The sequence below is a fragment of the Lolium rigidum genome, chromosome 3 (genome assembly GCF_022539505.1).
Source record: "Lolium rigidum isolate FL_2022 chromosome 3, APGP_CSIRO_Lrig_0.1, whole genome shotgun sequence".
In the NCBI taxonomy this organism is placed as follows: domain Eukaryota; kingdom Viridiplantae; phylum Streptophyta; class Magnoliopsida; order Poales; family Poaceae; genus Lolium; species Lolium rigidum.
Genome location: NC_061510.1, coordinates 300,329,536 through 300,401,624, shown reverse-complemented (window position 1 = coordinate 300,401,624; position 72,089 = coordinate 300,329,536). Strand labels below are relative to the sequence as shown.

Below are 72,089 nucleotides of genomic sequence, written 5' to 3'. Positions count from 1 at the left end.
GTAATTATCTGCGACGAAATTGGTTTGGGGTTTAATCCCAGGGAACCTTCGATTGGACTGTACTTGATCTACTTGTCATTGCCTCTCGCCTGATTTTTGTTTGGCAGATTGAAGACTTGGATAAAAGGTAAACAGAGAATATCATTCACATTAATTTGCATCAAGCAATTTTGCATCTTGATCGAAACTGCCCTAGAGCCTCGTTGGATTCAAACGATAGGTACGTTACATATTGTGCGCGGGCCGCTTTACATCTAACTTTTTTTAAGAAGTTTCCGGCATGCAGCTTCATGCCATGAGTAGTGCACATGCACGTAAAAGTGTGAGCTCAAACAAAACAAAAAGGAATCTTTGGGGAGCGTAAATTTGTTTGTCAAATCTAGCGCCATGTCAAGACAAGTATGTACACCAGATACTGATCGAGGGAAACAACAAAGTTTCATTCGACATAATGTCAATCAAAACGCTATATATGAACATTGTGTGATACATAGGTCTGTAATCATTATTGTCAAAACCTCCACTCTAATTCTCTAACTAGTGATACGATATATATATATGACGAGTCGACGCCTCGTGTTGTTGCTCGGCATCCTCTACACCTAGCTAAACTACAAAGTAACCATGCGCTCTACCTAGTTAACCCAAAGTGAGGATGCTAAAGCAGCAGGGGTAAAGATCTTGGTTAATTTACAATACAGCCTATACAGGTTCGGATCGATCCCACTTGATCGAAAGGAAAGCGTAAATCTGTAAAGAGACATGTTCTTGTACGTACTGGGACCGGTTAATTTGCAGAGCCCCCACACAGACACAGCTAGCACATGCATGGGAAAGCGTGCATTTGGTATCATATGGGCTCCTCCTGATCTCTCGTATCCGCCCCTACGGCCTCTCTCTCTTCCTCTTTAGTTTTTGATGTTTTTCTGCTTTTGCAAAGCTCTCTCTTCCCCTCTCCCTCCCTCTCTCGTATGTATGCACACTTTTTCCTAGGTCATGTCTCCACCCTGAGCTATAGCAAGCTAGCTAGTCCAAGGGGGCGATCGGAGACGAAGGCGCCGCTTTGCAGAAGCTCGATCGTTTTCGACTCAGCCGAAGGTCCCTTCCTTCAAGAGTTGTTAACCTTTTTGTGTTTTACTGTGAATGGCTCAGAGATCACATGCGGTTTTAGTGTTTTAGATAAGGTCGATCAAGCTCAAAACATCTCAACTTGACCCAGGGTTCAAAGTTTTGAGGAAATTTCCAAAAAAAATCGGTAATTTGGAGCGGGCAGGGTAATATATTTTAACTCATGCATTTTAAATAGATTCAAACCAAATCACATGTTCTCGAAATAATGCAAAATAGTTCCGAAGTAATTTCCAAACCCTTGGATGCTCTGTCGGATCCAAAATAGCTCTTCGTATCGAATTTTTTCACCCTCGAATGTTCATTCGTGGAAAACTCGTGCGTCGTCATATCCATAATTTTTCCGAAATTCATCAATTTTGGTTGTTTCAACCAACAAATTATGTTTTCAGTTAATTTGGTCGACAATTGAAGCTATAAAAAAAATCCAATTTGGGTTGGAAGATAGTGATTTCTTTTATAGTGCTAGAGATGAACCATTAGATCTGCTTATTTTAGTGAATTCTCAAATAAAAAAGAATAATAAAATACTTGGGCCAGAGAACAACAGAATCATCTACCTACATTTGGTGTAAATACCCTAAAACCATTTTTTATTACTTTGGTAGAATAAACATAAATTGTAGTACAATGGTAAAGGCAAACACGCGAGACATTTCGGGTCATTTCCAATATTCAGAAGTTACAACAATCCAATTTTGGTCGAAAGAGAGAATGTATATTATGCTACATTAGGATCCACGCATCCTCCCTAGCTGCTCGTTTTGTTCATCTCCCATAGCAGAAATGTGAGCTCACTCCCCTCGCTTCTTCCCACTCCTTGCTCTGCATGGTACTCGTCTTCCCCTTTTCACACCCCCTCTACTGCTCGCCTTCCATGTTCTTAGTTTTTATCGTTGTAACCCTAGTTGCCGCTATCCATTAGCAAGACGATCAGTTGTACGTGTCTCTAAACCCTCTAGTGTACCCATTGAGGGCTCCTTCGATTGGTATGATAGAAAAAGTATAGAAATAGAAAAAAACATAGGATTATGATGTCATGTCTAGTTGAATCCATTGTGGCAAAATAAAAAAATTAAAAAGAGCACAATACAAGAAAAATAGAAATTGTATAGACGCCTATGGTGATGGGGGACCATTTCTTAGATTACGCTTCCATCAATGTTGGAATAAAAATCTCTCGCCCACTACAACAGAACCGCACATATGGCTACGTATATGCTCCAACGGATTAGCTATGCGCTGCTAGGCCTAGGGAACAACCCCCACTTTCCCGAGCGAGCGAATAGGTCTGTGATTTATAACTGCCCTTAATCCCGATCCTCGCCTCCAACTAGTAATACGCATCGGCCGCTGCGGGCACCCACTTCGCAATCTCATCCGAGCATCCTCATCTCGGCATCATTTGTTGATCGCTAGGTATGGCTGTCCCCGTCCCTGGTTTCTGCCCATCGTGCTTCGTCCTCGTATTGAGATGCAGGGGATTAGGATATAATTTGCAGCAGCGAGAGGAACATCACTGCATCACCAACCATGAAGAGCACGGCTAGGTGCAGCGGCACCTCTGGAAATCCGGTAATCCTATTCAATTTATTTCTCACCCCATTCAATTTTTGCGGTCATTGATTGGCTTGATTTTTCCCTAATTATTCTAGATTTCTAGGTCATGTGCTTAGTGGATCTGCGGTGCTCCGCCTGCCGTTCCTTCCCTTGATTCATGGAAGTTCTCCCGCAGGGTCCCTTACCACGTGTGTCAACTGCCCTGCCCTCACCCAGATTCGCCTCCCTTCATCAGGTGACTAGGTCCTACAGGTCATCACCCCCTTTTACAAATTTCAGTACATGATTTGTTGCCCTAAAATTTTATATCATGGTAGGTTCTGTGTTCCTGACGACGTTACTCCGATATGCAAGTTGTGCTGTGTCTAAACATCACCTTGTGTTTATGGTTTGATTAATTTGAGAGTGGCATGGTTGATTACTAAGTCATACCGGATCCTGTAAATTTGCTGGTCCATAAATATTTGCCACACGATGCCCCGTGCTGTGATTTTCTATGTACAGAACACATATCCGCTCTTTCCTATATATACACTTGAAAAATTATCTTACGGACCAGTTTCAGTCTGTTGGATATACATGTGGAGACAAAGTAATTTATTAGCTCAAATTCTTCTTGCATTAATAGTATACAATTTTCAGGGTTGTTCTTCTTCAAATCATATATTTAAATAAACCTTACTAGTACTCAAGGAGGGAGACGACTGAGATCTAGCATTCTTTGACTGCCTAGACACTATGTCTTATGTTGTTTTCTTTGTCAGGTAATCATTAGATAGAGATACACAGTAGTGTTCAAATTTAAGTTGGTTTCTTACGACAGCGTGCTTTGTGCTTTTGCAGTTTCAGATCAGAGTCATATCTTCAGTACTTGTGCACTGCAAATATGAGAAACAAAAAGCCAATTGTACCGAAGAAAGGTTCGTAAAGTAATCAGAGTATGTTACATCCTGGTGCCGTCTTTGGTCTTGAGGTAGATATATCTAGGCATCTCAAATACTAGCATCATACTTAAGTATGAAGACATGTCCGAATTTAGCTACTTCTGAATAATGATATATTCTCGAGATTTACTATCAGGTTTACTTCCAGAAATATGCACTTTGAGTCAGCAAAGCACATAAATGCTTAGCGAATTAGGATGCTACATCTTTTATTATGTCTACTATATTTTTTAAAATCTTTTACTCTGTGAACTATTCTTACATAATAGGTTTAGTCAAAAGAAAATTCTTACCCAATTAGAATGCTGCATCTTTAATTCTGTCTGCTATATTCATTTAATCTTTTACTCTATGAACTATAAAAGGATTTGCAGAAAGATTGAAGGTTTTAAGCTACTTCCTGTAAATCAGATTGCACTCCCGAGTAAAGCTCTCCTCGACGACTGTGGTAGCCTACGAAGATTGATAGGACCTGGAAAGAAGAGGACATGCAAGAATCTGGTACAACCAGTGGATAATAATGTGCGTAGGACTGGCATTTGTCCTTTGTATTTGCAGCTATTACAAACTACTCCCTCCGTTCTTTTTTAATTGACCCAGATTTAGTATAAAGTTGTACTAAATTTGAGTCAATTAAAAGAGAACGGAGGGAGTATTTTCTTAACTTATGGATTGTCTTGCTAATGGTGTGTTACTTATCTCAGTTTGTTCTGTTGTTGTAGATTCCCAATATAAATGGATGGTGATCGTTGAGGCAAGTTCCAGAATAGTGCTGTTGCCAGATAGTTAGAAATTATTGTTTAGCATTATATTTTCACATGTACACATGTTGTATTTATTGGATCGTGTTCTTTGTAAAGCTACAAAGTAAATTTAATATATGAGGCCTTTGTGCTTACAATATTACGGTTCTTATGCACTCCCGACGTTGAGCAAATAATTATCATTGGCAATTTATAATTTATGATTAATTATTCGAGCTATCTAGTAACTCATATGAGATTTTGCAATGATTTGTTCGGTCATTTCAAAATCCTTTCATGCAGGGTAGCCACCAACGCATATGAAGTGTTGTTCGGCTCTATTTATATACGTTGCTATCTTACAACGGTTCTTCATGTTGGTTACCAACGCATGTGTATGTGTTGTTGTAGACCCTTGCAACGCCACCAACGGCAACGCATAGTAAATTCGTTGGTGTAGGCGCTACCAACGCTTATATGGACATGAGGCAACGCATCTGTGCGTTGCTGAAGGGGGGTTCATGTTGTAGTGGCCGTGTCCTCGAACCAAGTAGATATCTCCATAAACAGATCGCGGTTCTTCACATGTTGTAGAGATGCCTATGAACGAAGCAAAACTTACCTGCATTACAGAAGGATTTCTCTTGCTTCTGGTTTCTTCTCCTTTCTCCTCCCGTCGTTCTTGTTCCCACCAACGATGATCAACATTGCACTTATTTAATTTCTCAACCGCTCATTCCCCTCCTTGCTCATTCCCTTTCTACCTTCTTATTGCGAGCCTTGTGCTTTAAGCCCAACTAGTTGGATTTTTCAAAATAAATAGTTTAAATTTAAATAAATTTTTGGAAAATGATGCTTTGTATCAGGGTTTGTAGGTATTTGGTCAATCTTTTAGGCTATATTTAGCCGACTTGAGTTCAAATATAGTCTCCGATTAGTTGAAACAACGTAGGTGTGGCGTGCAATGATGCGCACTGTTCCATGCGTAGACATGCATGAAACGCTCAACCCTCCCAACCCTCCCGCACCCCCAACCCTCCCAACCCTAGCCGCCTCCCGCCACCGCCGCCGGCAGCGCCGTCGGGGAAAAGACCTCGGGGCGTGGCGGCGGTGGGGGCCTTCCCTCGTGACGCGGCGGGGACGGCGGCCAGGGAGTTTCTCACACGCGGCGGCAGTCTAACGAGGATGGAGGGGCGACGGCGGCCCTCCCGCCTCCCGCATGGATGGACGGGGACGGTGGCCAGAGCCTATGCTGCGGCCTCCCCGCCTCCCATCGGCGGCACGCCGGTGTTGGCTGGTGGTGGCGGACATCGCCATTCCCTCCGCCTCTCGCCGGTGAGGGGCGATGATCTTGGGCTTCTCACGCGGTACGAGGTCGCCCGGGGCAGCAGCCTTGGGTTCGATGGTGGAGGCGGCCTTCTTCTTCGCCGGAGGAGGTCGGTTGGTTGCTAGGGTGACGGATCACGAGATCCCTCTACCCCGGCGATGATGATCTAGTCGACGACGAGCTAGTGGCGAAGGGGCCACCGGTGAACACCGAGCCTTGACTTCGTTCTTGGCAGATGATGGCGGCGGCTATTGGCGCCATTTCCCTGCGAAGGCATCATCTTTGTTGGCCTCTCGTTTGCTGAAGCCGAGTTGGGGACTCGCGGCTGTCGGTGAAAACCGTGTCAAGATTGGCGGGCGATGGCGGCGTTAAGCGTCGCTTCCTTTTTGAAGGCATCGTCATCGCAGTCCGCGGGAACTCACTCGTGTTGTTCCGGGGGAAGCCCTAGATCTAGCCAGGATCGGACGATGACGACGCTTCCTGCGTCGTGCTACCTCTTGGGGCATCGTTTTTGGAGCAGCGGCTGGATGGAGGTGGTTTTTGGTGGAGTGGTGTTCATGTACCACGTTGTCATCGATGATTCTCAGCGGCGTGGAGCTCGAAGACAGGTGAGGATTACTGGACGTGGGCAGGATGGTGGAGCTGTTTGGTGTTATGGTGACATCGACGGCAGGTCTGGCACGGTCAATACGTTGATCTCGCTTGAAGATGGGTTCGAGATAGATGGCGGTTGCGAACTCTGCGACGTGTGCAATGGTACACCCTCAGGGTTTTGCTTTTTGGATGATGTGTGCTGGTGTACCGTCAGGGAGTATGGCCTTGTTCATGGCCCCCCTTCATCGTAGGTATAGCGAGTTGTCGCTAGAAAGGAGGCTTCGAGATTGATCTTTGTATTTTCCTTGTAAAACATCGAATAATTTAATAAAGAAGAAAGCTATATGCATTCTTTAGATGCAGAGGCTGAGGCTATGCTCCTTGATCGAAAAAATGAGTTCTTGTATATATATTTGGTGCTACTAGTTCAAGGTACAGTATGTGTTTAATTAACTAGCTAATTAATGTCAGGCTGGCATGCACGTAGCAGGTCGATCACCCATCGATGGCATGCACTGTTTATCGATGTTAATATCAGTATATTATTACAGTACATGTATTTTATTCTGCTAAAGGCATGCATGTTCGTAGCCTAGGATCGATCAGGATCTCAGTAAATATATTTCCATGCGATGCATATATATTCACGTACGGTCCCTACCATCTTTTAACTGCTTCTGCTGTGGGTCAAGTGGCATGTGATGCCAACTCTCAAAGATACCTAGGTTATGCCGAGTTTTACATGCCAGTCATGATCACACAGCTAGCTCGTGTGCATGTTGTCAATCGGCATGTGTCGCCATGAGAATGAAACATCCATTTGCTGCCCTGGTTACCAATGACAACGTTTGGCTATGGCCAACCCTCTGCTGTTGAAGACTTGAAGTGTTGATTGGACTGGATGGCGGCCAATTCATGAGCATGCCATCTCTAGCTGCCTGCACCTCAATTAATTGTGTTGTCCTACCACCTACGTATCGGGTGGCGGAAAACCAACCGTGGCTCCGCAAAATATGGAGCATGTTTGGTTCTTAGCTGCAATTTGCCATGATAAAATTTAGCAGTTATAGTTTATTTGGCATGTGTTTGATTTTTGTCACACTTTAGTTAGCCACACTTTATTACATGTATGATTCACTTGTCATAGATTTAACTTTTTTGCCAACTTTTGTCAAAGTTTGGCTTCGCTATTTTAAGCCACACTTTTGTGGCTAACCACACTTTGGCTTGCCAAATTGTGGCTAGAAACCAAACAAGCCCATAGCCTGAATGATTGACCAACTTCCTAGAAAAAGCAACACCAGCAAAGAGGATGACTCGTAGTCCGCCCGTAATCAAGTAAGTGTATGTTTGAACTTGTCTTATGTCAAAGTTTATTAGTGGTTAACATTTGGTCCAAACAATTAGATTGGTTTCTACTTGCGTTTAGTTCAGGCTGCGAAAGATGAGGTTCTCGTGCCATCCTCGCGCAGCCGCTAGGATCCTCACTATCGTCGGTCGTCACCAACTGATCCAGCCCTCCCTCGCCTCGGCACCTGCCCCTAACCAGCAGTCCCAGTAGGTCACGGTGGCGGCGGGCCCCATCCCTCAATGGTGGGCGGGGTTCCTCTACCGTGCGATGCAGTGGAGACCGTATGCCGGGGTAGCAACCCCGGGCGCGTAGATGGCGGCGCAGCACGCTCTGCTGGCTGCGGTGGCGCGAGGTGGAGTGGCGGTTGGGTTGCTTGCGGAGGAGAAGGCGGGGTGGGGCGGCGTTGGTGCTCGGCGATGTCATCTCTGAAGCACGGCTGCAATGGCGTGATGACGTTGTAAGCCCGTCCTCGGTGAAATCTCGGCCGGTGGGTTGCAGCGGCCACTGCCTGCATCGGGTAGATGGTTTGTTGTCCCTGGATAGCGGCCACACAAGCCTTATTGGGTCCAATCTATGTCGGTTGCAGCGGGGTTGGTGAAGACCTTATCTTTATCCAGTGAGGCTTCATGAGAGCGTAGCGTGAAGCTTCACATTTTGGTTGGTGCCATGGGAAATTCCTAAATACAGGTTTCCATGGTATTGACAGTGGTGAAGAAAGTCATGGTCGATGCGATCTGAGGCTTGTAATTATGGAGAGGAGTTTTGGTTGCGATGAAGACTTGCGACACATGTTTTTCTATATGTCTGGTGTTGAGGACTTGCAGCAGCGGCCTTGGCAGGCTGGGACATCAGCAAGAGTGTACATCATTTATTGTGGTGCTTCTCGAGTACTAATTCGTGATATCTAGGATGAAAACCCAAGGTCTATCCTTCACGGGTTGTATCTGGCAATGGCTTTTCCGAAGACATTATTTTGGGAACTCGGTCTTGTTCCAGAGCTTTGAATTTTTTTTTTTGACTGGACGACGACAATGCTTGTGCATTGTTTCCTTCTTAGATGCGTCGCTTTAGAGAACCTCTTTTGCAGTCCGAGTGTTGTCTTTGGTGGTGTTCACAGAGTTGTTATTGCAAGTATTTCATCACTGCGACAGAGTCTTTGTTATTCCTCTCCTTTTTATTTTGTTCTTGGCTATGTGCATTCTTGATGTCTTCAATGTCTTTTCGGCGTAGATGCCAGATGTTATTAGTATCTTCATGATATTACTATATTCCTTTTATCAAGAAATTAAAAGTTTATTAACTTTAACCAACTTCTAGAAAAAAGTAGCAACATTTATGACACTAAATTAATATTGCTAGATTCATCTTGACATGTAGTTCAATAATATAGTAATTTATTGTTACATATATTGCTATTTTGTGTAAAAAAGTCAACTTTGAAAATATTTAAATTCTATAAAAATAAAAATGTACGCTTATTGATTGACGGAGGTAGTAGTCCACAATAGTTGTTCCATGGTACAAAACACTTGGCTTGAGGCCACGTTTTACCACAACTTGCTTAAGAATGTCCTTTTTTTTTTGCTTTATTGTAACAAATGTGCTTTGCTAGATGTTTTGAGCTTCATGTTTCATGCATTGTCACATATAGTTCTTTACTATACATTTCACACTTTTGAGTGACTAATTTTTTCCTTCACACAAATCAGGCAAGATAGTTCAGAAGTTTGGTATGCTTAGACACAAGGCTTCAATCAAACGTGCCTTGTTTTCCTGTAATTCATCTCTAGCGGTGTAGCTTCTTGCAAGATAGTAAGATACTAGTTCAGGAATCAGTGTGAACTGTGAAGTAACATAAAAAAAAAAGGAAATCCGTGTGAAGACCCTTTACTAGGAAAGGAAGATGCCGAACAGCAAAAGGTGGAGATTGACAGTGTTCAGCCTGACATGCTATGCATCTTTTCCTCTTGCGAGCTCCAGACCACTTTCACATGAATTACTTTCAAGACAAGTATGGAACTGCATAGGCACGAAACCGAATCATATTATTTACGGATCAGAAATGATTGATGAGTAAGTACTTGCTTTATTTCCACTTTTTAGGGTTCACAGATATATATAGATGATCTTCGCTCAGTGTCCTTGCTCGTCAGCTCAATACTCCGAAATTATTGTGCAATCAGCGGGGAAGATTGGAGCATTTTTGACGCGAAATAGGAGGAGCTCTCCTTTCGCATTTATATAAGGGGGGAAACTGTACGAAGAGATTGGAGCATTTGAAGTGAGATTTTCCTTTAAGCAAGGTGCTGAAGTGAGTGACCGATGGAAAGGAAAAGAAAAAAAGGGGCTAGGTGATATAAAGAGCACCAAGCCATGCTAAAGCAAAACATGGGCATATATATGTTTGCCTTTGGCCTCTCTTTAGACCAAGTAAGAACCATTCACTTTGTAACAGAAATTTTCAGCAGGAGGCTTCTAGTAAGGACAAGCATCTTTGGTTGGAAGCTGCATGCCATTGCCACCGCTGTCTCTCACTAGACGGGTCGATAAAACAACTTTGTAGATGCGAGGTAACTGCATGTTGTCAGTGGAACACGTACGGTTCCATGGACGTCTCTTTTCTTTTGTTTGCGGGTATGGAGGTATATGCTTGAGGAACACTCGGGTCGCTCTAGGGGCGGCTTGGACGGAACCCTAGCTGCTACTGCCTCCCACCCCCCGTCCTCCACATCTCCCTACCGCTACCTGAGGTCAGTGGCGGACGCACAAAAAATCTGTAGGGTGGGCACACCCCCTAATTTTTTATTTTTCCTGCCCATGTGTGATTAAAATTTACCCAAATGACTAAATATTAATGGTTTTCTAAAAAATAAGGGTGCGCCATGGTCCACCCATCCACCCAGCTGCGTACGCCACTGCCTGAGGTAGCCTGCGGGTAAAGCCCCTCCCGTTGGACGGTGGTGGTGGCGCTCATCTCCGAGCGCGTATGGCGGTGCCGGGGGCCTCCTCCTCCTCCTCCTCCTCCTCCTCCTCCTCCTCCTCGTGTGGTGGGATCTCCGGCTAGAGCTTCACGGTGGCCCCCACTCGATCCCCACTCACACGACTCACACAACCTGGATTCTTTTCTATTTCATAGGAAATCTACTCGATCTACGCGTTCATTTTTTATACATTTTTTTGTGTCAACATTTACATATTGCTTGTAGTCGAGTTAAAGAATATTTCTGTTGTAGATATAGACTACTCATCCTGAAGTTTGAGATTAAAGTTAGGATCAATGACATGATTAGAAGGTGAGATATGGTAACAAATAATCATCAAACTTTCAACAAATCATCAACACATGTCCAAAATTTCCAAAGTGTACGCCCCATCTTTAGGTAAGAAAACATGTGATTTACACATGGACACCATGTATATTTTCTTTTGGATACACGCCTATTGACTATTCATTGGGATACAACATCCGCATAACATATACAAAGTTTCCTAATCCTTTTTTTTGAAAAAAAAGATTCCTAATCCTACTCCCTCCTTTTCCTAGTACGCCACACATTAGGTTTGGTTAAAGTCCAATTTGAATTGTTTGGCTAAATATATAACCTAAAATATAACATCGACCATATGAAATGCACATAATATAAAAATATACTCCCTCCGATCCATATTAATTGACTTCAATATGGACGTATCTAGAACTAAAATGTGTCTATATACATCCATATTAGAGTCAATTAATATGAACCGGAAGGAGTATTAAATTATGATTGCTATAAAAATATTTGAATATTTTAGGGATAAATATTATTTTCTATATAATTAGCTAAACTAAATATATAGACTAATATGAAACAGATGGAGAACATATATTTGAATTAGTGTAAAAATGAGTTTAGCATGAATTTTAAAATCTCACGGGAAACACTTGAGAAACTAATGGCATGTCAGAAACACGATATTTTTGATCTAGCATGTTTCCATGAATGAACGAAAGAACTGCAAAACCTTTAAAAGGGATTTTGTGGAAAAAAAAAGTATTATGCAGACACTAATAAAACCTAAAAGGCCTGGAAACTAAGTTTGTTGTCGAAGAGTTCTCTCTTTGTGATGCTGCCCGAACAGCCCACTAAACTAATAAACTTTCGGATCGGTTTGCCCAAGTGGAAATATTTCTTGCAGGCCCGTCAGCCGTTGGGCACTATTGGCCCAATCTCCTGGAGTGTAGCCCAAATTTAGAGTCGATACATTTCTCTAGCAGTCATGTTTGGTTTGAATATAGTAGTGGATACCAATTCATTTTTAAAACGCTATCAATATGTACATCTACTCGTTGATTTGATTTGCTACTGGTTTACATAGTCATAGAAAAAATGTCGAAGATCTTGCTCCCACATAAATTGATCTAGTTCTCACATGATTAAACTTTTGAGTTGTCACCCGTCACACCTTGTCATCGAGCACCATCTCTTCTGATTAGGCATAAACAAATTCACTCTCTGATAAGCATGTAAGAACTTTTCCATTCATTAATTAAGTGCAGGACATGAGCTAGCTAGCGAACAAGCCTGACAACACTGGAATATGTATCTGGATCACAATGAGCATATTATGTCATGCAATGATTGTGATTAGCTTGTTCCTTTGGACACAAAACACATGCAAATAAGCATGATATCGTAATCATTTTATTTCTTAAGCATACATGTTGTTATCCATCTTTGTGTCTTCCTCACGGAGCTTTTGATGGACACAAAGTTTCCATTGTGAAATTAAGTGATCTAATGGATGCATAGGGTCCCATTTGGATTCCAGTGTCTTTCAGTTATCTGTCCCTAAATATTTTTCTTACCTTCTCAACAAACATAATGCTCTTACCTTTTTACTCGTTGATGCTTTTGATTTACAGGTCATGGGTCCATTTTGCAATGGGAGCCTTGATTGGGCTAATTGCCAGAAATGCAACTGAACGTGACCCATGAGAGCAACCCCACCTCCTTAATGCGGCAAAGTTAATATGCACCCATGGGTCCTTAAAAAGGTTTGTACACCTGTGTGGTGGTGCTTTGAGCAACTATGGCTGAAACATGCAGGCCACTATCCCCGGCTGATCATGCACAGCCGGCCAGATGGCAGCAAGTGCAATCACATCTATGCAAGTCCTTATCCGGCGCATGGCTGATTACAGTCAAGAATATGCACCTAGCTGCATGATGAATTGTGGCCATACGTAGCATTTTACTCTAAAGTTTGGCGCTAAGTTTGTTTCTGAAAATTGTATCAAATATTCAAGCGCGTTCGAGTTTCTTGCAAAAATGGCGAGCTCTTTTCAGGTAACAACGACAGTGTTTAGTTAATAATAAAAAAGTTTCTACAATTTGATTCGTCACAGGTTTAATTCTGAAAAAAATAATTTTCTGACAAGACAATACTCAAAACAATGAAAGCTCAGACTCATTTGTCATGTCCAATTATCAGAGAAGGAGGTGCACTCTATTATGGCACTTGTCAGTCTCTTGATGATCATAGTAGCGACTCACGAATGTTTTACCCATCTTAGCAACTTACAAGTCATCAGTAACAACTAACAAGAGTTCAACCATGCATGTTGGTAAACAACTAGTTTGTAAACCTATTTAAACACTAAGAAAGCTCTATTCTGATAACAAACTTTTCGATTTTGAAGTGAATTGAAATATTTTATTTCTCTTCTGCATTATATATGCAATTAATACCTAAATATTTCAACGAATGATTCAACACTTTGACTTATGGCGAATCAGGCAGTTCCAACATGTCATAAGTATTTACTTTTTCATAAATCACTACTGCAAAAAAGGATGGATGTGATTATAACACCGATGTCTAATGGATATCCACTTCACTCTCCAAAATTGAGTGCTACTACAGGTTGTTTGACAACATCAACAAACATATTTTTAATTAACCATTCATCTTAATAATGGCGCACTATATCTGTTGAGCCGCATTTTGTTGACGAGATGGAAATATAGTGACATATGAATACACCAAGAAATATCAAGCAAAGTTTTTGCTGTAGACAATGTAACTTCAGCTAAGACCTTTTTAATATTGTTACTTTTTTTTTCTATATATCGATACTAAAGCGACATAGATAAGATGGATATTAAATGGTAATCAAATAATATACAAGGAGCATCGGTGAAACTGAAAATGCATAGATGCCGCATAGGGGAGAAGGCGTGAAATGAGTTTAAAATAATTCCTGATTTGGCTTAATTGTAGCGAAGAATATTTAAATTACTTTGTTTTTTCAAGCATAAATATGCTAGGCTCACCAAGTGCACCAACAGCCTATGCCTACAAGATAGAAATGTTATACACAAAGCTACGACCGTATCTGTATATGGTCCTATTTTCACCGTGTTGAGGCTGTTGGGAGTTGATAGACTTCATGTACAATCACTTGGAGATGGTACCACGGGATATGTTCAGCCAATTCATGGGTCTTTCAATACGGTACGTTTGTGCTGAATAAGTGCATCATGTGATACCTCTATTGTTTTGACGTAGTTTTGTATACGTTTATTTTGTAATTTTTGCAAGACAATCAAATTAAAACTTTCCAATAACAATAGCTGCGCAGATCAACCTATGCAGATCCCAGGGTTTTCCCCTTTTGAAAAATTATATAATTATATGCTCCTCTCTAGAATCATGCAGCTGTCATGCGGTTCCAAACGGGTCTATTTCTTCAGCAACCCTCCGAAAACACTCATCATTTGAATAATACCAAACAAATGGCAGCTAGCAAGCTAGGTAACGATTTCGTATCTGTCATGTTGATCCATCAACATTGCATTATGATTCCTCCTAATCATGCATATCACAACTCTACTATTCAGACTGCCCACTTGAATGATCACAATATCCTATGTATTCACTTGTACATATATACCCATGGCTGCCCACGGATCAGATGATGCTGTGAGGCCTATCATTTTCGACTTCGTTCCCTAGCTACTTTGCTTGCCGACCAGGCACAACAAGTCACCATCTCCTCTAGTCTTAAATAGGGAAGAGAACGTTTGCATGCACCTGCAATTTGTACACAGGCATATGCATGCTTCCAATTAATTATGCAAATGTTAATGTGCATTGACATGTTGGGGCAGGAGGATCATTGCAACCCACTTGTGCTTTTGAATTGTCACGGGTGGACTGTGTCGTGTTTTAATGGGGAAGACCTGGTTCACTTGACCACTAGGTGTCACAGCTTAACGCTTAACTGGCGATGCCTTCTATGCACTATGTTTATATTTGAAGGGCTATTTAATTTAAAGGATTTTTATATGAACTTAAGATGATCGGAATTCTTAGAATCTTTTTTATAAGAACTGTTAGATTCGTAGGATTTCATCCTACATTTATATTTTCCTAATGATTCTTGTCACTTGTTTGAAAGAAATTATTGCGTCTACTCTCAGACCTCTTGGGAATACATTTCGTTTTTCCTATGATGCAGCCAGACAAAATAAAACTAGTAAGCCTTATATCCTTGTGAAATCTAGTGAGCCTTGAATTAGCATGACATTGCAATGTTGCGTTTTTTTTGTGTGTGTTTCTGCATTTTGCGAATCAAAGAAGACCCAACGTCGAATTAGTGAAATCTACGATTGCAAGCTGCTTCATTTCTTTTTTGGGATATAAATCAGGTGTAGTTGCCTTGGTGCCATTGGCAAAATTTGTGCGGGGACGATGTTTAGCCGACTGATGTGCCACGGTCAGCTGCATCATCAGCGAAAGAAGTCGTTATATCGAATTTCATGGGGACCTATTTCCTCCTCTCGCCCCCGCGTGGCGAAGGGGACAAACATTAGATAGCCGCCGCCACCCCCACCCTCCTTCCTCCTCCCGCTGCCGCCATGGGGTGCGTCCGGGCTCTGCCTGGTCGTTGCCGGCGACAGCGGGGCCTGCTCGTCCCCTGGCGTGGTGGATCGGCGCAACAAGGATCCTCCCCGGTTGGGTGTGGTGCACTCGCCTGGCACCACGGCGTGATGGCTGCTCGATGCGCGGCAGCGTGAGCGGCGGCGCGACTAGGTCATCAGTGGCGCGGTGGACAACGACCTGGGCGTCGGTCTGGGCGGCGTTCTGGTGATGGTGGTGGTGGCCGCTGGCGGCGGGCCATGCCGGCTGTGGAGATGCGAGGTGGGACGGACTAGATGGGTGTAAGCCCTAGGTCGGTCTTCTCCTTTCCCTCTCCGTGATCTTGGTTGTCGCTCGTGGAGAGTCGGCCGGTTGCAAGGCATCTCGCCGCGTTGCCTCGATTGGCCTAGGATGGTCGGCGGCACTGGGCCCTGTAATATCCCAGGATTGGGGGTTACAAAAAGAGAGGAAACAGATGTGTGCATTGCATTCATGCATATAAAATCCGGGGAATTTTCGCGCTTTTATTTAAAACCTTCAAAGTGATCGAGGTTTCTCTTACGTCGGTGGAATTGAATCAGGTCATCGACATGGGTGCGATAAACTTCGGCATGACCCTCGATGATTTCTTTTGTTTTGGGACGAAACAATTCAAATGTGAACTTTTGAAATTCAACTTTGATTTGAAATCATACAAGTAATTCATGATTATTGAATTATTAAGCATAAATGGAAATTGAATTATAAATATTAAGGAAATAGAGTTGCAAATAAAGAATGAAATTCTTTATTATCTATATGATATAAATATTCACAAGTCTTCTTATAAAGAGTAACATGGAAGTTTAAAGTAAACAAAACGAATACTTAGTTATAAAGAGGATACAAGCATAAGGAGGAAATTAAGTTTATTACATAACCGCAAGTACAAAGTCTTTACATGATTCAGGAATCAAAAAGAATATTACAGAAGAATAGAAAATAAAAACACTAAAGTAATCCCTAACTATTTCTTCATCTTCTATCTTCTTCTTCTTCTGTTCTTAACTTGTATTCCTGCAAAAATAAAATAACTAAAAAAAAGATTTTGGTTAGTGATTACTCTCAGGTTTTGGCATAGTGTTGCTATGCTGAACTCATCATTGAGTAGATAATTTAGAGGCCAAATTTGTAGTATTTGTTCTTATCAGCAAATCTTGGCCTCAGGCTCATGCATCATGGGCAGGGTCAAGTTAACACTTGGCATCGTCAAAAATAAAGTACATCTAAGGATAATATCAAGCCAACGGAGCTGATCCACAACTAGAAATATCTTCACAGGGAAACTTGAACCAGGGAGGGTCCCACATGTAAGCAGCTGCAAGCAGCTCACACACACATGCAATCTGGTGTGTTGTCAACACAGCAACAACAGCAAAAAGGTAGATAAAATAAGCCAACCAGCCGCAGCTGAGCTGCTAGCCAACTCTTCACATAGTTCTCCACAACAAACCACACCGTATCCACCCAAGAACACAATCAGTTCATCCACGGTTCCTCACCAAAAATATTACAGCCATGATGGTTACATAGATACAACCACTGGTCAAGACAACGATAAGGAAGAGGAGTAGTTCCGGAAGGGGGCAAGATCAACTTGATTAGATCAAGAAATGAGAAGAGGAACATGCCAACAACCACCGATAACGACTGATCAAGATTCACCATCGAACAACTTCACCACAAGTTAGTCCACTCTGCTACTGACAGAGTTAATCTTCTCGAGTTTAGTTCAAATAATTTTGGTGGGGAACACTCTCGGATTTGCATACAAATGGTATGCTAATCTCATCACGAGAAGAAGAAAAGCCAACAAATCCAAATACCCTTCCACTAGATCTTGACTAGGAGGATAGAAGGATTATTTTCTCTTAGTCTTGAATAGAAGTGCTATTCAAATTCATCACGAGAGAACTTAAGGCACATGAGTATCTGTTCTTATTATCCAACAATGCCTCAGCCTTTGCATCATCGGCTAAAACAAGCACCGATCTGTCCATTCAAATTAACTCAAGCATCATTAAGAGCTTGGGATGGACATTTAGCATCATTTAATCATACAGCTACGATCCATGTCTATTTCCTATTTTACACAAGCACAACAGCACCAGGTCTCACTCTAACAGATTCCTACCTTGTGCACACTCATCGAGGCACCACAGGGTAGATATGTTGGTAAGAAGCACATGGGCACTTATGCAAAAGAAGAAAAGACAGTAAATCAAAGCTACCAAATTATCAGCATAAATATAAGCCAGCCATCAAGTCATGCCATGAACTGGAAACAACTTATTCCTGTTAAGCACATAATAAATATCAGATGCTTAATGGATCATCTTGATTCTGCAGCTAGGCTACACTAATATGCACACAAGCTCATAGCAAGTCATCAATTAACTGAATGTAAGCATTCGGTTTAGGCAAAATTAAGGTACCACTTGGATTTCATGTGTTGGGGATGATTAATCATCCAAATGGAGGCAACATATGAAGCGAGTGCACATATTAGTAATTAAGAATGGAAGTAACTCAAGCCATGCACCACAGAGCAAATAATAATCACACTAGTTACCGGGACATGATTAACTAGACAAAAATGTAGTTTCAATTCAATACCGAGCACCGAGAATACCAAGCGGTAATTGTGCAGCACCTCACGAGGCCCATACTATGACCATTAACGAGAGAAGGGTGGAGTTTAGCTCACGGTATTGTAGAGGAGGAAGACAAAGTAGTCGACGCGCCGGGGTTGCATCAGCGATACCGTCCAACCGGCGTCGAGGATGAAGTAGTCGTAACAGCAGCAACATATCACCAGTACATCAACAACACCTCACCGCAGCTCCACCACCACTATCGCCGCATCACTTGCAGCGGAGGTAATACAACCTCAACCATCGGGAGCAGGCCGTAGCGAGCCCTACTGCTACCGTCCTGCTAGCGCCAAGTAGAAATCTTGGAGGATGACGAGGAAGCCGTGCTCGTCGTCGAGAAGCAGCCGGGGACAGCAACTGGAGCCATCAGCGACCTAGCCACAGCTAGGGTTGCCGTGGGATGCGCGTGCGGGGGCAGGGACGAAGTTGTGGGCCGAGGGGGCCAATGAAGAAGTCCGTGGCGGCGCCAGCCGCCAGGACGGCAGGCGATGGTGCCTGCCGAAGCCAGCGACGACCAGACTCGTCGGCAACAGTTAGGGTTCCGAGGTTGGGCGCGCGCGCAAGAGGCGACCATACTCAAATCGGGATGGGGAAGAGGTAGAGTAAGTCGAGGCGGAGCAAAGCCCCATCTCTCCGACGCCGGGAGGTGCCGGTGATGGCCGGGGAAAATCAGTGAGGCGGCAGGCGGGCCATGGGAGCGTTCGAGTGCGTGAAAGATGTGAGGAGGAGAGGACGACGAGAGAGAGAGGGGTGGGTCGTTCGGGACTAATCGACCCAGGCAGTTTGACTCGGTCGGTTGATCCATTTGGATCCGTTGGGCTCAGCCCAACTAGTTTATTTTTTTTCTTTCTTTGGCTTATTTTCTTTTAAGAGATATATTTAATCAAAGAAAGATATAATCAAAATCCAATTAGAAATATTCTTGACAAAAGAAAATTCTTAAACAGAATAAATAACAACAAACCATTTAAAGTCTAAAAGAAAATAATACGAAATTTTATCTTAAACTATTAAAACCTATACACTAACCATGTAATCCTCTTGTTTCTATTCTTCACATAAATAAATGTTAAATATTACTTTGCATTAAAAGGCCATATGAAACAAAAATTATTTCTTGATAATTATGTTTAATCATATGAAAACCCTAATTGATCCTTACTTCAACTATTAATTATATTAAAGAAAAACACTAAACCCTAATTCCATTATACATAAAATAGTAGTTCATAATTTCATGTGAAACCTAAAACCCTAATTCCATTTAGGAACCCTAGCTCCACTACTTCATGTGAACCCTAAATTACATCCAACCTAAAACCTAGGTTAGAAAAACATGTGATCACATTACTTTCTTTGGACTTATAAAATCACAATTAACAATTGAGTATCCAATCTAGTTCACATACAATGTAGAAGCCCTATCACTGATAATTTAGTATTCCATGTATGCCTACCATCAGACCTAGATGATCAAGTAGGGTCAATCAAGTTTAAACCCTAGTTCCCATCCTTAGAGATATCAACCTTAATTAACCTTGGTTAGCATCACACCATCGTGATGAACTTCAATAGCAACCATACAAAAATTGTGCATCCTATTCCATACACACTAAACCTATCCGTGTGAAATAATTATTAATCATCCTATTTAGGAGCCAATCATTCCTTACTTAATAGAACCAACAGTAAGACCTAGATGAAAGAACATTTCATGATCTCTGAATTTTGTGTGTTTGTTAACAACACCGGTGACAATTTAACCGTGTGCTAAGTGGTTTACAGTTAGGGAAAAGATACCACGGAAAATCTCGACCCACTCAAAAAGGAAGAAAAGAAAAGAAGGAAGAAGCTGTCTCCTGGCCGTGGCCGGCACTGCCGGCAACTCCGGGCCGGCATCGCCGGTGTGCACACCCGGCACTGCCGGGCATCTTTGGCCCGGCGACCGCCGGCCTATCTGTCGGTCTGCTGTATCAGAAAAGTGGCCGGCACTGCCGGCGTCTCAAGGCCGGCACTGCCGGCGTTTCTCCTCCAACGGGCAGAAAAGTAGGTGGGGTATATATACCCCCCTTCACTTACCTTGGAAGGTTGCTCAAACCCTAAGAACTTCACCCTCCATTGCTTGAGCCACCAAGAACACCAAAATCGCCGGATCTCCTCCCTCAACCAACCAAATCACTTGTGCTTTGGAGAATCGAAGGAGAAGACCCCGATCTACATCCTCACCGAAGCGTTCTTCATTTCCCCTCTTATGCTTGAGGGCCCCCTTGCTAGTGTTCCTCTTTGGATCCCTAGTTGTTGTTGTTGATGTATGCTTGTTGATTTGTTGTGTTGTTACAGATTTGGGAGCCTCCAATTTGGTTGTGGATGTGTGCCCCAAGAACTTTGTAAAGGCCCGGTTTCCGCCTCGAGGAAATCCCTTAGTGGAAGTGGGCTAGGCCTTCGTGGCGTTGCTCACGGGAGATCCGAGTGAAGCACTGCGTGGCTGTTGGTTTGGCTTGCGTAGCAACCACACTCCTCCAAACGTAGACGTACCTTCTTGCAAAGGAAGGGAACTACGGGAATCATCTCCGTGTCATCGCGTGCTCCACTCTCGGTTACCTCTATCCCACTCTATCTACTATTGCGTTGCTATACCTTGCTTAGTTGATATCCTTGTCATATAGGTAAATTCACTTAGTTGCATATCTAGAGAATTTACCTTTCGAGTCAAGCCTAAATTGAAAAAGAACTAAAAATTGGTTAGCACCTATTCACCCCCCCCCCCTCTAGGTGCGGCATACGATCCTTTCAATTGGTATCGAGCCTCGGCTCTTATTTCGGAGCTTAACCGCCTAAGAGTATGCTCGGACGAGGAGCCCTCGGTAGGGGCCGCCAAGTCGGTCTCCGTGGAAGACTTCAATTTATTGAAGTCCTCCATGGAAGCCCAAATGGAAAGCATGAAAAAGATGATTGCCGAGCTTTTGGCTCCGGCCCTTCCCAAGGCTCCTAGTGTAGAGGTAAAAGACACGGGTGTGTTAGATGATGGAGAGGCTTCGGACTTACCCTCATCTACCAAACCCGTGGATGGTGATAACTTAAACACTATCAAATCTACAAGTGCATCTCCTAGGGGAACTAGTGGAGGTGAAAGCTACAATCGAGTAGCTCCACCTTTCCTATCTCCCGATATACCGGTTCCCCTTCCACATTTAAACATTCGGGGTGACCCACCTAAGTTTTCCGTTTATAATTTCGATACTTGGCAATTTGAGTTTCGCTCTCATGTTTGTAGTGCCTCCAATGAACTATGGAGAATCATCTTGGAGGGCTTCAAGCCATACAACCCCGACAAGTTGACTAGAAGAGAAGCCGTTGATAGTCAACTCAACAACACCGCCCTTCACATGATTCAAACTAGTGTGGGGACTCCGGAATTGCATCGTGTCCGGAACTACACCACCGCCAAGGAAGCTTGGGACGGCTTGGCCGCTAGTTGCATTGGAAGTGAGAGCACAAGGAGGAACAAGTATAATGCTCTTAAGAATAAAGCCGAAGGATTCTTGAGGCTACCGGATGAAGATCATGAACTCATGTATGGAAGACTTGTCACGGTTGCCGATGCCTTCTGGCTTATTGATGCCACCCACATCAATGACTCTTGGATCAAGGAGAAGTACATTGAATGCATGATGCCATTTGCTCCCATTGATGTCAAGACTCTTGTGGGAAGGGAATGCTATTCCTCTCTCACCTCTCAACAAGTCGTGCACGAGATGCAAGCTCTCAAGGTGCTTGAAGAAACCTCTCATGATTCTCGCAATCGTGCTCTTGGAATGGCAAAAGGTTCCAATCTTGCCTTGATGGTCAACTCCGGTGAAGAAGTGATTCCTCAAGAATCTTATAGGGCATCTTGGAGTATGTCCTATCCGGAAGATTTGCAATGCCACTACCATGATCACATGGCCTTCCATGCAAAATCCTTTTGGGTTGATCCCTCCAAGGCCAAGGAAGACAACATCAAGAGGAACAACAAAAGTGGTTTCACTAGCTTTGGTCCAAAGACAAGATCTTGCTACAATTGTGATGACAAGCGCCACTTCATTGCCGAATGCCCCTATGAAAATAGAGAGCTTCATAATGGAAGGCTCATTCCCAAGGACAAGAGCAAGGACACCAAGGGCAAGTATTCAAAAGCCCCCAACAAGAAGTTCTACAACAACAAGACCAAGAAGGGCAAGAGGCCCTCAAGAGTTGTGCTAGTTACAAGGGAAGAATATTCATCCGATGAAGTTGAAAGTTCTAGTGGTGATGAAGATGAAGAAAGCTCAAAGGAATTGGCCGCCATCGTCACCACCAACATACCCTCTTCATCTCTCTTTGAATCTCCCAATGAGAACCCTCCTATCAAGAATGCACATTGCTTCATGGCAAGGTCCTCCTTGGACACATCTATCGTGCTATTAACTCAAGAAGAGTATACCTCCGGTGATGATGATGTTGATGATGAAGAAGATGCATCCTCCAATGGATTGGTCGCTCTTGCCTCCCTCTCCACTAATTCTTCATCACCAAGTGAATCCCCCAATGAGGTCATCCTTGTGGAGGAAGAAAGTTGCCTCATGGCTAAATCCTCCGAGGTATCATCTCCTAACCCCTCTATGCCTAACATATCTAGTGAACTAGGGGTTGATGATGCTAGTCTAAAAGTGAAACAAGAAATGCTTGATTTTGATGATTTCATTCTCAACCTACAAGGTAACACTAAAAAGCATGTTTCAAACCTCATGATTCGTTTAGCTCAACAAAGTGCTATGCTTGAGAAAAAGGGTCAAATAGAGAGAGAAGACTCTCTCGAAATCCATGCTCTCAAAAATGCTCTTGGGGAATGTCAAGAAACCATAGCTTCTCTTGAAGAGAGGTTAGAAAATATTGAAGAGCCTCAAGATAAAATTAACAAGCTCACTAAAGCTAGAGATCTTGCTAGGGCTAAGAATAAAGTGTTTACAAATGAAAAGGCCCAATTTGGGGTTGATCATGAGAAACTAGTGAAGGATCTAGATGAACTAGACAAAGCTCACAAAGCTTTGAAGAGTGAATACACTCTCCTATCCAAGTCGTTTGAGCAACTTAAAATTAGGCTTGCTACATATGATGTGCCTAGTTCCTCTACTCCTCTATGTGATCATGCAAACATTGTTGAGGAAAATGCTAGGTTGAAGGATGAACTTGCTAAGGCCTCCTCTCCCCAAAGTAAACTTTCTTTGGATGATCTTTTGAGTAAGCAAAGATCAAACAATGGGAAGGAGGGCCTTGGTTTTAATGCCAAGGCAAAGAAGGCAAACAAGCAAAAGGCCAAGCCCGCACAAGAAAAGAAGAAAGTCGTCACTAATGGTGAAGCCTCCAAGGGCAAAACCATGAATGATGATGATGCGGGAATTGCTAACCCTCACTATGTTTTATTTAAAGATTATTATGGTGATGTTTATGCTAAATATGTTGGCCCATATGATGGTTATGTTGCTTGGTCTATTTGGGTCCCAAAGACCCTTGTTGCTAACAAAAGAGGACCCATTGCAAAATGGGTACCTAAATCCAAGAATTGATCTCATGTAGGACTATGCCACCGGAGGTTCAAAATGGGTACTTGATAGTGGATGTACAAGTCATATGACCGGCGGCAAGAACCTCGTCAAGGAGTTGAGGCCTAACATTAATGATATCACCGTCTCCTTTGGCGATAATTCTACATCCGAGGTATTGGGTTTTGGCAAGGTTGTGGTTGCACACAACATTACTCTTGTGGATGTCATGCTTGTCAAAACCCTTGGTTACAATTTGCTTTCCGTTTCCGCCCTTGGCAAGATGGGTTTCGCCGTCTTTATTGATAATGATATTGTGGTCCTCTTGTGGAGCAAGACTCTAAAAGTCGCATTCGTTGGGTATCGCGAACACAACTTGTATGTGGTGGACTTTTCGGGGACCACCACGTCAAGTGCGATGTGCCTATTCGGAAAGGCGGACGTGGGTTGGTTGTGGCATCGCCGCCTAGCCCATGTCAACATGAGAACTTTGCAAAGTCTTCACAAGGGGAACCATATTGTGGGACTAATGGAAAATGTGTCTTTTGCCAAAGATCGTGTTTGTAGGGCTTGTGTTGAAGGCAAAATGCATGACTCTCCGCATCCAAGCAAGACCATTATCTCTTCCAAGAGGATCTTGGAGCTCCTTCATGTGGATCTCTTTGGTCCCGTTACTCATGCAAGTCTTGGTGCGAAGAAACATTGCTTGGTGATTGTCGATGACTACTTAAGATACACTTGGGTCTACTTTCTCAAGACGAAAGATGAGACTCAACAAATTTTCATTGACTTTGCTACCGAGGTGCAACGCCAACACAACCTCCTCATTATGGCAATAAGAAGTGACAACGGCTCCGAGTTCAAGAACTACACACTCAATGATTTTCTTAGTGATGAGGGGATTCGTCATCAATATTCCGCTGCTTACACCCCTCAACAAAATGGTGTTGCGGAGAGGAAGAACCGGACTCTTATGGATATGGCAAGGTCTATGATGGCGGAGTATAAATCCCGCTATAACTTTTGGGCCGAAGCCATCTCCACCGCCTGTCACTCCTCCAACCGGCTCTATCTCCGCAAGGGCTTGAACAAGACTCCATATGAAATACTCACCGGGAACAAGCCTAATATCTCATACTTCAAGGTGTTCGGGTGTAAGTGTTTCTACAAAATCAAAGGAGTTCGTTTATCTAAATTCGCTCCTAAAGCTTTGGAGGGTATATTTGTTGGTTACGGTGCCGAATCTCACACTTATAGAATCTTTGATGTATCCTCCGGGATTATCATTGAATCTTGTAGTGTGAAGTTCGAAGAAAATGATGGCTCCCAAGTGGGGCAAGTTGATGTTTGTGCAGGTGATGAAATACCTCAAGATGCCATAGTAAGAATGGGTGTGGGATTTTTCCGCCCCATTGAGGGACACGGTGTGGCGTCTCGGGAAGAACTATGCTCTACCACGGTGGAGCCCTCATCTTCTCAACATCAACAAACCTTACCTAGTGAAGCAAATGATGCACCAACCCAAGAACAAGAACAAGACTCTCCCTCTTATGTGCAAGATCAAGGACAAGATCAAGGTCAAGATCAACCTATCACTCACAATGCCTCCAATGAGGAACCAATCAACTCTTGCCCTTCTCCGAACATTGTTCAAGATCAAGCACATGAGATTGAGCAACCCCAAGCAATTGAGGAAGCTCAAGTTCAAGGTCAAGACGGGGACCCAAATGATCAAGTTGATCAAGTGACACCTCCAAGGCCTAGAAAGACCAAGGAGGAGATCGAGGCCCGTCGTCTAGCAAGAAGAGATAGGAACCTCGAGCTACGTGGACACACTCATGACAAGGTTCTTGGTGATGTTAGGGCAAAGGTTTCCACAAGAAGGCAATTGGCGAACTTTAGCCATCATCATGCTTATATCTCCTTAGTGGAACCCAAGAAAGTATTTGAAGCCCTTGAAGATTCGGATTGGTTGGAAGCTATGCATGAAGAACTCAACAACTTCAAGCGCAACAAAGTGTGGACTCTAGTAAAGAAGCCTAAGGAGTGCCGCAATGTTATAGGCACTAAATGGATTTTCAAGAACAAGCAAGATGAGTTTGGAAATGTTGTGAGGAACAAGGCAAGATTGGTGGCTCAAGGGTTCTCTCAAGTTGAGGGTATTGACTTTGGAGAAACCTATGCTCCCGTGGCTCGCCTTGAGTCCATCTGTATCCTTCTTGCTTATGCTTCGCATCATAACTTTAAGTTACAACAAATGGATGTGAAAAGTGCTTTTCTTAATGGTCCTTTGCATGAAGAGGTTTATGTTAAGCAACCCCGGGGTTCGAGGATCTCAACTTTCCTAACCATGTCTACAAGCTTGATAAAGCACTTTATGGTCTCAAACAAGCTCCTAGAGCTTGGTACGAGCACCTTAAGGAATTGTTGGTAGACCGTGGGTTCGATGTTGGGCTAATCGACCCCACTCTTTTTACTAAGAGGGTCAATGGGGAGCTTTTCGTTTGCCAATTATATGTTGATGATATTATATTTGGATCTACTAACAAAGCTTTCAATGATGAATTTTCAAAGCTTATGACCGATAGGTTTGAGATGTCTATGATGGGAGAGATGAAGTTCTTCCTTGGTTTTGAGATCAAGCAATTGAGGGAAGGAACCTTCATCAACCAAGCAAAATATCTCCAAGACATGCTCAAGAGGTTCAAGATGACCGAGATGAAGGGTGTGGCCACTCCTATGGTTACCAAATGTCATCTTGCACTTGATCCCAATGGTAAAGAGGTGGATCAAAAGGTATATCGCTCCATGATTGGATCCTTGCTTTACCTTTGTGCATCTAGACCGGACATAGTGTTGAGTGTTGGTGTGTGTGCAAGGTATCAAGCTTCTCCTAAAGAGAGCCACATGATGGCTCTCAAAAGAATCTTTCGATATTTGGTTGATACCCCAAGATATGGTATTTGGTACCCCAAAGGCTCAAGTTTTATTCTCAATGGTTATACCGATGCGGATTGGGCGGGTGATAAGGATGATAGGAAATCAACTTCCGGGGCTTGCCAATTCCTTGGTAGGTCCTTGGTGTGTTGGTCTTCTAAGAAGCAAAATTGTATATCTCTCTCCACCGCCGAAGCCGAATATGTTGCCGCCGCAAGTGGATGCACTCAATTGTTATGGATGAGGCAAACTTTAAAGGAATACGGTGTCATTTGTGACAAAGTGCCTCTATTATGTGACAATGAAAGTGCCATCAAGATTGCCTATAATCCGGTGCAACATTCAAGAACGAAGCATATTGAGATCCGGAATCATTTCATTAGGGATCATGTTGCCCGGGGTGATATTGTGCTTATCTATGTTCCTACCAAAGATCAGCTTGCCGATATATTCACGAAGCCTCTTGATGAAGCAAGGTTCTCTTATTTGAGGAATGAGCTAAATATCATTGATTCAAGGAGTATAGCTTGACCATCTTGCAAACACACTTACGTCTCAAAACTTTATTTGGTTTAGATGTGGGCATGGAAATAGGGGGAGTGCGGTTTAAATTATTGAGCTATCCCTCCCCCCATAATGCCAACATTAATGATTTCATTCTCGTTATATCATATGTTGATATGTGAGCTTAAATGATGAGTATTGGTTTGGACCCTAGATATATCTTCGCGGTGCCATACCATAACACTCATATATGGTGGCCTAGGCCACCACACTCTTCTTCGTGAAGAGTTGGAGTTGTTTGGATTTTCATTGGATCTTTTTGACATCTCCTTGTTTATGGGAAATCACTCATTTTTGGCCTTCATTTGATTTATTTGCAAAAATGAGTGATCATGTACCATCTCACAGTTTGGCGTATCTATCCTAAGCCTCACCTTTCCTAAATAAACCATATCTATCTCCATACTCTAAAACTCCGCAATCTTTTTGAGGGTTTTTGGGCTGTGGGCAGGGTTGGCGGCACTGCCGGCGCTTTCCCACCGGGCACTGCCGGCCGCGCCGGCACCGCCGGCCTCGGCTCGGCGGCACCGCCGCTGCGGGCGTGGGTTAAGTTGAGGGCCCGCGGGGGAGTTAGGGCAACTGCTCCTCTCTTCCCCGGCCGCGAGTCCTCTCCTCCCACTCGACCCCGGCCGCCGCCGCCGTCGCCCTCGCTCCTCCGGCCCGCCGTCCCGGGCTCTCCTTCCTCCTCTGGTCGGTTGATCCGGGCAGGGCCCTCCTCCCCTCCATGGCTTCCTCCTCCGGTTAGTCTCCCTCCTCTCTCTCCCTCTCTAGATTGGGTTGACCTCTCTAGAAGAAAGATGGGTGGACGATTCTTGCCGTAAGTTTTGCCATAGAGGTGGATAACCTTGTGCATGGTTGTGTGAAAGTTTGAGGAACAATGTTTGAGTCTAGAGCAGATCTGGCGTTTTTCCCTGTCGACCGGCACTGCCGCCCCCTCACCACCGGCACTGCCGGTTGGGCCGGCACTGCCGCCCTTGTCTCACCGGCACTGCCGGTCGGGCCGGCACTGCCGCCCGTACCTCCCCGGCACTGCCGGCGAAGCTGTGCCCGCGATCCTCTTTAGCCTTTTTCTTGTTGTATCTTAAACATATCATTCATCATGCCTTGTTTATCAAGATTGCCTTGTTTTAGTGTACCTTATCATATGCTATTCCTATCCTTTGCTCTCACAGGTGCAGGTGGTTCTCATCGCTCTAGCTCGGGCAAACGGGCGATACCTAGTGACTTTGACGCCGAAATTCCATCTCTGAAGAAGTCATCTCATCGGGAGAGGAACTCCGCTCCGGCTGAACCTCGTGCTAACCTTCTCCGGAGGTTGAGAGGCATGCCCATTGGGAAGTGGCCAGATAATGAGTATGCTCGGTTGCGTCAGTCCAACGCTTACACCTCTCCCAAGGGCACCAATTGCTCGCTCTGTTCCGGACTAAGTATCAAGAGAAGACCTTTGATGATCTCTATGCAAATGCCACTTATAAAGTTGCTCCTATGCATCACATCAACTTTGCTCACATGGATAAACACGCCAACTACTTTGTCGAAGCTCGAGATATTTGTGAGCAGTTTGGTCTTGTTCCTCCGATGAAGTTTCAAGCATCCTTACCGTGTGGAGGTGATTGGGCAATTCTTTGCCACGGTTTATGTTGACAATGATGATGCCAAGACTATGACTTGGATGACAGAAGGTCGCATGTTGCATGGCACTTGGGACCAATTTGCGGCTTGTCTTGGTTATCCGGTGCTCACTGGCAATGAAGATGGATACTTTAGAGCCCACAACACTCCCAAGCCCGTTGAGAAGGCTCTCCTTGCTGATCTTTATCTTGAAGGAGAAGTGGTATATGGTTCTCAGAAATTCCTCCGCCCGGTGTATGACATTCTTCTCCGCATTTACCGAGAGGTCCTTAATCCCAAGGTTGGCTGCGTTGATCAGATCTATGGATACCTTGGGAACTTGTTGCTCCTTTCTCACCAACACCGTGACACCGGTATGCAGCTTGATGTGATGGATTTTCTGTGGAATGAGTTTTGGGCTTGCATAATGGCTCGCAAGGCCCCTGTGTTTGCTCCCTACTTCATGTTCTTCATATGCTCTCGTTGGGACAATGCTGGATATGGCAGGCTCACTCGATGAGGTTAACCTTCTACCTCACAAGGCTAAGGATCTCAAGGTCAAGACTCACGACAATCCTCCTCGTCTTCCCAATGATGAGGATTCTGCCGAAGAAGAAGACTCGATTTTGAGTTGGCACCTCCTGCCGACAATGGCTGGTTTGCTCGCATAGAGGCCAAGTTGGCCAAGATGTTCCGCCTCAAGTCCGACATCAACGAGCGTCGCATGTCGGGCTCATAGGGAGCGGAAAATGGACGAGGAGGAACACAAAGCTCATCATGCGCAAGTTGGATATTCCCGTTGAAAGTGGATCCGAGGAGGTCATCACTCCTGAAGAAGAATGGCTCTCCAAGCATGGCAATGTGACTGAGTTTGAACAGCTTGGTCTTCCCGGTCCCTCTCGCCGTCGGCACCCTCCTAGTGATGATGTTGAGCCCGCCGAGTCTGAAGAAGAAGAAGAGACGGAGGACGATGAAGAGACGGAGAGTGAGTGAGCTCTCATGGGACGTTGTAGCATCGCTTCTTTTCTCCTTTTTGGTGTCTTGATGCCAAAGGGGGAGAAGAAGGTCTAGTAGGACTTGCACGGGATTTGCTAGGGAGGTTTGAGGGCACAAGCATTTGCTTTTTATCATTCCGTTAAAGCTTGTGTCCTCCTTTTATCTTCTATATTATGTTGAACCTTATCTTGTGTTTTATGTGTCCTATGTGTGGTGAACTATCGCTATGTTTTTCGGTATTCTATATGGTTGAGAGTATTGTCATGGATTGGTATGATCATCTTATATCTCATATTGTCTATGGATCTATCTCAAATTGATACTTGATGTGATTATGGGATTCTTGTTCATGATATTGAGGCTATTGTCTTGAAATGTTAAGGATGTCAATATGAAAAGGTATGATCTTAACTTGTCATCTTTTATCTTTTCCCATACATTTTATGCTTTATGTCTTATGAGCATTGTGCTTTCTATCTTGGTAGTTGAAGTTGCTCTATACCTAATGTGTGCATATATATATTCTTGCACTAAATTTCTCGCATGCACACATCTAGGGGGAGTTTCTCTATGCTGCCAAACATATAGATATTCTTGCTCTATTCTTTGCAAAATCCCGGTATTGTCATCAAACACCAAAAAGGGGGAGATTGAAAGAACATTTCATGATCTCTGAGTTTTGTGTGTTTGTTAACAACACCGGTGACAATTTAACCGTGTGCTAAGTGGTTTACAGTTAGGGAAAAGATACCACGGAAAATCTCGACCCACTCAAAAAGGAAGAAAAGAAAAGAAGGAAGAAGGCTGTCTCCCGGCCGTGGCCGGCACCGCCGGCAACTCCGGGCCGGCACTGCCGGTGTGCACACCCCGGCACTGCCGGCATCTTTGGCCCGGCACTGCCGGCCTATCTGTCGGTCTGCTGTATCAGAAAAGTGGCCGGCACTACCGGCGTCTCAAGGCCGGCACTGCCGGCGTGGCCGGCACTGCCGGCGTCTCAAGGCCGGCACTGCCGGCGTTTCTCCTCCAACGGGCAGAAAAGTAGGTGGGGTATATATACCCCCCTTCACTTACCTTGGAAGGTTGCTCAAACCCTAAGAACTTCATCCTCCATTGCTGAGCCACCAAGAACACCAAAATCGCCAGATCTCCTCCCTCAACCAACCAAATCACTTGTGCTTTGGAGAATCGAAGGAGAAGACCCCGATCTACATCCTCACCGAAGCGTTCTTCATTTCCCCCTCTTATGCTTGAGGGCCCCCTTGCTAGTGTTCCTCTTTGGATCCCTAGTTGTTGTTGTTGATGTATGCTTGTTGATTTGTTGTGTTGTTACAGATTTGGGAGCCTCCAATTTGGTTGTGGATGTGTGCCCCAAGAACTTTGTAAAGGCCCGGTTTCCGCCTCGAGGAAATCCCTTAGTGGAAGTGGGCTAGGCCTTCGTGGCGTTGCTCACGGGAGATCCGAGTGAAGCCTTCGTGGCTGTTGGTTTGGCTTGCGTAGCAACCACACTCCTCCAAACGTAGACGTACCTTCTTGCAAAGGAAGGGAACTACGGGAATCATCTCCGTGTCATCGCGTGCTCCACTCTCGGTTACCTCTATCCCACTCTATCTACTATTGCGTTGCTATACCTTGCTTAGTTGATATCCTTGTCATATAGGTAAATTCACTTAGTTGCATATCTAGAGAATTTACCTTTCGAGTCAAGCCTAAATTGAAAAAGAACTAAAAATTGGTTAGCACCTATTCACCCCCCCCCCCTCTAGGTGCGGCATACGATCCTTTCACTAGACCACCTCAACCCTAATTGCTATACTTCTTACTATTTAAGAAGTATGTTCTTCAAAAGTTATTCCTTTGAAGTAATCATCAACCATGTCATGTAGAACTTAAAACTGACAACTAATATTTACATGTTATGTAACTACTATCCTTTGGTGTGTTGATTGTTATTATACATTCTACTACTTATTTATAATACCAAGTAATCAAACATAAATAAGAACCTTGTTTGTGAACCATCTAAAAGTGCAACACACCCTAAACCAAGCATTACAACTCACTAATCCTAAATCATCGGGGTTAGGTCACGTTTAGAGCGATTGCATCTCATACTTATGCATTATTGCATCCTTGCCAATCTTTTAAACATCGTCCTTACCGGACGATGATGCTATTTCAGAATTTGGAGTTATTGCGTATCGAAGACCTTGTCCGCATAATCTTGCAGCCAAGAAAGGCAAGTTCATCACTTGCTCATGTCATTTGAGTATTTCTATCAAATTACTTGCAAAGTATTATGGTTATCACTATTGCATAAAAATCAAAACCACTACTTTCATAACTATGAATATGACTATGTGGTGGGCAATGGAACCATGGATTGTGTTGATATGGTGGAGGTTCCATTGCATGGGTTTATATCCATCTAGGATTAAACAACAAATGTCGCCAGTGATTCTTGTGCCGTAATACCCGTGTTAACCATAAGATCCGGAGTGGGACGGAGTAGTCAAAAGTGTTTCCACCTCTCGTTCATCAACGGATGCGCTTTACCGTAGACACTTGTATCCGTCGGGGCAAGCGGTTGGCTGGGGAAGCCTTAAGTCCCCACGGCATAGTCCGTAGACACTTGTCGCTCGAAGTGCAAGCGGTTGGCTGGGGAAGCCTTAAGTCCCCACGGTATTGCGGTCTATGATGGGTTGCAGCTACCGGCGAAGGAGTTTGGTTCGATCCCAAACTGTCGTCGTGGTCGGGGTCCACCCGTGAGTGGGAATAATGGGACCGGCGAGGACCCAGGGTCGGGGCATGCAACAAAGGGTGGGTGTTCGATGTAGCGGAGGAATATGATTGGCTATGACCTTATACCGGGCCTCACACCAAAGGAAGTGTGGACGAGAACTATAGACTCGGTTGGCATCAAGGTTAAGATCTCTTATGGGTAAAGCAACACACCTCTCGCAGAGTGTAAAGAACCGTGACCTGTCACTCCCTCGTTCCGGGATATGGAATCTGCGAACGCGGCCGGAAAGGAGCTCCATGAAGTTCTAGTAAACCGGTGAAGGCTGACGGACATAGTTCTTCTGAATAAAAGCAACCTTTTGAAGAAATGGTTATGAAAACCTGCATTGGTATTAGATTCTCTGGTCTAATGCTGTAGCTAGTGCATTAAACACCTCTTTCCTATAATGAACTTGTTGAGTACGCTCGTACTCATACCACTCTTAAATCCCCTGCTTAGATATGGAGTCATCGAAGGAGGATCTACCGTGCAACTCGAAGACCGAAGAGTCTACAAATACTTCAAGGGGACAGGAACCTGCCGGAAGAGTCAAACACCACAACTACCATGGAGAAAACCTAGATTAAGTAGTAGAAGGGAACTAGCTTCCTAAACCTAGCTCCTATTTAGGTAGAATCTTGTCATAGCCTCTCTAGCTAGTCAAATACTCTATAAATAGAGTCCGTGATAAGATTAGATCACGAGTCGTTCTTCTGGAGTTATTTGCGGCTTTACCTCATTGTAAAGTAGGAGGTCTGTGATGATCTTATGTAACAGAGTCGGTGTTGTAATTCTATAGACATGCCTTGGACCCGCATATGTTTCTGTTGTACCACTCTGAGCGATATAATACTCGTGGAACGGTGTTTCATTGGTGTTATATCAGACTTGCATACTACACCATGCAGTGGTATGCCGGGTCACCACAGTTGGTATCAGAGCAAATGCTTTGACCCTAGGATTAAAACCCTTTAAAGGAGACCTAGAGGATTGGTAGTGTCTATAGGAAGTTGTCCTAGGTAAACCAAATACTTCTTATGACTGGAAATGGATATTCACTTGAGAATAATCCTGACACACTTGAGTCAACATTTCTTACCTCTCTTTCCTAAGTGAAGTTAGTTAGCTAATCCCAAGTATGTAGCACATCATTAAGTCCTTAAAACTATAGATGAGTAGATCACAGTTGGTATACAGACATGGTAGTCCAAAGAGAGGATACAACCATAAGGAAGCTATCCTATTGGAAGATGTGTACCAACATATGTTATGATTAAGTAAGAGTTATCCAGACTGGTAATAGGAGTTATATCAATTGATGAAGATAATTAAGATACCCTAATAGAAGATGTAGACCAAGATAAGTAATGAGTAAGTAAAATTATCTAGACATGTGAAACAATTGATAGTAAGTGATGACTATGAGTAATATGAAGTAGTATAGACCATGATGAGTCAATCATGGGAGATAAGGAAGAGAGATATGAATAAAATATGATTACTTACATGGTAGAGTTGTTAATCATATATGATTCACCTGAGAATCGTTATGTGATGGACTAAAACATCATAAATACTTAGGAGGAGTACAATAATAAGTCAGGTCTTCAACAACAGAGCAAGATTTGTGTTCCAAAACCATGGGAACTGTGTCAAGTACATCAGAACCCTAGTTACATGGTAAGAACACATGGAAGTATAAGAGTTATATTTCCATAGTTATGTGTTTAGAGTGACGATGTTGGAACCTAAAGATATCATGTGAGGTATTCCTCAACAAAAAGGGAAGCTAAATTAATACTTCCAAAGAAAATTAGGTTAACCTTAACTATCCTAGACCATTTTGTTTCAAGTTTATCTCATTGCAAATGTGCAATTAAGGTAAAGGGTGAGACAAATAGTAGAATCCCATATATTCATGCTAAGTATCACGATTTAAACCTATCTTATGTGGTGTTATATACTACACATCAGAGCCTGATGTTTAGAGATGTCTTACTCAACTATTTTATTCAGGCCTATGATGATGTGTATTATAAGCACAAAGCTGAATCTTCTTGGATTTTATTGGATTTTCATTGATTGACTAGATCTGTGCATGAAGTTTGACCTTGGTGTGCAAATGCATGTTGCATCATTGAGTTCTTTCTTGATGTTACAGGTCTAGAGGGTAAATGGGATCGCGTGAGGGAGAGACGAGTTACCAACCAACTGAGGAAATAGTAACGCCTCATGAAGAGAGGGAGGCAAAAGAAGGTCAGGAAAGAGAAGCTAAGCGGATGGAAGAGGCATTATCCGCCACTAGATCGTCAACATCAACCCCTGTCCTTCTTGGGCAAGAATTCTTTGAGCACATGGAAAGGATGGCTGAGGATAGAGCAGCAAACTTAGCACAACAAAATGAGTTTTTCAGTCGTTTGATACGTGAGAATAATGGAGGTATCGAAATGGAGGGCCAAAAGGAGTGAGTCTTACGGAATTCCTACAAACCAATCCACTCGACTTTTGCTACCGCACCAGAACCTATGGATGCGGATGATTGGTTGAGGGACACTGAGCGGAAATTAAAGACAGTTCGGTGTAATGATGAAGAGAAGGTTAGATATGCCACCTATCTACTATCAGGACTAGCAGCGTCATGGTGGGATAACGTGATTCTAATTCAACCTTCGGAACATGTTTTCACGTGGGACGAGTTTAAGAAGAAGTTCCGAGAAGCCCGGGTTCCCGAAAGTATCATGGAACTAAAGAGAAGAGAGTTCGAGACCTTGAAGCAGAATGACTTGTCGGTATGGAAATATCTAGTAGAGTTTGATCGTTTATCACGTTATGCAGCAGAGGATGTGAACACAGAGGAGAAAAGGATAAAAATGTTCTTAAAAGGGATGAATCCATTCCTGAAAATGCAGTTGAATCTAACCGAATGCACAAGGTTCCACGAGCTAGTGGATACTGCAATTACTTTGGAGAATGATTATGAAGAAGTGAAGAATGAAAGAAAACGGAAGGCCAGGTTGGAACCACAACCAATTCAGTATACAACAAACTCGATCGGAGATGAATTTCCAAACTAGAGATGAGACAATCACACCGTTTTATAGTCAAGTTCGATGCCATAACTGTGCAAGAAAAGGTCACTATGCCAAGGATTGCACTCAACAGGATATTACCTGTTTTGGATGTGGACAACTAGGTCATATGAAATCAGAATGCCCGGATCCATATCTGGTACGAAGATCAAATGAAGCAATGAACCAATTTTCAAACCACCGGGGGAGCTCATCATCTAAGAAGTTCGAACAAGGAAGTGGATGGAGCACAAGGACGGATGCATAGGACTTTGACCATACTTGTTCTGAACCAATCAGTATGTGGAACACAACTTCTTCATGTAGCACAATATTAGTTGCAGAATAATATCTTTAAATTGCTCAAGCTTTCATGGGCAACACACTTGTCCTGTGTAAAGTTGGTATAACCATAGTTGCATAACCAACTAACATATCGTACTGGAATTCACAGCCATGTGGGTACACCACCAACCCAAATAGGATACCCTAGAAAAGTATAATAGAAAGCCAAGGAAAAGACATATAGCCTAACCAAGGAGCTAGTTGGTTGGGGAAGATGAGCTTAGCAACCATTAGGACATCCCCAAGGGGGAGAGCGAGGGATCAGCTTGGATCCAATATGAATCAATACTTTGAGCAAGATAGTTGATGAAGGTCCGAATCGAGAGAAAGTTCGATCTTATTTTCATAAGATTATCGAACACTACTTTCAGAAGGATGTCAGACCAGAAGCCGAGGTTTATACCTCGAGGAAGTAAGAAGTGGACTATAACTTGAGAAAGTGAGTAATATTTACTCAGAAGTATGAAAGCTCAAGTAAGTCAAAATTAATGAAGTTGGACGAAAGAAATACCGGAGACCAAATATAGCTCAAGAAGGTCAAAGACCGAAGGAGTTCAATTATACTAAAACCAAAGACTAATTGAAAGCTTCCTTTCATGGAACCTAAAGAGTCCAAAATAGTTAGGAGTATCAACTATAAACCATGATTGGATGGACTAAATAAGTCTAATCCATTCTCAGGGAAATAAATCTCAAGACCATTTCCATGGTAAGTACCTTACCAAGTATTATTATTGCACTTTTGGTAGTAAGGGAAAACAAAGACCTATTTACCAATTAGGAGTATGTTATCAAATTAGTCTTCAGCTAAGACTAGCAGCAGAACAAGTCCAAATCATTGAATCTTCAATGGGAAAGGAATCAAGATTATGATATTGAAAGAAATCATAGAATTGAAGTAAGGAGCCATGGTTCAGAGACAAAACCTAATGGATTCCAGGAAGAATCTGGACAAGGGATATATTCAATTATATCTAGTGAGATCACCACGGAGTTCGAGAGAAGTTGTAGTCTGCATAAGTCGGACCCACACTCCGGAAACGTGAGAGAGTTCAAACTTCGAGGACGAAGTTTAGTTTAAGGGGGAGAGACTGTAATATCCCAGGATTGGGGGTTACAAAAAGAGAGGAAACAGATGTGTGCATTGCATTCATGCATATAAAATCCGGGGAATTTTCGCGCTTTTATTTAAAACCTTCAAAGTGATCGAGGTTTCTCTTACGTCGGTGGAATTGAATCAGGTCATCGACGTGGGTGCGATAAACTTCGGCATGACCCTCGATGATTTCTTTTGTTTTGGGACGAAACAATTCAAATGTGAACTTTTGAAATTCAACTTTGATTTGAAATCATACAAGTAATTCATGATTATTGAATTATTAAGCATAAATGGAAATTGAATTATAAATATTAAGGAAATAGAGTTGCAAATAAAGAATGAAATTCTTTATTATCTATATGATATAAATATTCACAAGTCTTCTTATAAAGAGTAACATGGAAGTTTAAAGTAAACAAAACGAATACTTAGTTATAAAGAGGATACAAGCATAAGGAGGAAATTAAGTTTATTACATAACCGCAAGTACAAAGTCTTTACATGATTCAGGAATCAAAAAGAATATTACAGAAGAATAGAAAATAAAAACACTAAAGTAATCCCTAACTATTTCTTCATCTTATATCTTCTTCTTCTTATGTTCTTAACTTGTATTCCTGCAAAAATAAAATAACTAAAAAAAAGATTTTGGTTAGTGATTACTCTCAGGTTTTGGCATAGTGTTGCTATGATGAACTCATCATTGAGTAGATAATTTAGAGGCCAAATTTGTAGTATTTGTTCTTATCAGCAAATCTTGGCCTCAGGCTCATGCATCATGGGCAGGGTCAAGTTAACACTTGGCATCGTCAAAAATAAAGTACATCTAAGGATAATATCAAGCCAACGGAGCTGATCCACAACTAGAAATATCTTCACAGGGAAACTTGAACCAGGAGGGTCCCACATGTAAGCAGCACGCAAGCAGCTCACACACACATGCAATCCGGTGTGTTGTCAACACAGCAACAACAGCAAAAAGGTAGATAAAATAAGCCAACCAGCCGCAGCTGAGCTGCTAGCCAACTCTTCACATAGTTCTCCACAACAAACCACACCGTATCCACCCAAGAACACAATCAGTTCATCCACAGTTCCTCACCAAAAATATTACAGCCATGATGGTTACATAGATACAACCACTGGTCAAGACAACAGTAAGGAAGAGGAGTAGTTCCAGAAGGGGGGCAAGATCAACTTGATTAGATCAAGAAATGAGAAGAGGAACATGCCAACAACCACCGAGAATGACTCGATCAAGATTCACCATCAGAACAACTTCACCACAAGTTAGTCCACTCTGCTACAGCAGCTTAATCTTCTCAGTTTAGTTCAAATAATTTTGGTGGGGAACACTCTCAGATTTGCATACAAATGGTATGCTAATCTCATCACAGAGAAGAAAAGCCAACAAATCCAAATACCCTTCCACTAGATCTTGACTAGGAGGATAGAAGGATTATTTTCTCTTAGTCTTGAATAGAAGTGCTATTCAAATTCATCACAGAGAACTTAAGGCACATGAGTATCTGTTCTTATTATCCAACAATGCCTCAGCCTTTGCATCATCGGCTAAAACAAGCACCGATCTGTCCATTCAAATTAACTCAAGCATCATTAAGAGCTTGGGATGGACATTTAGCATCATTTAATCATACAGCCTACGATCCATGTCTATTTCCTATTTTACACAAGCACAACAGACACCAGGTCTCACTCTAACAGATTCCTACCTTGTGCACACTCATCGAGGCACCACAGGGTAGATATGTTGGTAAGAAGCACATGGGCACTTATGCAAAAGAAGAAAAGACAAGAAATCAAAGCTACCAAATTATCAGCATAAACATAAGCCAGCCATCAAGTCATGCCATGAACTGGAAACAACTTATTCCTGTTAAGCACATAATAAATATCAGATGCTTAATGGATCATCTTGATTCTGCAGCTAGGCTACACTAATATGCACACAAGCTCATAGCAAGTCATCAATTAACTGAATGTAAGCATTCAGTTTAGGCAAAATTAAGGTACCACTGGATTTCATGTGTTGGGGATGATTAATCATCCAAATGGAGGCAACATATGAAGCAGAGTGCACATATTAGTAATTAAGAATGGAAGTAACTCAAGCCATGCACCACAGAGCAAATAATAATCACACTAGTTACCAGGACATGATTAACAAGAAAAAAATGTAGTTTCAATTCAATACCAGAGCACCAGAATACCAAGCAGTAATTGTGCAGCACCTCACAGGCCCATACTATGACCATTAACAGAGAAGGGTGGAGTTTAGCTCACAGTATTGTAGAGGAGGAAGACAAAGTAGTCGACGCGCCGGGGTTGCATCAGCGATACCGTCCAACCGGCGTCGAGGATGAAGTAGTCGTAACAGCAGCAACATATCACCAGTACATCAACAACACCTCACCGCAGCTCCACCACCACTATCGCCGCATCACTTGCAGCGGAGGTAATACAACCTCAACCATCGGGAGCAGGCCGTAGCGAGCCAGGTGGGGCGCTAGGGTTGCAGCTACTGCTACCGTCCTGCCAGCGCCAAGTAGAAATCTTGGAGGATGACGAGGAAGCCGTGCTCGTCGTCGAGAAGCAGCCGGGGACAGCAACTGGAGCCATCAGCGACCTAGCCACGGCTAGGGTTGCCGCGGGATGCGCGTGCGGGGGCAGGACGAAGTTGTGGCTGAGGGGGCCAATGAAGAAGTCCGTGGCAGCGCCAGCCGCCAGGACGGCAGGCGATGGTGCCTCGCCGAAGCCGCCGACGACCGGACTCGTCGGCAGCAGCTAGGGTTCCGAGGTTGGGCGCGCGCGCAAGAGGCGACCATACTCAAATCGGGATGGGGAAGAGGTAGAGTAAGTCGAGGCGGAGCAAAGCCCCATCTCTCCGACGCCGGGAGGTGCCGGTGATGGCCGGGGAAAATCAGTGAGGCGGCAGGGGGGCCATGGGAGCGTTCGAGTGCGTGAAAGATGTGAGGAGGAGAGGACGACGAGAGAGAGAGGGGTGGGTCGGTTCGGGACTAATCGACCCAGGCAATTTCACTCGGTCGGTTGATCCATTTGGATCCGTTGGGCTCAGCCCAACTAGTTTATTTTTTTCTTTCTTTGGCTTATTTTCTTTTAAGAGATATATTTAATCAAAGAAAGATATAATCAAAATCCAATTAGAAATATTCTTGACAAAAGAAAATTCTTAAACAGAATAAATAACAACAAACCATTTAAAGTCTAAAAGAAAATAATACAGAATTTTATCTTAAACTATTAAAACCTATACACTAACCATGTAATCCTCTTGTTTCTATTCTTCACATAAATAAATGTTAAATATTACTTTGCATTAAAAGGCCATATGAAACAAAAATTATTTCTTGATAATTATGTTTAATCATATGAAAACCCTAATTGATCCTTACTTCGACTATTAATTATATTAAAGAAAAACACTAAACCCTAATTCCATTATACATAAAATAGTAGTTCATAATTTCATGTGAAACCTAAAACCCTAATTCCATTTAGGAACCCTAGCTCCACTACTTCATGTGAACCCTAAATTACATCCAACCTAAAACCTAGGTTAGAAAAACATGTGATCACGTTACTTTCTTTGGACTTATAAAATCACAATTAACAATTGAGTATCCAATCTAGTTCACATACAATGTAGAAGCCCTATCACTGATAATTTAGTATTCCATGTATGCCTACCATCAGACCTAGATGATCAAGTAGGGTCAATCAAGTTTAAACCCTAGTTCCCATCCTTAGAGATATCAACCTTAATTAACCTTGGTTAGCATCACACCATCGTGATGAACTTCAATAGCAACCATACAAAAATTGGCATCCTATTCCATACACACTAAACCTATCAGTGTGAAATAATTATTAATCATCCTATTTAGGAGCCAATCATTCCTTACTTAATAGAACCAACAGTAAGACCTAGACCACCTCAACCCTAATTGCTATACTTCTTACTATTTAAGAAGTATGTTCTTCAAAAGTTATTCCTTTGAAGTAATCATCAACCATGTCATGTAGAACTTAAAACTCGACAACTAATATTTACATGTTATGTAACTACTATCCTTTGGTGTGTTGATTGTTATTATACATTCTACTACTTATTTATAATACCAAGTAATCAAACCTAAATAAGAACCTTGTTTGTGAACCATCTAAAAGTGCATCACACCCTAAACCAAGCATTACAACTCACTAATCCTAAATCATCGGGGTTAGGTCACGTTTAGAGCGATTGCATCTCATACTTATGCATTATTGCATCCTTGCCAATCTTTTAAACATCGTCCTTACCGGACGATGATGCTATTTCAGAATTTGGAGTTATTGCGTATCGAAGACCTTGTCTGCATAATCTTGCAGCCAAGAAAGGCAAGTTCATCACTTGCTCATGTCATTTGAGTATTTCTATCAAATTACTTGCAAAGTATTATGGTTATCACTATTGCATAAAAATCAAAACCACTACTTTCATAACTATGAATATGACTATGTGGTGGGCAATGGAACCATGGATTGTGTTGATATGGTGGAGGTTCCATTGCATGGGTTTATATCCATCTAGGATTAAACAACAAATGTCGCCAGATGATTCTTGTGCCGTAATACCCGTGTTAACCATAAGATCCGGAGTGGGACGGAGTAGTCAAAAGTGTTTCCGCCTCTCGTTCATCAACGGATGCGCTTTACCGTAGACACTTGTATCCGTCGGAGGCAAGCGGTTGGCTGGGAAGCCTTAAGTCCCCACGGCATAGTCCGTAGACACTTTTCGCTCGAAGTGCAAGCGGTTGGTCGGGAAGCCTTAAGTCCCCACGGTATTGCGGTCTATGATGGGTTGCAGCTACCGGCGAAGGAGTTTGGTTCGATCCCAAACTGTCGTCGTGGTCGGGGTCCACCCGTGAGTGGGAATAATGGGACCGGCGAGGACCCAGGGTCGGGGCATGCAACAAAGGGTGGGTGTTCGAGGTAGCGGAGGAATATGATTGGGTATGACCTTATACCGGGCCTCACACCAAAGGAAGTGCGGACGAGAACTATAGACTCGGTTGGCATCAAGGTTAAGATCTCTTATGGGTAAAGCAACACACCTCTGCAGTGTAAAGAACCGTGACCTGTCACTCCCCGTTCCGGGATATGGAATCGCGAACGCGGCCGGAAAGGAGCTCCATGAAGTTCTAGTAAACCGGTGAAGGCCGACGGACATAGTTCTTCCGAATAAAAGCAACCTTTTGAAGAAATGGTTATGAAAACCTCGCATTGGTATTAGATTCTCTGGTCTAATGTTGTAGCTAGTGCATTAAACACCTCTTTCCTATAATGAACTTGTTGAGTACGCTCGTACTCATACCACTCTTAAATCCCCTGCTTAGATATGGAGTCATCGAAGGAGGATCTACCGCGCACCTCGAAGACCGAGGAGTCTACAAATACTTCAAGGGGACAGGAACCTGCCGGAAGAGTCAAACACCACAACTACCATGGAGAAAACCTAGATTAAGTAGTAGAAGGGAACTAGCTTCCTAAACCTAGCTCCTATTTAGGTAGAATCTTGTCATAGCCTCTCTAGCTAGTCAAATACTCTATAAATAGAGTCCGTGATAAGATTAGATCACGAGTCGTTCTTCTGGAGTTATTTGCAGTTTTACCTCATTGTAAAGTAGGAGGCTGTGATGATCTTATGTAACAGAGTCAGTGTTGTAATTCTATAGACATGCCTTGGACCCGCATACGTTTCTGTTGTACCACTCTGTGCGATATAATACTCGTGGAACGGTGTTTCATTGGTGTTCTATCAGACTTGCATACTACACCATGCAGTGGTATGCCGGGTCACCACAGGCCCGACCTAAATAATGGTGGCGGTCTTCGGGTCTCTCTTATGCGAAGTTGATGACCTACCTCAGGCCTGTCCGTCTTGATCTGGCTGGAGTGATGAGTTCCGAAAATCTCCGCCAGCGAATGGAACAGTGCATCTTTTGCCTGGAGTTTACTGGATCGGGTGGTATTCGGTCGTGCGCTCCGATGCTTTTATTTCGACCGTTTGGTTCTGGAGGGAGCGACGCGGAGCTCTATTCGGTGTTGCCATCAGATGGCATTCTGGTACATGGTGAAATCAGAGGCGGGAAATATCATGAATGCCGGATTGGAGGACTAGCAACGGAGGTTCGAGTCTCTGTATTTTTGAGGGGCTTGCTTGTTAATCTGAGTTTCGCAGCAGCAATATGCAAGTGGGGGCGGCGGCACAGGTGAAATTCATAGTCTTACCTTTCAGGGTGAAAATCCAATGTCTCGCAATGACCTTGTTGAATGCATTGTTTTGAGAGTGGCGACTATTTTCAGGGTGAAAACCTAAGATCTTTTGATCGGGCGACGATGATGCGTGTGCACTATTTCTTTCTTGGAGGTGTCGCTTTTTGGAGAGTCTGGAGTTTAGGTGTTGTCACGGTGGATGTATTGTTGCTTAGCGGGTCTTTTTTTTCTTAGTTTTATTTTTTATTTTATGGCTGGGTGCATCCGTACTACCATTAGGATATTACGTAGTTACAGAGGCTGGATGTAATTGCTATATTCTTGATATTAATATATTTTCTTTATCGAAAAAATCGAATTTCATTCTACACAATCTAAACATCCAAAGAACAAAATATGAATTCTTGTTGTTATTCACGGTGGAGTTTGACTTTTTCAGATGCCGTGCTTCCCTGCATCCTGAAGTTGCATGACACCGTGGCAGAGATTTTATCATGCGGCAGCGGTAGCCAATGGGGGAGAACCCCAAGCCTGCGGGCAGGCTAGAGGTCCACTAGTAATACGTGGCGGTTACCCATACGAGCATCGCCACCCTTGTTGCACCTAAATCAGTTCCAGCCATAAAAAAATCCGAGGTTTTTTTTTAGGGGGAAACAAAGAACAGAGAACACTATTCCTGAATTGAGATTAACATCAATACATGTCCACAACTCCAAACTTGCTGTGTTGCGTGTTGATGAAGTGCTTTTCTCCTAAGTACTTAGCAGTCATCACGAGTGCTGTTTAACCCTGTACTCAGATGATGTTGATGCCGTTATGGACGAATGATAGTTTCTTGCTGCATCATGCCTTGCAATGATGCCCTTTTTAGGAGCATTGATTATGCAATATGATGAAATGTGTAGCAATTATTCTAAAATGGCACTTTACATCATACTAGAGAAATTGGTCTAGTATTCCATCTGTTTTAAATTAGTTGATGTAGCTTTGGTTAGATATTACGCATCTCGTATCAGTGAGTAAGTTTGCTCACTAAGAATCCCGCGTGAATTAATTTAGAACGCAGAGAGTATTGCCTTCGTTTTGATGAATAAGACGCACACTTATCTAAATAAATTTTAACTGAAAAAATTAAGAAACAAAATTTTAATTATATTGTACGCAATTGGTATTATTGGATTAATGATGTTACTCCCTCCATCCATGAATACAAAACCACATTGCTTTTCATGCCGAATTTTTACTAATGGATTACAACTCTTGCACAAAACCGCATGCATGTCCACGGTGAAAAGCCAGGAGCTCAACCCGGGGTCTGCAAAATCAAAGTGAAGATGGAAGTTTGACAACAAAATTGTAAGAGCATGTCTAACAGGCCCCGTATAACCCGCCCACCCCGTAAAATTCCGGCGACATACGGGGCAGGCGCGGTTTGGGCCGTCTAGCAGGCTCCGTATTCGGGCCGCCCCGTTTCGGCGGAATACGGGGCCCAGGAAATCGGCCCCGTCGCCCCGTACATATAGTGGGCGCAGGTGCGAGTGAGGGGTTAACCCTCACTCGCAACCCTAGCTCCGCCGTGCGCCGCCGCCTCCTCCTCCTCGCTCCGGCGAGCAATTAGCCGCTCCTCCGCGCCGCATTCCACCCCCAAGCCAGGATGGACTCCCGCCGCCGCAGTAGCGCCTCGCCGGCGAGCGGATCGAAGCGATCCCGCTCGCCGGACACCGCAGAGGATGCGTGGCGGCTCAAGTGCAAGCTGTCCGCCGCCGGGAGCCGTCGCGCGGCCTGCAAGTACGCCGGTGCGCTGTACGTGCCGGAGCCGCTCCGGGAGTACGCCGCGGGTGGGCGGTGGTACAAGCGAGACCCGCCGCTCAAGCCGATGAGCGGCGAAGCGTTCGAGAAATGGCGCGCGGTGGCGGCCGCGACCGCGCGGCGTTGGCGGCATGGAGGGCCACCATCGGCAGCACCAGCGGCGGAGGAAGCGGAGGCGGCGAGGAGGAAGACGCGGCGGCGGAAGAGGAGGCGGCCTACCGCCGTGCGGTGGCCGAATCCGAGGCGGAGGCCGCCGAGAAAGCTCGGGCGGAGGCAGACGAGCAGGCGGCGGCCATCGCCGCCGTCCAGGAGTTCGAGGCGCGGCAGGCGCAGGAGGAGGCGGCGAGGATCGCCTTCATCCCCTACGTCATCCTTGACGACTAGACGTAGGTTGATGCTTAGTTAGATGTAGTATGATCCGTAGTATGATCAATATGTATGTATGATCCCTAGTATGATCAATGAAGATGAACTTCCCGGGATTTTTATTTTTGAAAATACGGGGCGAAATACGGGGTCTGCTAGACGGAATGGCTCGAAATGAAGCAGTTTTTCGATGCGGGGCGAAATAAGAAACTTATACGGGGCAGCGAAATACGGGGCCTGTTAGACATGCTCTAACAACACGACCTTGTACTGACCATGCCATACAGTGTCACGTGAGTCCTGTAGCTTTGGGATTTGCATTGCTCATTGCTGACCTCATTACCGGGCCCCTTTTCGCCCAATCGACAACGACCTGCGAGAAACTAGTGTTGCCTGCTGCCGAGGGTAGCTCCCACGTTGCTGGAAGGATGGAAAGGAACCAAAATGATACTTGAAAAAGGGCTTGTCAATGTTTTGAGACTTTATGGTATATAATAATAGCAACTGTGGAAGGTGGGATATCGATGTAATTGTGAAAACTAGTTGTTTCTAAAAAAAATTAGTATGCAATTTTTATTTTTTAACAGTTGAAGCCCTAGCCTTTGCATCAATTACACCGTCTTTTATTAAATTTTATTCAAAGTCTTAGAAAGTAGCAAGAAACATCAATTATTGCGTATCATGGGTCAGATAAAGTCACAACATGGATCAGCCATCTAAAGAGAAGAAGCAACCCACCGCGTCTTGGTATCAACAAGTCAATCTTCGATCAAGCCGCCAACCGAATTAGCTGTACATATCTCGTGCAACCATTGCTAAATGGATGCACCCAAATTTTATGTGTTAGCGCTCCTACTGCTGTTGGAGATAAGATCGCATATAGATCTAGTGGATAGAAAAAGGTATTTTTATTATCTTTAAGGTGCTTTGTACAGTTGTACTTCTTAACTTATACGGTAAAACTAAGTCCTTTGTGCAGTAAAATATATCTCTAGATATATAAAATAAGAGAGCCGTTACAGAAAAGTGCAAGTTTTTATTATGCACTCTATGGAGGGAGAAATGGGTGGTAACTTATCTAGTGACGCAGACTGATCACAATCTCGGATCATGCTCTTATGCGATTGATGGCTGCACTTTCATGTGCGGGGTGGTGCTAAAGGTAGATCGTTCGCATTCAGTTGCGTTACACGTGTACACAACATTAAAATGGGACATGTGCAAAGAGTCCCCTCTCTGTCTAATTCTCGTCCGCATGTCTGGTGACCACAAGTCCATAGCCGTCCATGGCACCGTCTACAGACTACAGAACAAGTCATCCGGCCAAAACTCTGGCCTGATTAATTATATGTCACACTTGTAGTTCTAGAACATCCCGCGAGCAAAATACTCCCTCCATCCCACCAAATTTATCTTAATTTTAGCAAAACTAGTTGAATGCCCGTGCGTTTGCTACGGCTTTTATGCTTATTTTAGCGCAATATAATGCATGTGAAAATTCACATGAATGAAAACGTATCCACATAATATTCAATTTTTTTTAAGATTTTACTTTTTGAAGTGTATAACTCTATAAATGCCAATTTTTGATAAAGTTGAGATAATTTTGGTGAGATGGATTGAGTATATACCATGAAGTCTACAGAATGGGAATGGTTCGCGCACGCTCCCGGCCGAGGCCCAACGTCTCTTCCCCTCCGTAGGCGGCGGCCACTCCGGCCTTGCCTCATCAGCTAAGGCCTCGCACCGCTTAATACAATGATCCAACACACTATACATGTTATAGTATGCAAGTCGTTGGAACAACACTGACAAAATACCGTTGCACGGATATTACATTCAAACAGAAACATCACGTGTCTACAGTTCTCATGTACACATAGTGTCCAACTAGAAGAGTACACAAAATTCGATATCCTACTTGATCCAACTAGGATTCGCGCCAAAGTAAAAAAAATCCAAATCTACTATCATAAAACAAAATAGCACAACTAAGCCTGACGCCATTTGAGCTCAATAACTTATTTAGTGTCTGTTGCAGTCAAATCATAATTCTAATGTCATTTAAGATATAAAAATTTCATTATCATTATAATTAGGCTCCCATGCAACTCAAAATAGAAGATTTGTAGCATAATACAAAATTTTCCACTTATTCTAGGATAAATGGAGGAACATAACTAATCCTATTCTTGAGCCTCTCTCTCTCTATTATGCCATGGCTATGTTGTGTATGCCGCGACATGGATGCCATGTTCCGCACTAAGTGTTCCTTATATTATATATGAAATAGGGGTAGGAAGTGTGGATTAGGGTTGGTTTATGGGCTCCAAAACTAGTGTGGCAACTATTTGGGATGTGATTACACAAAGGGCACATATAAAGACAATGCACGGCTTGACAGAACTGGGACGCACTTGCCAACGAGACGTTGTTGACAAGTCAGCCGGACGTGCTTGACCATTCTCCAATTTTGGACCAACTTTTAGTGTCGCTTAAAATGGATGGCACAATGCTAAATGCCTTCCTTAATGTAGCGCGGCATTACCGGGTGTCGGTCTTTCCTCACACCTTCCATGACGTATTTTTCCGCTCGTACGTGTTCTACCACTATAGTGTTATGTGCGTCGCCCATGCTTTCCACCAGGAATGCACATCCACCAGCCAATTTTTTTTTTGGTATTTCTATTTTCGTGTCCCTCCTTCGTTAGCTATATTTAGCTTTCTTCGGCCACTAAACTTCTCCTCACGTTTGCCCAATCTCTTGTCTCAAACTCACACAAACGCTCGGGCAGAGGGTTGCCATCGATTCAAATGCCTTGACCGTCACCATGACCATTACGTGCTGGCGAGTGGGGACGCATTGGAATGGGTCCCGTGGTGACACCTATGACCCACAATCTCTCTCACCCGAAACATTTGACCATTACCCGTTGACTAGTAGGCCGCTTTATAAAGGGAAGGTTACGCCGCTGCAGCCAATGACAGGTGGGCACGGTTCATGGGTAGGAGGGGATCTTGAGAAAGAGCTCCAGACCGATTGCATGTACGATTGGACGGTGATATTTTTTCTAATGGTGAAACTACGTAAAGTTTGACCAAGTTCTTAGGAAAATTTGTCAATATGTACTCTCTCCATGCACTAATATAAGATGTTTTAGACTCTTTTAAAAATAGACTAGATACAAACCAAAACAAGTGAACCTGCACACGAAAAGTAGACTAAATACAAAATAATGTGAATGAGTCCATAAAATACTCCCTCCTTCCCAATAAGGAAGAACTCAACCTTTTGGAAGTTTGAGAAAAATATACAAAAAATATCAACATCTACAATTTTAAAGCATGTACTATGAAAATATATTTCATGATGGTTCTAAAAAATATTAATTTGGGATTATTGATGTTTAAAAAAATCTATATAGTTGGTGAAACTTTGAGAAGTTTGACTTTATCCAAATATTATATGCATCCTATTTTGGTAGTTGGTCAAACTTTGAGAAGTTTGAGTTTATCCGAACTTTGAGTAGCGTCTTATAGAAGTGCACAAAGGGAGTACAATCCAAACTCGACACTGTTAGATTCATCATGAAATATATTTTCATAGGTTATCTACATAATATATTTGTTCTTGATAGTTTTTTATAAAATTTTGGGAAAATTTTACTTAGCTTGACTTTTCCAAACAAAAAAATATAAACCTTATTCTATGAAGTGTTCTCTTTTATGAAATGGAGGTGGTAGGAAAGGGACGCGTTCGACGGTACAAAAAGGATGAAAAACGGTGGTGGACATCGACAGCAACCTCCACTCTTCTGTGACGGTGTCAGAGACAAATGCGAGCAATGGAGAGAGAAATAGTATCTTGTATCTCTTAGTTTTGGCGTGGACATATGGGTGCTAGGGGAGTGTGGTGGCGCATGCAAAGAGCGCGAGTTGGTCTGTGCATGTGTGCATTTTGTACCATATCCAGGTGTACATGGCTACCAGGGTGCCAATGCATCGTTCATGCATGATAAAACTCAGTTTGCATGACCAATCTGAGTCCATAGCAAGATGTTGCCATCAACCATGTACGAACCAGAATTTACCACATCTAGCAAGAAATAAATATGTAGAATCATGCCTAATTTTCACTAGAAAATAAAGTGTATGTTAGTTTCCTCCCAAAACTTCATAAAAGAGCATGCAATACATTGGCATTTAATCATTCTGTTCACTTAGCGTTTCTAAAACATTGGTCCAACGTAGACAAAGTGAGTTAGCATTTGATCTCATTTTACTCAAACCGGAGAGTAGAAAGAAAAAGTAGTAAATATATAAAGATGTTAGAGTTATTGGATTCACTAGATGCATATGAGAGATATTTTACTCTAGTGAATTAGAATCCACGACACTCTAATGAGTTGATATAATATAGGGTGAGTTTATCATGTCAAGAGCATGATTGTTGCAAGTATAGAATATAGAGGTTTAGTGGAATTCATGACAAGACACCCCTAGCCTCAAGTCTTTCATTGAAACCAGCAAGGTATAAGTATATCTTTATGTCTTATGCATAAACAAAATTCATACAAATCTTGAACACTTGCAAATTACACTTAGGACATGTTAATGTTATCCTATGAAATCTTGATCTTATATTTTCCACACTCAACTCGATCCCTTCAAGATAAATACAAACAGGATTATTTTCGCACCACCCTCTGGGCTTTTTTGTTCCCAAATTTTTTTCCAAAAGTTTTTCCACCATCCTATTTTTTTGAATAATTGTACATTCAAAATAAAATTATTTAGGGTGATCCACGGCTTGACTTTTTTTGTTCCTATATTTTTGTTGAGTAATTTCACATTCAAAATTAAATTATTTAGGGTGGTCCAAGGTTCTCCGCATGATTTTGTAGAGCTATTGCTATCTTTGAAACGATTTAGGATCATCAAAATCAGATTCTGGATGCTTAAATTATGATGTTTTTGTTTTCAACTGTTTGAGGATGAAGACTCCGGGCCAAAACGTATTTATCCATTTTCAAATCTTCCTCGCTCTCAGATGGGGGTCCAGAGACTTTGTACTCGGGCTAGAGTCACCGACCCTCCATGCCAGAGTCTCCAATGTTAAATGGCTATAACGGTCATATTCCGTGGGAGGCTATAAAAGGCTCCCTTACTTCCCAAGGGCTGGTTGCTTCTTTTCTAGTCTCTGTCCTCCATTGTTGACCTTAAGAGCTTGCCCCATCTCTCTATTTTCTCCTACGCTTCTTGAATATTTTTGAGGGAAAAGTGAGAGAAGATCTAGATCTACATTTCTACCAATCAATATCCTCTGTAAGTGAGGGGAACATAGTAGATCTAGATTTTGGAGTTCTTTGTGGATTTCCTTTGTTCTTCCTCTCGTATCCCCCTAATAACTTCTGTAGCTTAGGTGGGATTATAGAGTGAAGGATTTGACCACCTTGTGTGTTCTTGTCATTGCATTTGGTGTATCGATTTGACTTCTCCCCGGAGAATCGGTGAAGAGAAAGTTTGTGAGCTATTTCTCTCGAGTGCTTGTACCCGGAGCTTGTTCCTCTTGGATCCTTGGATCCTAGATGGCTTGGTTGCCTTTTGCGGCAATTTGACCTTGGTGGTGATTACTTGAGGCCTCCAATTAGGTTGTGGAGATTGCTTCAAGCTTGTGGCCTTTTGTGGCAATTACTTGAGAGCCTCCAATTGTGCTATGGAGATCGCCCCAAGCTTACGGGTTCGGTGACCACTCTAGGTCCCATAGTGGATCGAAGATTTTCTTTTTGGTGGGAAACCTTGATAATATATCTTTCTATCACCTTATTGCTTTTATTTCTTAGCATAAGCTGTTAGTGCTCATAGTTGAGACTAGAATATTTAGATTTTGTGCTTGCCAAACTAAATGCTACTTTATTCCGCATTTTAAGCCCATCTTGTATAATTAAATCGCCCATTCAACCCCTGCCCCCCTTAGGCGACATCCGTGTCCTTTCATCTCCACCACAAAGTTCCACTTTGTATTCTATCATTGTTTCACTGCCCACCCAATAGATTACTTGACCCTTGGGCCGATAACCCACATTTTATATTTAGACAATAGAGCTTTGCTTTTGAATGGGAATGGAAGTTTTTCAAAATATTTTGATAAACTTTATCACATGGCATGGAATATTGAAATTTCCTAACAAATGTGAGTTACCATATTTTGTATATTCTAATTGGCATTGGAACTTGGGCTCTGAACACTAGTACATAATAGCCTATCACTCGCGTGTGGCTTTCGGCTACTAGCCAAGTGCATGGGCCTGCTAGTGGTGCCTCGCCAGTGGTAAGGGTTCCTTATCGCGTGTGGGCGTGACACATGGCTAGTATGCTATTTACCAGTCGTGTGTTGCCGTGGATCGCTGCCAATAAATTAGTGGCAGCGCGTTGCGCGTTTACTGGCAGCGCACTGCTTCTTGAACTGTCCAACTATAGGGAGGCTGCGCTGCCGTTTCTCAATATTATATATACACAGGCAGTACCAAATACATACACACAACTATTATGATACAATTATACCAGTGACTAAACCATTGTTTGATCTCAAATGTTAGAACCAAAGATCACAAGCTAGTTAGTAATCTGAACTAAAATCACACAGATGAGAAATGTAGTCACGATGAGCAGCATCAGAATGAAGGTGGTCTTCATCCGTTTCCTCCTCATCTCTCTCCTCTCTACAGCTAGATAGTGTGTATCTCTCTACAGCCACTAACAAAAGAGTTTCCCTTGTGAAACCGTTTTGATCAAAACGACAGTCTGGACCAGTCTTGTTGAACCGGACTACGCCCCCCCCCCCCCCTTCTCTCGCTGCCCCTCACACACCCTACTACGGTCTAGGTCTGGCAACCAAGGTGAATCCAATATTTCTAACCTAACCATTGATTTCCTATTGTTTATGTGCAGGTAAGAAGATCAAATGGAGATAATGGTTGTGCTGGTGATGAAAATAGATAGGTCTAGTGTAGATAGATACGTTAGATAGGTTCTTTTTTAGAATGTAATAGGTTTTCTCCTTGTAACTCTATTTCTTTAGACTAGGCTTGCAAATCACTTTGTACATTTTTTTTTATCTTGATAGAGAATAAAATTGCAAAGATTTTGATCTTTGCTTCATATTTTCTATTTTTTTTAAATTTATTTTCGTCATTTGAATTTGGCTCAAATTATATAAATCAATTTTTAAATTTGAATTCTTTTTATTATTCTTAGGTGATATTTATTTTAATTTTAGGTGATCTTGTATTTGAGGTGTGTGTATATAGTTACAGATAGTTGTGTGAAGGTATGAATCAAAGACTTAGGTATAGGTCAAATTATTAAATTCAGGTTTGACTAAGTCAAGCCTCAAATTTGAATTCAAATGGAAATGTGTTAAAGTGACTTTTAATTCTAAAGCACAGAATGAGAAGAAAATGTTGCAAACATTTTAGGTTTCAATTTTTTTAGTTTACCCCACATTTTCAAATACTGAAATGTCATGCCAATGTTTGAATTTCAAATACCAGTGTTGACCTAGGTCAAATTTAACACTAGAGTTCAAAATTGATCATTTTGGGTATTGAAATTAAGTTCAAAATTTTCCTTATTTTAGAGATGCATCCTATGCAAATGCAAAAGTTCAACTTTTACCCTTTGGGGGTCCTATTTTCGAAACGGCTTGCATGTTTCTTTGAATTATAGATGAGATATACTTATTTTCACGAGGAGGGAGAGATTTTTGAATCTTGATTCCCCTGCATATTTTTGGGATTTCCCCTAAAAGAAAGACATAATCCAGGTGCGCGCGGTCTCCCGTGAGCGACAGAGACTACTCGGTTCATCACCCGCAGCCAACGGAAGGAGGCAAGAGGGCCAGCACAGCATGCCACAGTTCAAACGGCACTCCCGCAAGCAACAACCTTTCCCCTCCCTTCCCCTTCCGTCCCACTCATCACCGGCCACTCATCTCAAAATATTGCTCTTTCTTGGTATGATATGTTGTGCCCAGATGCAGACCTCTACATATCTGTATTTATGCCTCTACGCAGCACATCTCATCTGTGCATCATTGCCGAAAACGCCTCCCACAAAAAAAGGCCAAAACTAACACAACTCCCGGCTGCCACTTGAAATAGCAGAGCTCCTTCAACTCCTTCCCTCTCCTCGAAACTTCTCTTCTGATTTCCGTGCTTCGTCTGGATGCTTTCTATTTCATGAGACTACCTGGAAGAAGAGGAAAGAAAGAGAAGAAGATTAAGTTCAGTTCAGCAGCACGTGCGAGCAGAGTGGGATCGAGTTGAGGAGCTGCGGAGAGGTATGGAATTGAGCTATGCTCTGCTGCTCTATGTTTTGCTTCTTGGATATGCATTCTTCTAGGTGCCATAGAGTTGGTTCGGGATTAATTGATGCGTTTCATTTCCCTTGTAGCTATTTATCTGACTGGACCCTTTTGCAGCTTACACAATTTAACTTTGTTCTAAGTAGTTTCGAAGAGGAATAGAGTAGCAGATTAGGCCATTCTACTTGTTCTAAGTACTCACTTCTTTTAGAGTAGTACGTTTTAATGGTATATACTGGCTTGTCCAGGTTTTTCTATGTTCCATTTTTCACCTGAAAGGAAACAACTCACTATAATAGATATTATAACTAACAGTTTTTGGAATGAACCCATTGTTTCATTCTAACTGATCTGACCACTTCAAACATGTTTTTCGCTCGCGCCGAAACCATACACCCATGATGCTTTCACATAATTAGGGCCAGCGGATTGATTCATGTCTAGCTACAACCATCGATTTTAAAATTCCATTTTCCTGTTCCATTGTGCATCAATATATTTAAGCACATGAATAATATATATAAAGCTCTTTTGATGGTTTCTAATTCAAAACCCCAATAGGCAAGAACAATGGAGGATATGCAGTCCAGTCTACCATTTATAAAAACACAACAAATATAAAAGTGTGATTTTATTTATGATTTTGAATAAGTACATATTTTCGACCATCTAATTGCCAAATACCACAAAGAAAATCGACATCAAATGAATTGTTTTAATTCAAAAAAGGATTCTACTAATTGAACCTTTACTTAGTTTGTCTGTATGAGATGTTAAGTGAAAATTGTTGCCAATTTCTTAAAAAACCACCACCCGTAGTTTGCGAGTGTAGATGAATCGGATATGATTTTTTTATACGCATAGTCTTCTTCTATGCACAACGACAATTTAATATTCACTTGATTTTCATGAGTCAAAAGAACAAAGAACAAAGAACAAACTAGTTTTTTTTCACCTAAAGAACAAATTAGTTGATAGAATATGGTGCTTAAAACCATTGCATATCTATTTGCTCGTACTGACTTGATCGAACTTTTGAGTTTAATAAAAATGCCTTTTTCTGAGAAAAAAACCATTGCCATAGCACCAAAAGTGGCACACTTGTCAACTTGACAAGTGCTCGTGCAATCCAGCAAAGTAGTTTGAAGAATCGTGCAATCCAGTATGGATTTTGCACTGAATCCAAGAGCACTAGCATTGGTATCCATGGTCCTAATTTGATCACGATACAAAATCAATTGGGTCAAATTCTTCTATTTCTTATAAAAATAACCTTTTTATATACCAAAAGTGGATTTAATTATTTTTCCAATATGATCCCCTCCACTGATCAATTATTTCGTGTTGTCTTTTTGATTGCACTTGTCATCCATCCAAGAACCAAGTTTTTAGCCCATGTGTCATGATAGACACAAATGGCACACTAAAATAGCAAGTGGCAAAGCATTATCCCCACTAAAATTGCCTTGACCATCTTTTAATTCCAAGTGTGTGATTCCATCATCTGATCATTAGATTTGAGCAAGTGCCCTGGCCTTTGTGCCCTCTTACCTGACTAATTTAATGGCGAAACTTTTTGTTGTGGCATGGTGACAATCTTGTGCATGTTTGGTCCTGGTGAGGTGAGAGCGAAACATTGGAGGGAGTGGAAGGTGGTAGCTGACACGTCATGATCTTTGGAACATGTAGTTATAACACATCGAAGCAACTTTGGCTGTCCAAATCATATACAAATTATACAAAGTTCAGGCCAGGCCACTGACGCACTGTTTGAAGCTGACACTTTCTTATGATCTTGTATAAGACCAAAAAATAAAGGACTTTCTCTGAAGCCCTGTAGATTTTAGCTCAATGGGGGCATCAGGTATGATTACCTAACAAACAGAACATACATGGTGCATGCATCAATGCAAACATTAACATAAACTGAGGATCAAAATGAAAAATAACTGCGTGTGTCCTAACTATAAGGCTCATAACGGTTATATTTGTAGATCAGAATCATGCCCAGCTGTAAGTGTGGCCAGAACAGAAGCACACACATATCTGCATAAATGTCGCCTTACAGCCAAGTCAATCTGTTAACTAACAAGTTTTATCTTCTGTGATCTTTCAGGGCAGCTAAAGCAAAACTCCGGGGTCAATACTACATACCCATGTAATCAAGATTTCGCAGATTTACCAACAATCCTTGCAATGAGAATACACATCCTATTCTGCCTCCATCTCACCATACTCCTCTCCCTGTCCGTGAGCTCAACCTGCCAAACTGATCCTCAAACAGAGGCACTTCTCCAGTTCAAGGCCAGCTTAACTGACCCTCTGAACCATCTTCAGACATGGACAAGCGACACCTCGGCGTGCCACTTCCTCGGCGTCCAGTGCGAGGGAAGCACGGTCACCGAGATCTCTCTGTCGAGCATGAACCTGTCCGGCAGGATCTCGCCGTCCATCTCCGCGCTCCGCGGCCTGGAGCGGCTCGTGCTCGACTCCAATTCATTGTCAGGAACTGTACCTCCTCAACTGAACAACTGCACCCAGCTTCGGCTCCTGAACCTGTCGTGGAACTACCTGACGGGAGAGCTGCCGAATCTTTCGACGCTGACGGTTCTAGAGAGCCTCGACGTCGCCAACAATGGTTTTTCGGGGCCGTTTCCGGCGTGGGTGGGTGACCTGATCGGCATGGTGTACCTCAGCATCGGCATGCACAAGTTCGATCAGGGGGAGATGCCTCCGAGCATCGGAAACCTCAAGAACCTGACGTATCTGTACTTGTCAGGGTGCAACTTGAGAGGGACGATACCTGATTCCATCTTCGATCTGACCCTGCTGGAGACGCTGGATTTATCCATCAACAATCTCGGCGGGGAGATCCCGGGAAGCATTGGCAACCTGAAGAATGTATGGAAGATCGAGCTGTACAAGAACAGCCTCACAGGCGAGCTGCCGCCGGAGCTCGGCAAGCTCACGGGGCTGCGGGAGTTCGACGTCTCCCGTAATCAGCTCAGCGGCGTAATCCCAGCGCCGCTTGCCGAGCTCAAGAACTTGGAGGTGATCCAGATCTACAGCAACAACCTGTCCGGGCCTATCCCGGCAGAATGGGGCGAGCTCACGTCACTGACGAGCTTGTCCGTCTACGAGAACCGTTTCTCCGGCGAGTTCCCGGCGGACTTCGGCCGGTTCTCGTCGCTCCAGAGCCTGGACATCTCCGAGAACGGCTTCACCGGTCCGTTCCCGAGGTACCTCTGCCACGGCAACAGCCTCCAGTTCCTTCTCGCCCTCCAGAACGGCTTCACCGGCGAGCTCCCGGAGGAGTACACGGCGTGCAAAACACTGCAAAGGTTCCGGATCAACAAGAACCTGTTCACCGGCAGCATACCGGAGGGGCTGTGGGGGCTCCCCGCCGTGACGATCATCGACGTATCCGACAACGGGTTCACTGGGACCATCTCGCCGCTGATCGGCGAGGCGCAGAGTCTGAACCAGCTGTGGGTGCAGAACAACAGACTCAGAGGCACAATTCCCGTGGAAACCGGCAGGCTCGGGCAGCTCCAGAAGCTCTACCTGTCCAACAACTCGTTCACCGGCACAATTCCGTCGCAGATTGGAAACTTGGCACAACTGACGGCGCTGCATCTGGAAGACAATGCGCTGGGTGGCGCGTTGCCCGCCGAGATCGGCGCCTGCGCCAGGCTCGTCGAGATCGACGTCTCCCGGAACCAACTCACCGGGCCAATCCCCGTGGAGCTGTCGTTGCTGTCGTCTCTCAACTCGCTCCACATGTCGCACAATGCCATCAGCGGTATTATTCCAACGCAGCTTCAGGCGCTGAAGCTGAGCTCGGTGGACTTCTCGGCGAACCGGCTTACAGGTAGCGTACCGCCCGGGCTGCTCGTGATCGCCGGCGACGAGGCGTTCTCCGGGAACCCTGGTCTCTGCGTCGATGGCCATACCGACTCCGAGCTCGGCGCGTGCAATGTGGATGGCGGCCACAAGGGCGGCCTCATCAGGAGATCGCGTGTCCTGTTGCCGGTTCTCGCGATGCTGCTGCTCGTGGTTGGCATACTGTTCGTGAGCTACAGAAGCTTCAAGCTGGAGGAGCGGAGGAAAAGGGATCTGGAGCGCGGCGACGGCGGGTGCGAGCAGTGGAAACTGGAGTCGTTCCACCCACCGGAGCTGGACGCGGACGAGATATGCGGCGTGGGGGAGGAGAACCTGGTCGGGTCGGGCGGCACGGGGCGCGTGTACCGGCTGCAGCTCAAGGACGGCGGCGGCACGGTGGCCGTGAAGCGGCTGTGGAAGGGAAACGCGGCGCGGGTGATGGCCGCGGAGATGTCCATCCTCGGCACCGTCCGGCACCGGAACGTCCTCAAGCTCCACGCCTGCCTGTCGCGCGGCGACCTCAACTTCATCGTCTACGAGTACATGCCGCGAGGCAACCTGTACCAGGCGCTACACAGGGAGGTCAAGGGCGGCGCGCCCGAGCTGGACTGGCCGCGGCGGCGCAGGATCGCGCTCGGCGCCGCCAAGGGGCTCATGTACCTCCACCACGACTGCACGCCGGCGATCATCCACCGTGACATCAAGTCCACCAACATTCTGCTCGATGAGGACTACGAGGCCAAGATTGCCGACTTCGGCATCGCGAGGGTCGCCGCTGAGAACTCCGACGAGTTCAGCTGCTTCGCCGGAACCCACGGCTACCTCGCTCCCGGTGAGTTCACTTTCAGATTCAAGTTATGGCTAATTCGAAACAGACATTATTGACCATGTCACTGTCTACAGAGCTGGCATACTCTCTCAAGGTGACTGAGAAGACAGACGTGTATAGCTTTGGCGTCGTGCTGCTGGAGCTGGTCACCGGCCGGAGCCCGATTGACGCGCGCTTCGGCGAGGGAAAGGACATCGTGTACTGGCTGTCGAGCAAGCTCGCCACGGAGAGCCTGGACGGCGTGCTAGACCCGCGCGTCGCGGCGCCGTCGGACAAGGGGAAGGAGGACATGTTAAGGGTGCTCAGGATTGCAATGCTCTGCACGGTCAAGCTGCCGACCGTGCGGCCAACGATGAGAGACGTGGTGAAGATGCTCACCGACGCAATTTCCGGGCCCTGTAGCCCGCGCGGGCAGCCGCCGTCGCGGACCAGCAGCAAGAACCCCTGCTGAATTTCATAGAGCAGATTCTGACTCTTGTGTAGCGGTCTCTCTGTGTTTTTGCAGCAAAATTCTGATATGAACTTTGTGACGTACTATTACTAGGGTTATATATTTTAAGGTATTTTGTAAAGTATTGTACCACTCCTTGGTAGTTTGATGGTTACCTAGGGAGATTCGGATGATTTCCGTGAGGAAGAAGAAGAAGAAAGACAAATACAGAGAGGGAGAGACGTCCTCAATTTCTTTCATTTCAGTTACTAGATGACCTGTTGCGCTATCGTGCAAATGATAAACTAATTTAGAATTTAAACCATAAGTAACTTATTTTAGTATTAAAAATTAGTTTAGAATATAACTGCTTTAGTGTCCACATACATTCTATCGAGGTGCTGAAATAAGATTTACCTTTTTTTTTGAAATCAACTATAAGATTTACCTTTGTTTGTACTTATTGAGAGCAAGAAGACGGAAAGTTTGGTTCACAATTGTCATGCAGGCAATAACGCTATGTAGGCAATAACGCTATGTACAAACTGAGAAGGCGGAGGCACAAGTATCTAATTCAAACTTGAATTTATTGCATGAAAACTTATATTTGCATCAAAAATTACTACTGTATGGTCTCATCCAGGGGTATATATGATGCCCCCCATAGGGGGCCTCACAGCGCTCAGCGCACGTGAGCCGTCGGATCTTTACATTAGTGCATCTCAGTCGTCCATTTTTTTCACCGCATCCATATAAAAGGGACACCCACGGTGAAAACCCTAGAAGCACACTCACCCAATCCCAGCCGCCGCGCCCCATCCCCTCGCGAGTCTCCTTCCCCGTGCCCGGCGGCGCTGCTCCACCTCCCTGGCCGCCACCCACCTTCTCCTCCTCCCAAGCCCCGTGTCCCCACCTCGTCGGCCGGCCTCCTCCATGGAGCTCGAGCTCTGGAGACCCGTGGCGGGATGAGCATGGAGTAGCAGCAGCGGTGGAGGCCCTCATGGTCGTCTCCGATGAGGCGGAGGAGGAAGCCCTCCAGGGCGCCATCGGTCTGGAGGCCGCCACCACGGGTGGCGACGCTAGATGAGCATGAGGATCCAAGAGATGGGCCGTGGGCGCGGTGTGCGGGGGGACTGGTATGCGGTGGGTGAGCGCTCTGTCCCTCGCCCCCGACGTGCTCCTCTCCTCTCTCTCCATATCCTCGTCCTCCTGTTCTAGCCTAGGTGCATGAATTTTTTTGTTCATAAGAGAGGCTCCTCTACTTTTCAGTTCAAATCCGTATGTTTTCTGACTTTTCTGTCCGTTTGTTGTAGTGTTGCCCGGCATCCATACCCAAACTTGAAATGAGGTAACCTGTTGAGACCTGCTCCAGACCCAGCCGTCCACTATCAAGATTTGAGAAATATTACTCTGAAGAAGATTGTGGTGTAAGATTATGATTGGTTTCTGGGTTAGAAATGTATAAAGGAATTCTGCTAACTCTAGAACCATATGACCACTATTTTTTCTTTATAATGTTCCTACCTAGGTTCTATTAGTTTAGATCAGCTTCATGTTATTAGAATCGGCTAATGGGAGAGATCAGTTAAATCATTATTGATGAAGTGCTCGTCAACAGTGTACCTACATGTTATTAAAATCGGCTAATGTGAGAGATCAGCTTCTTTGGTTTCCATTTTTCTTAGGCTGGCGTGCATACACCTATGTTAAATGTGATGCTTGAGATGTATATTATGAAGTTTCTCTGTTGACATATTTATCGAAGAAAAAGAAATGTACTGCTATGCTTGAAAGGACTCCCAATAGAATACCTTATGTTTTATCTCCGATCCTAATCTTATTGGATTATAGCGATTAGAATTGTCTTTGTTCATTAGCAGGACATAGCTAGACCAGACATATTTGACCAAATTATTATAATTCTCATAAACTCATAGTTAACTTTTATGGCTGCATATGCTGGTCAAACATATCCTACTTGCTGCATAGATAAGTGTTTTTCTTACAGTTTTGTAGTTAAACTACATGTGTTGATACCTTCTGTTTTATTGGCAGTTTTCTTGCTGGTTATACCTTATGTTTTAATGTCAGTTTTCTTGCTGGTTACCCATTGCTTTAGCCGCAAATGTGCAAAAGTTCTCTGGCAAGTAGCAGGTTTGCTCCCTTTCCAGGTGTTAATTGGTGACTGCAGAAAATAGTGACTAAGAAAATCAAGTACTCTTAGATTCAGTATTACTTGTTGTACATCAAGGTTACCTCGTTTTATATGACCATTTCTTGGCTGAATTCTTGGTGAAGTTATGCTTGCTGGGTGGTCTGCTCCTCCGGAGATGATTGAAAGCTGATCTACCTCGCAATGAATAACAACACCCACATAAAGTTTACGGCCATGCAGAATATCAACTGAAATTCATAGTGATATACATGTATTTTCCCCCGGCTGGGGCTCATCATGGTGGTAGTTTTGAGCTGAAAGGCATGGGGGCGGCCAGACCATCACCCCCCCGCAGTTGTTTGACATGGGTCTAGAGATCTTCGTTCCTCGCCTAGAAGCCCTTGCCAAGTTTGCTTTTGGGATGGGTTTGCCTCAGGTATGTAATGCAAGCTTGTGATTTAGTACCGTCGTTCTATCACAGAACTAAGAATATGAGGTTTTTATATTTATTGGGGTAACCTATCGTAGGAAATCGTCGCATAGAAATCCGTATAGGTTTTGTTAGCATTTGAGTCCACTATTTTTATGAATTCGTTGCTGTGGGAGGATCTCACCATTTATATTTTAAAACATCATGTTTGTCAAGTGGTTATCTTAGTTAACAAAATAGAATATTTTTCTTTTGTTTGCTATGGCTTTGAAGTAAATTTATCCTTCCTGTTGTGTCCATCTCCATTATATTCACTATCTCCAGTGCCTTTTTGGAATTCTGGTGGTCATGATATCTTTGTTCGCTTGGTTTGGAGATGCGAGGTTCCAGAATTGGAGCAGAAAGTTGAGCAATGGTAGCGAATGACATAGTCGCTTTAAATTTTGCACTCCCTTCTTTCATACATTTATTTAGCCAATTGGATTGTCTCTGTTGAGGTAATGCTTTTTCTGCAGATATTTGTTAATTGGGTTCTGAAATAAAAATCAGTGATCTAAGATAAATAAGAGGTGAATTTTTTTTTAACTTGGTTTCTTGCCTATAGATGCTCACGTATTGACAATTGTTGTTTTTTGTTACTAAAAATTGATTGCAGTGTTCAAACAAAGAATTATGAGTGCTGCATTGCAATATGGTGCCTGATCTGAATAGTAATATTCAAAAATGTTGTTCCATGAAAATGGTGCAATATGTAGCATCGAAGAACTTGATTTGTTTCCCGCTTGATTGTTTATCATGTAGTTTTTTGTCTCCACCTGGTTGTTCCTATTTATGTTGTGTAATAGCATACCCATTTATGCGCAATAGGTGAGACGCTATTTATTTGTAACTTCGAAAACAGTGAGTACTACCCATAATCACTTCAGCTTTTATCTAAGAAAAAGCATAGGAACGGGAGAGGATTGAACATGTCATTTTTGTTTAATTTAATGGCATATTAAACTTGATGCACATGTCACGAGTTATAGCAGAGAATGCACACTCGGGATGATTTTGAGATCGCTGGGGATAGCAAGAGCCATGAAGCAGAAATATTTTTGGCAGGATCCCCATATCTGTATGGAGGGATCTAGGAAAGTTCTTTTGCAATGTATTATTATGGTCAAAGCTGCTCTTTGTTGCGAAGTTAAGCTCTGTACAATGTTGGTGGTTCTTTTCATATGATGCATGCCACACGTCTGCTATTCATATTGGGTCCCAAAACCAGTGTTCAGATCAGAAGTACTTTTCTCATTGTTAGAACTATTTATTTCGCTTTTCTTAGAGGTATTTACCAACTCTATGTACACGAGAGTGCTCAATTTTTGGGAGGAACTTTCAAACATATTCTATTCCATTCATGTTTATTTGATGGGCGTCCATATATGTTGATTAAAGATAGCTGGAATGAGTTTAGGTGTAGTAAAATCCATATATTATTTTATAATTGGTTAAATCATTATGTTGCACTATTGCCATCACGTCTTATCGGTCTCCGACTGCTGCTGGTAGTACTTTTCATTTTTGGTTATTACAAGCAGAAAAGCTAAAAGTTGTCTTATTCTTGCTATGGGTAACCAATTGTGGTTATAGCCATGGTGGAGATGAGATCCACAGTGTATCCGTATTTTGTTTTTTTGAACATACTGTATAATTATGGATTCTCTTTATTTCTCTCATGCTGTCATGTATCTCAAACACATAGATCACATAATATATCAACGTCCACTTAAATATACAAGATTAGAAGTTTGGTTGTGTAAGTAGCCGAACAAATAAACATATGGTTTGTTAGCTGAAGAAATGCTCATCTGTTATAAATTTAAATGCTTCATGTTCTTTTTCTTGTGCCAATGCTTATGAAGTGTAAGAGAGAATAGGGTCTATTGACAAGTGCAGCATGCAGCAAAGATATAGAACGAATATGGCATTATTTAGAATTTCTAAGAATTTCCCAGGTAGCTATATCTTGGTCTGAAAAACATGTTTATTACTGTACATTAAATTTCTGTTGTACATGTTAGTTTCACACATTATTTATTGCCAGGTTATCCCAACCATAATCTTGATCTTTCTGCAGGTATTAGGCTGTTTATTGAAATATCACCACACTCCAGCAGTGGATTCCCACAAATCTTGCAGGTTCAGGGGCAGGCCACACCAACAAGCGAGAGCTCAGAAATTGCTTGGTATCCATCATCAACCTTTGCACCTATTCGTGATATATGCGGCTTTGCTAGATGTACCTTCATCCATGGTAGGCCTCACCATAGGTGGTCTGCTTTTATTTCAGCCAGTTGTGCACCATGTACTATCTTCACAGAAGGATGGAAATTCACATCGAATTTAAGTATCTTTGCTAATTTGAAAAGAAGTTCACAAATATATTTATTTACCTTGAAATTTGGGGATATTCGGAGAAAATATTTAACATCAACAAGTATCTTTTAGAATTCATTTGTGCAGAGAGCTTTGTTCCATGATTCTGTTCAGGTCGTGGCTTTAGAGATAGTTACTTCTCCAGTAGACATGGTCTTTTGGTTTACTTGCGCTTCGTATACTTATCGTCTGCCTGGATGTCATGTTAGGTTCTTCCAACTGTGGTTGATGATCGGTAGGAGCTACCGGCATCATCTGATGCATCTGGAATAAATAAGAGGTAACCTCTCTTTCTATGTGTGGAAGCAGCCTATCGATACCTGCCTGGATGATGCTTCTATGTATCCCTTTGCTCACTAAGGTTCTGTTTAAAATCCTTTCAGCTGTAGAAAGTACAGAATGATACTTAAGAGTAAGAAGAAAATACCTAAACTACTGTCTTCCTATGGTAGCACCATCAGTTTAAGAGTGCGATGAAATCACTGTAAAGTTGTGCATTTCTAGGAGATGTCCGGCATCACTGTATTTATCAGTGGAAGATGTCGTGGTGGTGTGGTCCATCACTCCCGCCACCGTTCGGCGAGGCACCATGGATCCTTATTTTTAATCCAATCTTACTAGCCTATTTGGTATTGCTGCCTCTGTAGAGATGCGTCGTTCTGAGGTGAGCCTCTGTTTCATTCGATGTTCCTTGCATTGATTTTCTTAGTGTGTGCCTGTGATTTTTATCTTTGCGTACATGTGGTTGCCCTGGACACAAATAAAAGCCATTTGTGGGACATGTGGTAGTAATGCATGCAGTAGGAAAAAATAGTTAGAATGAATATGTATAAGGTCCATATTGAACACACGCACATGTTCATCTATATGCACCATATGGGTTCAGTATGGCAATTCAGATTCAAGTGTCCAATATTTGCGCCTCTCTTACTGCATAATAGTAATTTTGTTTTCTCAAACACACGCTTAAACACACGCCAAAGCGTGTGTATTTGTGTATTAGAAGAAAACTGCAGAAGAAGCGGGTGGTACACCAGCATAGCCAAGCTACAAAAAAATTAAAGTCTAAGAAGAGAAAGAAAGAAGCTAGAAAGAAATATATACCATTTGTTAGCCTGGGAGGGCCCTGAGTGCCGCGTCATCAGGTGGCCTGGAATGCGGAGGTAGGCTAGGAAGTGCTTTTGCCCCAGCAAGCATCCACATCTTTGCTTCTTCCAGAATATAAATGACCAAGTCTTCTCTATTGAGATTGATATTCTTAAAGATTACATCATTCCTTGCTTTCCAAAGCCTCCAAACGGTTAGCAGAATTAGATATTTAACACCTTTTTTTGCATTCCAGGGATGGCATTATCTACGGCAGTAGCGAACTAACGTTGAAGCTCTCATGGGCGCGAGGCATATAACCAAGCAGGTTAAGTCTGGACAGAATGTCATGCCATATCTGTTTAGAGAAGGAACACTGAGTGAGCAAATGGGGTATAGACTCAACCTCCTGATCAAATAAAGCGCGGGTGTCATTATCATTCAAGTCATGGCGTTTGCGCCTTTCTACTGTCCAACATCGGTCAAGCGAGGCCTGCCAAGCAAATACATTGCATTTGAGAGGGCCCCAACATTCCTAGATTGAGTTGTGATGAGGAGAGAATATGGAGCCTTCAAAAAATGCTTTGTAAGCAGATTTAGCAGAGTATGAGCCTGACTCTGTGAGGTTCCAAGTTAAGGTTTCCTGCGAGCCCGGATGCAGCTCCTGCTCAGCAGTGATGTCTGCTAACTGAAATAGAATGATAGCTTCAGTGGAGAGGGTTCCACTAATATCCCTGATCCAGGCATTCTCTGGTAAGGCTGAGGCGACTGACCGGCACTTGATGACACGAGGACTAAGAGTAGCAACCACGGCAGGGGCAAGATGTGCAATACTCTGCCCAGCAAGCCATCTATCCGACCAGAAAGGCAGGTTAGTGCCATTACCAAGGGTGGCTGTAGTTATTGCATAAACAAAGGGCTTCGACGTGGCGACTGAGATGGATGTGAAAGTTGATCCAAGGGCGCAACAGTTGCCTAATAGTACTTCATTTCAGGAGATATTGGTGGCCCAATCTTGATAACCATATATGCCTTTTTGATATGAAAACATAAATGTGGTTCCATGTTAGAGATATGCTTAGAAGTAGCACCATGTTCATGTGTTTGTTCCGGTGGGAAACATAATTTATTTCTAAAAATGTATTCAATACTAAATGACCAAATAGACGATGCATCACTTGGTGCTTATGTTTTGGCTATTGTGCTACTTGCCAGCACCACTCCTGGAGATTCTAAAGTTTTGGCTTGCATCATAGCGACATTCATAGTTTCAGTAACTTTGAGCTTCAGATTAAGGAGATACAAATGATTTTTTTGCTTATCATGGCTATCTCTCTGAAGTTGATGAAGAAGCTTGCTACCATTATTTGATTTTCTGTTATTTCTTTGACAATCCTTTCTAATATGTTTCCTTAAATTTATATATTTTTAAATGTGAGGACGTGGTGATTCCTATTGTGCAGCGAACCAAGTCAAAACTTTAAAATGTTTTATCTCCTCCAAAATTACTTGATAAGGAATCCTGCAAATGATTTTAGCTTATCATGGCTACCTTTCTTTTGTTGTTCATTCCTTACTTTTGCTACTTTAGATAGTCATACAATCGTACTTATTGTACTATATTTTCAGTATTATTCATTGTAATATATCCGCCTATTTTCCTGATTGTATATAATTGTTTGTCTAAAAATATGTATTATCATTTTATCGTATTGTTTTTATCACCATGATACCAAATGTAAATCGGTGTGAATTTAACGGGGTCGTGCGCCAAGGCGCACAATTATATCTAGTTATGTACAAACTCAGTAGGCAGTAGCCAACATGATAAATTACCCCGGCTGATATGCATAGAAAACCTCACATCAACTCTATCCCCATCCTTGAGCTTGGTCTCGGGCAACACGGATTTTCTATTGACTGAAAGCAGCGTCCCATCCGTGCTCACTCGTTAACCAGCACAAGCCTCACTATCTTCACATACTATCGTAGACAATGTCCAACGCATAAAGATATTGGTCCGGTAAGAGCTCTTGAGATGAAAAGATCGCACGACAGAATAAATAGCTGCATGTGATTAAAAAGTTCACTGCAAAGACAGTGTATAAAAAGTAGATACGAACATATAAAGGGAAGGTGAAGCACCATAATAGCATGGCTCTAAGTGCCACAACTACTGCACAAGTGTTTTGTTAATCGCACATCATCTCACAAAACTGAAAGCAGATGGAACATCAGTGAGTATCATGGAACCTCATATACAATACCTATGTGTTTCTGGAGTATATATATTCATAATAGTACTATTATGCTTGCTCCAACTCAGAGTCCAGCTAAGATATCACAACTGGTGTGGCTTGGTACGATAAAGGAAATAGAAATATGAAGTTATACATAACTTATCCCCGTTAAGGAGCTTAATTAGATAATACCATTGAACTGCCAAAGAGAAAATCAACCTTTCGATAGAGTAGACGGGTCAAACAAAGACTTTGCTCAACCCTAAGATATATATAAGAAGCAAATACTATATCAAGATTTCAAAAAAGGTCACGATGAGAACAATAGGAGACTGAGCTTCTGGAAATTAAAGTGCATCATCCAAACAACGTAGTGATGCTTTGTCTATGGAGGTTCAGACTAATAGGGTTGATCAAACAATGCACACCATGATCAAATAGCAAATCAGATTAGCAGTATAACCAACATGATGAGTAGGAACACTAAAATAGCAAGCAGGTCAATTAATAGACAACAGAACTTCTATAGGACCTCACACGCATTAGAACCTCACCCACAACCTTATATATACGGTAGAATGATGGCTAAGAGCATCTGCACATAAAACTCTTAGAATGAACTGTTATCTTAATCACTAAGACATGAACATAGCTACTTGTTCCAAACAGAAAAGGTTCATCTCTGGTTAAACTTCGAATAACACATGCTTATATAATGACTTTAGATTTCTGTAGAGAAAACAATTCTTCCGAAGATTGATTTTATCAAGCTTTATATGGCATCATGGTCTGTGTAGATGCTATTTTTATATATACTGGAATCCTAATGCCGGAGATAACACTGAGCACAACCCACACTGAGCACAACCCCCACACCTGATCTCTGCACAAGACATACACGACCTCTGAATTGGTGGTCTGAACTCTAGTTAAGGTTGTTGTTGTCGCTACAAGCTAACACATAATCACTACCAAACTACCAATGGAGAAATAAAAAGAAAACCAAGAGAAAATACATAAATATATAAGTTTCCGACCTATATATGCACATCCATTTTTCAAGTATCAAACCCTCACAACTAATCTGCAAATCATGTGTTTTAATTAGTAAACTGACACTAAGAAGACAAATTAGACAACTACATACAACATTGTGGAATCCCCAAATCTACACCTGTCCTTTAGCATCTGTATCAGCCACCAAACAGCAATAACATCAACAAGATCATATGAATACCTGCAATAACTTGTAGGTTGCGGCAACAACAAAATCATATGAATACCTGCAATAACTTGTAGGTTGCGGCAACAACAAAATCTGTTGCTTCACCATTATAATCACCTGTGATTGCATCTCCTAACTTTCTTATATCCTTTGAGAACTGCAAATAGAACTACAACTACATTAGTCAATATCACAAAAGATATTCTAGCAAGATATTGAACTGTTTGATATTTCTAGAGATAGTAGGATTGCAAGATATGCAAAAAAGGTAGATTATTAAAGAAAATATATTAAATGATGTTTTGGGGAAAGTTCTTGCCGCTTTTGTAAGTAACCATTTATCTACCTAGGCTGAAACTAACAACCATTCTCTCGAATGGTTACCGACTAATCTGAGCTGCATCTATATGTGTTAGGTGTGAGCTATCATCGGGTCCACTCGAAAAAATATTGTTCCTCCGAGTAAAACCCACCAGACACCACAATTTTCTGGATTATGTGCTAATCATTCTAAAATGGCAGGTCAACTCTACACATATCACAAAATGATTTCTATAAAGCGTAATGATTTCTGTAATGTAGCAACAGCCATAGAACATAATGATTCCTGTAAAACAAGATATGTAGACATAGATGACATGCTGAAATTCCTTTTTTGGAGATCACCTTTCCAATAAGCAAGTCAACATAAATAACAGCTATTTTTGGAACTTTAAAATGAATTTGAATTATCCCCTAGTTTTTACTTGATATTTTGTTACCATCTGCGAGCTAGCTTGCGAGACATAGTCACATAGTTTTATCTTTTCTTTGAAAGGTGATATATGTAAGTTTGTCACAAGTTACTATTCTATCAAGCTACCTTGTTTTATAATCTTTTTTTGAAAAACCAAGACATAACCTTTTTTTTAGAAAGCAGCAATGGGTTAATATTCGTAGTGAAGATCATGAAAACTCACATTAGAATAAAAATATGGTCATCACTTAGCCTCTGTTCTCCAGATCAGTACATATGACCTAAAACTAATTAAACAAACATATCAGTGTGTGATAATCTACCTCTATGAATTGAAGATGACAACAGTTTTCATTTATGTCGTATGACCAAATAAGCTGCAATACGTATAATCTCTTCTTTGTCTCTCCTATAAATAATAATTACTGGAACCCTCATGCCGAGAAAATCCCTACCGAGCACCGCTTACACCGCAGCAGATTCATTGGAATCCTCGGGCTGTTTTTGCAGCTGCAAGTGAACACATGATAAGCACCAATGCGGAACGGAGATTCTGAGGACAGAAACATCATCTACTTGGACACAACGTGATGTCATTCATATATGCCACACATTAATTAGAAGGTGGCATGAAACTATTCAGAGATCAGATTAGAACGTAAGACTACCAACAAAAGGCTAATAGGGAAATGCCACAAATGGGAGAGAAGCCAAACCATAAGGTGATTTGTCTCTGAACACTATCTTCATTTTTACAACGAGAAAACAAGATCAGAGCGCTCTATATGCAGCTCTAGGAGGCCAACTCTGACGTTTAACGTAAGACTACCAACAAAAGGCTAATAGGGAAATGCCACAAATGGGAGAGAAGCCAAACCATAAGGTGATTTGTCTCTGAACACTATCTTCATTTTTACAACAGAAAACAAGATCGGGGCGCTCTATATGCAGCTCTAGGAGGCCAACTCGACATCGCTGTTGCGAGGACACGGAAGAGGGAGGAGGCACGGCTGCCTCCGCTCCTTGCCAGCCATGTCCCGAGTCTTCTTCAATTTAAATGTCAACTCGGATAGTTTCAAGCCTGCAAAACAAGAATTTGACTCGTTAGAGACGAATATTTATGGGGGTCACGAGACAGCATAAAATTCGTACCACACATAGACTATACAAATAAATGTTAGCTAGACCTGAAGCTATTAGACAACGGCACGAGAGGTTGTGTTCTGGCCATAACACAATGTGGCTATGTGATGCGGATCGGTAGGCCGTAAAGCGATATACTTATGACATTGCCTTGCTCTCATTCCGATACGAGTTGGGTCAATAGAGTGAGTAGACCTGGCACCATGAGCATCATCTCCCAAACAGACTAAACAACCGTTGACAACGAATTTACCCTGACTGGGGAAGATTCATAGAAGAGGCAGCAGATCTCCTTCGCGCTACTTGATATGGTCTCTCGCCGACATACAATCACCTCGTGCAAAGGCCTGTGAATACGTGATGGAGAACCTAAGAATACGTGAAGAGGAGAAGATACACATAAAGAGGCTCACCTGCACCCAATGAGGAGGAGAGGAGGGAGGCGCTGCCTCCGAACTGCCTCCGAACCGCAGAGCTTGCACACACCTGGTCGCCACCACTCCATCCATGGCCGCTACGGCGGCGTCGACCCGCGGCGGCGGCTGATGCGACCCCTGCCCACATACTCTTCGCACGGTGATGCCCGCGACCGGCGGTTACCATGGCCTCCCCGCGCTCCACGCAGCAGCGCCCCCCGGCAACTGTCCTTCGCCCCGCTCTCTAGATGCGAGGTATACGAGGCAGTGGCACCTACGCTCCCTCCTGGCTCACGTCGGCTGCGGCGGGCTGCCTCCCCTCATCCCTCCTGCAGCGTCTGGATTGAGAAGGAGAAGAGGAGATGGCGCGGATTGGAGGAGGAGGAGAAGGAAGGTGGCGGCCGATTGGAAGACGGGAGAGGAGCTGGGGATTGGGGGAGGAGAGGAGGCAAGCGATTGGGGACGGGAGGACATCTAGGGTTTTCACCCGGTCCAAAAGAAAGGCGAATGAAGACGACGCGAACAAGCGCGCGTTGCTGCCTCTCGCTCGAGGGTCCGCCTGTGCTCTGGCCCAGTCGTCATGCACCAACAATGAGAAGCAGCTGGTGAGAAAAAGAACCACTTGATCGGACGGCTGAGGTAGAAAGTGGAATCTAAAATTTACTGTGCAGGGTGAAATAAGCGTCCAGGATCTTTTTGCCCCTTTTGGTGCTTTGGCTGGCCAAGTAGCGCAGCTTCCTTTATAGGAAGAATGCCTGATTGGGTTACATTGCTCTGCTTTTGTAGCCACTCCCCGACCCACAGCTGGCACGCAAGCCCCACACGAACACTTGCACAAACAATTCTGGTATTGCCCCACCTCACACACCGAACCCTGGTGCCACGCGCACGTACACTACGGTGCGCCACCTCACACACCTAACCCTAGTGGCGCGTGCACATACACTACGGTGCTACCTCCTACGTGAAAATTCCCCCCTTGGAAAACTTGCTTGTCCCCAAGCAAGCACCTTATAGGAAAGCTGACCTTGAGAATTTCATAGTCTTCCAAGGTTGT

The 72,089-nt window shown here is 43.2% G+C and overlaps 1 protein-coding gene across 1 annotated transcript; it reads left to right on the top strand.

Moving 5' to 3' along the window:
* Positions 1 to 53,672: 53,672 nt before the first annotated feature.
* Positions 53,673 to 59,366, top strand: LOC124703622 (receptor protein-tyrosine kinase CEPR2-like). The gene is made up of 3 exons (XM_047235854.1): positions 53,673 to 54,018; positions 56,159 to 58,756; positions 58,828 to 59,366. Exons 2-3 carry the CDS (start codon positions 56,239 to 56,241, stop codon positions 59,202 to 59,204), a joined length of 2,895 nt encoding a protein of 964 aa, XP_047091810.1. The 5' UTR covers positions 53,673 to 54,018; positions 56,159 to 56,238; the 3' UTR covers positions 59,205 to 59,366.
* The last annotated feature ends 12,723 nt before the right edge of the window (positions 59,367 to 72,089 follow it).

What these genes read in the sequence shown, in the direction of transcription:
- LOC124703622 (XM_047235854.1), top strand. Translation starts at nt 56,239, where the DNA reads ATGAGAATACACATCCTATTCTGCCTCCATCTCACCATACTCCTCTCC. An exon ending in CCACGGCTACCTCGCTCCCG is followed by an intron (nt 58,757 to 58,827) that starts GTGAGTTCACTT and finishes CACTGTCTACAG; the next exon opens with AGCTGGCATACTCTCTCAAG.